Source organism: Passer domesticus, chromosome 2, assembly GCF_036417665.1.
Source record: "Passer domesticus isolate bPasDom1 chromosome 2, bPasDom1.hap1, whole genome shotgun sequence".
Lineage (NCBI taxonomy): Eukaryota > Metazoa > Chordata > Aves > Passeriformes > Passeridae > Passer > Passer domesticus.
Window position 1 is genome coordinate 55089369 of NC_087475.1, and position 72089 is coordinate 55161457.

Consider the following 72089-nt stretch of genomic DNA (forward strand, 5'->3'; position numbering starts at 1 on the left):
ATGTCAGTGTGTTACATGTCTACATTTTCTTCATACCATGAAGTTCAGAGGTCACTCTGACCTATATGTCAGCACCCAGTTTTATTTAATTGGCTTGTATTTGTCCTAAAGACTGTGTTGGCTCTGGGGACTGTAAGATGTTTGCAAGATGAAATTATGTTAATGTTCTATTTGTAAGTTTAGTGCTGTTGAGGTAGAATAAAGGCAATATTAAACAAACAAAATAATATATTTCAGTTACGTTACAGAAAAAAATGGCAAGAACTCACATTGAATATAGAACATGGGAGGTGAAAAGGTACACTTGTCTTTTCCTTTCAGAATCGGTTTTCACAAAATAAAGCCTTTTAACATCTGCAATCTGGCTTCCTGCCAAGCCAAGAAAATTATGAACAGGAGAGAAAATAATTTTGTGATTATTATTTTAAAAAATGTTAAATGTGCATCTTGTTTTTTCTTGTACAAGTGTACAGTAAATAATAAACTCTTCACTCTGCTTAGATATGCAGGTTTCATAAGATCAGTATTTAGCTGATCCATCTTTAATAGTTATAGCTGTCCATCTGCTTCCTTTGTTTTTATAACATGAAAAATGATATTTGTTTCTTATAGGTTAAAATCAGAGTTCCATAATAACAAATTCTTAACTCTGAAATCAAAGCTTGTCTAATATATTTTCATCAATGTTAGGAGATGAAACGTCAAAATTGCTTTTTCATTTTTAGTTCTTAAATAAACTACATTCAGGCTACTGAATGCATGTTCTGTACGTCTTCATGCAAGCTCTGTAGCTTTACATTCTGACCAAAAAATTAATGATCACTTTTTCTTTCTCGTCCTTTAAAGTCGTTCCACATATCCTGATGAAGAGACATAAAGACAGTTTTAACATGATTCATTCATCTTGTTATGCATGTAAATGTTAAATTTCTCTGGGATCCTTATCTGGTGTGGGTAACTTTCAATAACTTTCCTTCCTTGTTTGTCTCTAGCCTTCGTGTTTTAATTTCACTTCTGGGTAATGCAATATCTTAAATGAATTATAAAGGAGAACTGTAAGACAGGAGGTGTACTCTGCCGAATGTTAGGTATGCCATAATGTAAAACAGTAAATATTAAAGAAAAGCATCCGTGAGGCAGAGCATAAGAACAAATAAAGACATACATGTGCTTCTCTGTCTGAATCTAATTCTAAGAAGTAAAACAAATAGGTCCAAAGCAGAATGTCAACCTCAAAAAATATTTACACCTTTGTGTATAGGATACAGGTTATGTAGACTTGACTGTATATTGCTTATATTTAATATTTTTTTCATCACTGTAGATAAATTAATAATTATATTACTTTTATGATTGCATAATTATTCAGTAGATATTTATGCACATGAACCTGTATACTTACTTAGAATAAAGGAAGAAATAAGCTTTTGAAGAAAATAACAATAGAAAAAAAAGAAAATGCATAAATTGCCTTTTGAAACAAGGGTAATTTCTCCTTAGATAAAATGCAAATTTATTGTTCAAAACAGCAATGAAAAAAGGCCCTAATACTTTTTTACATTTTTAAGGGACGAAAAGGAAACAAAAACATACCAAGAAAGCATGGCACTTTCAGTTTCAGATTACAAAAATATCCTAAACTAATTATAAATTCTGATGATACAAAGCTAGGGGAGTGGCTGACACACCTGAAGGCTGTGTTGCAGTTCATCAGGACCTTGATAGGCTGGAGAGCTGGCCAGAGAGAAATCTGATGAGGTTCAGCAAGGACAAGTCTTGGGTCCTGCACCTGGGGAGGAATAACCAGCACAGGCTGGGTGCTGACCTACTGGAGAGCAGCTCTGCTGGGAAGGACCTGGGAGTACTGGGGGATGAAAAGCTGACCATGAGCTGGCGGTGCCACTGTGGCCAGGAGGGCCTGTGGTATCCTGGAGTGCATCAGGAAAAGTGTGGCCAGCATGTCAAGGAAGGTGATAGCACCCCTCTGCCTGGCCCTAATCAGGTCACATCTGGAGTGCTGTGCCCAGCTCTGGGCTGCTCAGTTCAAAGAAGACAAAGAACTACAGGAGAGGGCCCAGCAGAGGCCACAAAGTTGATGAGAGCATCTCTCTTATGAGGTGAGACTGAGAGACCTGGGCCTGTTTAGTCTGGAGAAGACTGAGGGGGGATCTCACTAATAAATATCTCAAAGGCAGGTGCCAAAAGAATAGTGCCAGACCCTTTTCTGTAAGGTACAGCCACAAGACCAGGAGTAAGAACCATAAATTGAAACACTGGAAGTTCCATGTCTATACAAGAAAGAACTTCTCTACATTAAGGGTGGCAGAGCACTAGAACAGACTGCCCAGGGAGGTTGTGGAGTCTCCATCCTGGACATATACAAAACCCACCTGGATGTGCTTCTGTGTCACCTGCTCTAGGTAAACATGGTAAGGTGTTGGATAGGATAATCTCCAGAGGTTCCTTCCAACCCTAAAAATGCTGTTATTGTATGAATTATAATTTAGGCATTTTTCTTCACTTTTTTATATTCTCATAGATCTCCAGGAAAAATTATTACAAATTAATAATTTTTAATATTTATTCCATAAGAAAAAGATGCAACTTTTACTGCTCTAACACAACCACATCCAGATAAAAATTATTGTAGCAAAACTTTAAATTTCATTTTGCTTTTTATATTCTATTTATTTCAGACAGATTTACGTGCATTTAAAAGCAAATGCAACTTGCACTTGCAAATGAAAGTCATTGCCAAGTCCAAACCAATGCATCACTACTCTACAAGAGCTGTTCGCTTTTCAGAATCAGTTCATATGACTGGGTCCTAAGGGTAAAAAATAACAGAGAGAGTAAAAGAAAAGAAAGAAGAAAAATGCTAAGCATTCTGGGTGGTGAGTTATGATTATTCATAAAATAGATGGTTTAAAGTACATGCTTTATTATTACCTTATTAAACTAACACACTGTTTATGTGAATATACAAAACATTGTATAATAGCATAATAAAATTGCAATTGGATAGATAGTTGTGATGGAATGAGTATTGCTTCAGTGGTGCATGCCAACTTATAGAATACTAATGCCAGCTGAAGTAACATTTTTTGCTCCAATGAGTTAGGCTATCAGCATCCTGGAAGCTACCTCAGTGAGCATGCTTTTGTCTGTTTCAATGTTTAAAATATTATGGATTAAGAAAATATTTACATGTATGCTGAGTATTGGATCAAAGAAAACATCCCTCTTTTTTTTTTCTTTTTTTTTTTCCAGTCTGTTTTCTAAATTTTTATTGCAGACAGAATCTCACATTTTGGTTGTGGAATTCAAATGTGAACTATTGAAAGAATTACTGTCAGTATAATGTAGAAAAGTGAGGCTTTCAGGGGCTTTGCCTGTCCCTTTGTTTTCACTTCTTGTGGGTTTGTGGGATTCTTGGTTTGGGTTTGGGGTGTGTGTGTGTGTGTTTCAAAATGTATGCTTAAGTGCTCCTCATTTTGATGTTCTGTTTTGGTTTTTTGAGGGGGTACAAGGAATTTCTACCCATCATTTATAATAACACCTTGTGAAGTACCTGCAGGAAGATATGGCATGATAACTGGCAAGCTAAATATGAGTCAGAAACTGTATGCCTATGCTAGTGGATCTTTTTCGCTCAGGGGTAGTCCTGTACTGTTTGGATTACACTGTACCTCAACAGTTTGAATCTGCAGGAGAGGAGTTATGGTTTCATGCATCTACTGCAGATTTGGCATTGATTTCATCTATTTTGTTTTTTAATGGCTTTAAGTTAAGCCTTTGTACTCCACAAACATTTAGAAAATTGAGCATTAAGAAATGGCCCATGTGGAAAATGTCATTGTTATTTCTGCAGTGCAAAGCCAGACATTGTTTAGCCTCCTTTCACTCCCTATCCAACCATCTGAGTGATGTTTTCATTTATCTACATCAAATTGAGCTGTGCAAATAGAGAAAAACAAAATTATGAATCTCAAGAGGAACATTCAATGAGATTTTAATTCCTAGCCATTCCACAAGCCTGACAAATTTTGATTCTAAATGAAAAAAGGAAAAGTAACAAAAAAATCCAACCAACCAAATAAAATAATCAAAACCCAATGATCCAACAAAAAAAGTGAAAAAAACCCCAGACCACCTTCCAGCATTTTTCTCTAGTGGACACCAGAATGGGAGAAAATATTGAAGTAGCAGTTTCATGTGGTCAACATTCCTTCCTCTTTAGTCAAATGTCTTTCTTTTCAAAATAAATCTGATGCTTATTGTCAAATAATTTGGCCTTGAAATTGCCTTGAAATCTACAATGATGTACAAAACCATGCATCACTGTTTTCTAAATTTATTTAAAAATTATTAGTATCACCTACATCAATTATTTCAATACAAATAATTTTAGCTGCACTAAAGAAACTGAAGTTTGTGAACTCTACAGTATCTTAGCTGTGAATGCTGAGGAAGTAGTTGCTGTCAAGTTTCAGGTATTTCTTCAGACATGTAGAAAAATATATTTAGGTTAGGATTCATTAAATATTGCTCTAGAAGTTAGAAAATGAAATAATCATATAAGCTGTTTATTTTGGGCTACTTTTCAGAGTAAAGAAAATAAGCGGTTTCTAGAACATGCTGTAACTGACCAATGTTATACATCTAAACTACATTATGAAAAGCATTAGTCACTGGAGGCATCTGATATCCAGGGATTAGAAAATGAATCTGCATTCATTCATAGACACCTATGACATAGATAGTCAGAAAAAGAATTTGAATCTCAACTTGAGATCTTACTCCTTTATAGATAGATGTTAAAAAATTCACATATTTGGAGCTAGGCCATTATTTTTATTGGTTGGTGGGACAAAAGGTTAGTTAATTGGACATTTTCCTTACTCACTAAATTTCAGGAAGATGTTTATGTAATAATGTATGATTTTATATATCAGGTTTCTCTTTGGTTCATACTCTCTATGTCTTTTGTAGCATAAATTGATTCTGGTGAATTGTCTGATAGACACTATCTGACCTAAAAATAGCAATATAAATATTAGAAACATCCGAGGTACATGTGCTTGAATTTATGCAAGCATGGTCACACACTATTTCAGCTACAGCTGACATGCATTTACAGCTTCCTGTATTAATTAGGTGTATTTTATATGTTTAAGATTCTGTCTCCATCATAGCAGACCTAGATATTACAGTTGACATTTAAAGTAAATTCCCAACTCCCTGGTTACTGCATCTTATTTATAGAATTACCTCAAATATTTTGCTTCTTTTTACCCAATGCCAAAATATACTTTTTTGTTTGTTTTGTTTACCTCCAATAACATCTTTTATTTAAAAGCCAAGTAGTTATCATAATATTTCTTACAGGAAAACTGTAGTTTAGTTTAGTTTATGAGAGATTTTCCACCTGTTCTTTGATAATTTAAAATAAATTATAAATTCACACATGAGCTCTCACAAGTAAAAGCCAAGCAGATGTTGAGTTGAATGACACATCTGTTGGCTGGAGAAGAAATTAGATATATGCCAAATTGGATTTGCCCTTTATTTTTCTTAAGAGACTGAATCTCATAACTGAAGCAGGCACAACATAACAAGGAAAATAATGGTTTTTAAATAATTAATTCTATTATAAATCCACATTTTAATGACAATATTTTGGATCTTTTAAATTGCCTTAAAAGCCATTTAGTTTAGACATGAACTGTACATCTAGATACATGACTGATCTTATAAAAATTATCATTGAGGATAATCAATGATATATTAGCAGTCAATGTAAAAATATAGAATTACTTCATGTAACCAAGCAAATATATTTTTGTGAGCAATATAGTAATTAAATCAGTTTATAATTAAATAACTAAATATTTTACTATTGAAAAATAAATGGCTTAATCGGTATCTAACCAGGAAATAGTACTAAACAGTATAATTTCTAAACAGCAGAAATAAAATTTTACCCTGGGAAGAACTGAGCAGGCACAGAAACCTCCCCATACATTCATATCATAAAAGAAATTTAGATTATTGGAGGTGAAGTAAGAATAACATTTATTTAAATGTTCTGAAAAAGATTGTGTTATAGAGATAATACCTTTGAAAATGCAAATATGAAATATCTCAATAACAGTTGTTAGCGAAAGGAAATGTACAGAAGTTTGTCATACAGGAGCAAAGAGACACTGAATGAAAAGCAACACATTGAACTTGTTTAAAGGGAATACATCTTTACATGATCCAAAATTAACCTGTAGCTTTCATTGTCACAATATATCCTTGAGACAAGAGCTGGATTGATAAAAAGGATTAGACAGTTATGTAGGTGATGAAAACACTCACAACCACATTGGAGAAAAAAAAATAGGAAAAAATTTATTTTGGCACATAATTTCATCACTAACTAAAAGAACAGATAGAACACTGGCATTGTGCAAATTACTTCATAAAAAGATTTTTTTTTTTGTAACATTAATCAGAAAAAAAATTAATTGTTAAAAGACAGATGTGTCCTAATCAATTTTTTCATTCTCTTTTTTTTTCTTCTGAGAAGCTTAAAATTTTGGTGTAATATCTTCTTCTTCATCCTTGTCCATATAGAATCTGCTTAGGTTTATTCTTATGTCTTTTTCTCAGGGAAGTTTGCTTACATGTTCTTTGGTTCTTCATTACTCAGAGCTACTGTTTTCTTTGTTGTCTCCCTGACTGTTTTTACTGAACAGTATAAGGTCACATTCGTAACTCATCACTACAATTTCTATTTGTAATCTGCAATCTGTGATATCATTTCACATTTGCATTATTCTACTCCACAAAATTTATTCTAAAGTCACAAGCAATTCAATTAACTGAACATAGCTGCTCCCTACAGGTTTAATTAAAGTTTAACTCAAACTAATTTAAATAATGGTTTCTTGTTACTAGTCCATTGTTATGCCAGTTAAACAAACAAAAAAATCAAATTCAATACAAATCCTGACAATTCACAGGACCTTGCCCTGTTGAGGAAATAGATATCTGTTGTTTTTCATTAGTAAATAAAGAAATATTATTTACTGGGGAACTCATGCTATCATCAGGATTTTCATATCTCTTCTTCCTATTTTAGGTTAAATGACCTTTCACTTTTCCATTCTTCTTCTCGTCTAGGGATTCATTAAATCAGTATTTTGGTGAAGGGGAGCAGCAAGATTTAAATAAAAGGAAAATAATAAAACAGCATAGCTTGTTTTGGTCAGGATGTTGAGAAGTCATTTGGTCCAACCCATTGCTGAAAGATTAGTTTGTAAGAACTCTTGTCCATGTGGACATTGACAATCTCTATGAATGGAGATTACACTGTCCTGGTCAACCTGCTTCTTTATTTAGATACCATTCCTATGAGGCTTTTCCTTATTCCAGTAAGAATCTTGTTTCTGCATTGTTTCTGTACGCTAATTCTTCTCCTTTTGCTTTGCACTTCAAAAGAAGAGTGCATCTTGTCCGTAATAATCTTCTAGGCCACTGAAGATGATTCAGGTCCTTTCTCAACTGTATTCTCCAATCTGGACTGAATAAACTTCTTGACATCTTCCCATGTGACTTTTTTTCCATGCAGACCAGTGGGATAGTGAAGAATAAACAGCTAAGCTGTTTCAGATGTTTGCATCATTTGTTTCAAAAGGTGATGGTAATTTTCAACTAAAAAAAGAAAAGAAAATAAAGATTTCCTGTTGTACCCAAATAAAACATTAAATGAACATACGGGACATTTAATCAAATTGGCAAAGTATGCAGAGGAAAATAATATGAAAATTCTGGAAATAGTTTAAACAAGTTATTATGTGACTGATTATACTTCATGTTGCTGTGGTTAGACTGTATCTATTACCTGACCTATACCTCTTAAAGCTACTTCTGATATCTTTATCCCATGCTGATGTCTGCTATATACTGGTAGCTTAAGTTAATTTTTAGAAATATTGTTGCTGACATTATGAATCAGTTGACCTTAAAATTTCATGTTGCTCTTTCTGTTGAAAATCATGAGATGAACTTTACAATGACCAGAACACAGAGCTCTGCAATAGAAGAAATAATATTACTTCCTTCCAGTTGTATAGCTGCTCAGAATCACAGCAAAAGTAGAGCAAGAAGATCAAAGGAAATATAAAAGATTAGAGGTGTAAACACTGTCAAGACGTGTCTTTAAAGAAAATAGTCTGAAAGTGACCTTGTTTCATTATCAAAGACTAAAGTTCATATTCTGCACAAACACCAATCTTGGGTGTAAAATCAACTAAAGTAAACTAACTGAAATTAAAAAAAAAAATCCAGGAAACAGCTATGAAGAGTGTGGTAGAAGAAACTTAACGTGTCTTCACCTTATTTTATGTTTAGAAAAAAAAAATTAACTGTAGTAAGTGAAAAGCCAGAAGCTTACATTTCATTTAACAGTAGTGTTTTAGTACTAACAGTGTAACTGTAATAGTAATAGAAACAAATATAACAGTAAATAATAAAACCATCTTATTCAATATATAAAATGCTTCCTACAAGAAAAAAATAACATATAAAAGTAAAAAATATCATAGAAAAATAAGTTAATTGCAAGGTTCTTACAAATCACTTTGAAAATTTCTTGGATTATTGTTAAAAAATTTGTGAGAAAAACCATGAAACTGCTAATCAGGTCTTTGACAACTGCTCGTTTTCCATTAATAGTATAATAGCAAAAACACAAAAAAAACTTCATCCTTTTTTCTATTAAATGTTGTATTCAATTTTACAGTCCCAAGGCCAGATGGCAAATGGTTGTCTGTGGAGAACCATTCATAATGGCAAATCCTGTTGAATTTTTATCCCATAATGTGGTTTTAAATACCTCACAGAAATATATCATGAAAATATCTCATTAAAACATAGGAGAATATTTTTCAGGAAACTGTAATTTTAATTCTGACATAAATTTAATTCCTGAACTCCAAGTGAGATATACAAAATACTTCAAAAGCTGAGCCTTGGAATTATTAATTCTGCTTCATATTAAAAATCACACACTTGACAGATGCAGATTTTTATGGATCAGTGTAATTTTTCATGGGTCCCAAATGTTAATGGCTCTTTTCCTCTGTTCCACAGGGAACAACTATCCCTTCTTTTCAAGTGTTATAACCCAGTAATATAAGTACATTATAAAAGAATAAATATGTTTAACGCATTTTAGGTTAATTTTCCTGTTTCCTGTCTTACCAGCTCTAAAGTTTGTTCTTCTACATCTCTACTAGGGCATGTAGAAGTTTTTCCCTAAGAAACTAATTTTTCTTTAGTTTAGAAGATGATCAATCTAGAATCTCTGTGTGTTCAGAGATCTAGATGGTAGCAGACTGCATGACTATGGCAGTGACGTTCCCTTTCCCGTAACTTAATTTCTAAAGGCAACTCTTGTTTTACATTAAAAATAGTTAAAAGGGTGAGGCTCAAGTTAGTTGTCTGTGTTTTTTTACAGCCATAATTCTCCTGTATCTCAATTAAAAGCTATTTTCCCTCAGTGCATGGAACAGGAGTTGTGCCATTGATATAAACATCTGGGATTTGTTCATGACTGCATCACTCTGTTAACACAAAACATGCAGTAAAAGGAATAGCAGGTATGATTCACCACGCTGACATTTCATGTAAAAGTAGAGAAAAAAACATGCAGGAGAATGTTTTTGTTTTTTTCTAATAATGTTTTTTTTTTCTCCCATCTAGTAACTTAACAAGACCTGACAGTGATTAGGATGTCAGTTCTGGTGAGAACATAGCAAGAGTAGGCAGTATGGGAGAGATAACTAGCCCTGTCAAATTTTGTACTCGAACGTTAGATTCCAGATCTAATTTAGTAAGTGGATTGAAGAGAGGCATGAGACATTGTAACTGGAAAATACAATTCCAGACCTGTCACCAAGTTCCTATGCTGATTTAAGGAAGCCATACATTATCTCTACAGCCCCATTTTGGCACTACTAATAGAATGATTAGACTTAATAGGAAGTATTTGTGTTAGTCAGGTCTTTCAAAATGTAATACATTAAAGAAGTGTGGCAAACATTAATTGGTCATTTTCAGCACTTTCTAACTTGTTTCCTTATTTCAAGGCCATTCCAATAGGCCTTGTAAGCCAACATCTAGGATGCTTATTTCTAGCTACTTGAAACAACAACTGGTCCACTTGGGTCTTTAACTTTTTATCAACATACTTAATTTTTCATATTTTTTCCATATTCTAGATAGAGAGAACACAGTCCATCACTTATTTATTCAGAACAAGGGAAAACGTTAAAATATTCAGCTCTTACTTGCTTACAAACTAGATACAGCACTGCGCATCCAATATACTGATACTAATCTGTTCCAGTTTGAGTTAGAGCTGAGACATTGCAAATCCCTTATTTACACTTTCATGGTTAAAGTTCAATATAGTTAATAGTCTTCTTAACTTTGTTTGAGACTGGATACTTTCTGAATTGGTTGGATGGTTGGTTGGTTGATTGGAGTTTTTTAAGTTGTGCTATTCAAACATTTTTATTTTGCTGTTTTCAAGCATATCTTTCCTGAAGTGTTTCAACTATGGTAGTTCTTATATTCGGTTCTTACTGCAATATCCTGTTTTTTTGATTGCAGACTTGTGTGTTTAGTTTTGGTCCCAAGATTGTATTTTGTAACCCTGTTCCAGAAAGGAACTGCCAGATTATGTTCTTCATGCACTTGTGAACCTGGTTTTATTTCCTAGTACAAAACTCACACTGAGAGAGACCTGCCTCTTGTCAATATTTGGTACATAGATCAAGTTTATTTTGCCCCTCCTGCCTTATTCTCTTGGTAAGCAGATGATCCTGTCTTCTGTTCTCTATCACAGTTACCTGTATGTCATCCTTCTTTGTCTTAAAGCTCTAGTCATTCTTTGCTTCTATTGATTATGTGTTTTCATCACTGGCTTCTTATACTAGATACTTGCATATACTGTATCAATAATCACTCCCTTATTGCACTGTGTTGATTTCAATTAGTTCTATCATGCCACTACTTTCTCCTTACAGTGCAGATAATATTGTAGTGTCTTATCAGCATGTTTTGCAACAAGACTGTACTCCTCAAGGAATAGAGATGCCCCCAAAGTGCTGCAGCACTCATCAATTTTCAGAAGGTTTCTTGTTTGATTTAAGGCCTTTCCTTCATTCAGACAATTTAAGGGTAAAATTGACATTCCTTTTTTTATTTTTTGTGATAAATCTTAGTGATTTATTGTCTTTTAAAAACTTGTGTTCTGGAATTTGTGAGTTCACCTTTCAAGGAAAAGGGAAGCTGAATTCACTTTTGTTCATTTTAATTTTCTTTCTGCAGCAAGTATCCTATACACAATTTCTATCTTTCAAGACATTTATAATAGAGGATTGCCACAAAGATGATAAAAAAGGGTTTCAATAGTATATTCCAGTATGCAAATTAAATATCTATCTAAATTATAGCTCAATAAAAATGTGTAAGGTAGTACCAATTGAAATTTATGACTGAGATCTTTATCCTATAAAGTTTATTTTGTAACACTGTTGAGAACCCTAACCATTTGTTCTGAAATATTTAGAACAAATATTTCTACCTCAGCAGTATGATATCTGTGTATTCATAAAAAATGGAAGATATACATTTTTGTATGCATTATGAGACATTAAGAAAAGGAGGTTTGATGTGGTTATGTCAGATTGTTTCTATCCTGTGGGAATGTAGTGAGGGACCAAGGTAAGGAGCATCTGCCATTTCACATGTCAAATTTACAGGGACCAGTGGAGCTGACAGACACAAAGGAAGTGGTTTTTTCAATTTATAAGGATTAGAATACTAATTTTTTCTGCATTTATAACTCACACAAGACGTGTAAGCAAACTAACCTGCAGTCTTACTAAGTATTGCTGAGGCTGCCAGTATAAATGAGGAAGCAACTAACATAAAAGTGGTTTGTTTTTGGGTTTTTTTTTGTGGCTTCAGTGTTCTAGGTGAAATCAGTGATAGTGTTGTCCTTAACTGTCATGATTAATGACAAACATTTTACAGGGAAAAAAGTATATGCTGTAATTTTCTTTCTCAAAATAGTCATAAGGGAATAAATGATGACTGAAAAGTCAGAAATGTGGCTATGAATAGCTAAATGTTAACTGCAGACAGCAAATGTCTTGTTATGGTAATGATAATTTTGATTAAAAATATACTTATGAATTTAAATTCAATAAAAGTATTTCAAAACCTAAATAAACTCTTTCTTAACAAATAATTTATTACTCTTTATATCTACAGGTCTATATGGACATAATATTACAAACAAAACTAAGGAAATAGTGAAAGTTTTAAAAGTTAAGAACACAAGTGGCAAAGAAATTAAACTGATTATTAAAATATTTTTCATCATTTAAGTAAAAATCTTTAGAAAAATATTCTTTCAGCATGTCATATCGCATTGCTCTTAAAAGAATATTTGGTTTCTGTGAATGTAACAATTCTGCATTATTTCTATCAGTGCAGCAGATATATATCCAATGAAACAGGACCTCTCACTTTAAAATTTAACTTGATGCATGTACAAAATTTTAATATACCTCGAGATTACAGTTTATGCCTTATGGTAATTATCAACAATATTTCTACTATTAACTATTAGGTACCATGCTCCATTGATATAGCTGTCACTGGCCATCAGCTTCCTATCAGTTGGTGCAAAAGGCTTAACAGATTCTCATGTGTCTCTCATCTTCCAAACTTCTGTATTTTAAGGGGAAAATCTTACTTATTTTCATTACATTAATTGAAAATTAAGTAATTGCAATTTAATCCCATCAACATCAAAAGGATAATTCTTATCAGCCTGTTATTAACTTCTAGTTTTTCAGTTCATTTTTCTGAAATTTAAAAAGCACAGTGAGAAAGATATCAAAATGCTTTATTTCTATTATCTGAGAAATAATATGAAAATTATAGGAATGTTTGAGGTGTTTTGTACAGACCCCAAGAGCATTCTGTGAAAATGAGAAAAAAAGAAGGAGAAAATGTTTCAGAATGGAAATAAAGCTAAGGATCTGGAGTTCTAGGTTGGAGCTCAGGTCCAGAGTTCTTTAATATTATTATAAACGATCAGGACACAGGAATAAAATATACATTAAGAAATTTTACCAATGATGCTAAATGTGGAGGATCTGTGGACTCTCTTGAGGGCAGAGAGGGCCTTACAGGGAGATCTGGATAGACTGGGTGATTGCCAGCTGCATGAAATTTACCACGAGCAAGTACAGGATTCTCCACCTGGAACAGGGTAATACTGGTTATACACACAAATTGGGTGATGAGAGGCCGGAGAGAAGATCCACAGAAAGAGAAAGGGGGATTTGGATTGATGGCAAATTGAACATGAGCTAGCAGTGCCCTGGAGGGCCAACCCTGTCTGGGGGGGCATCAGGCACAGCAGCACCAGCTGGGCAAGGAAGGGGATTGTCCTGCTCTGCTCTGAGCTGGGTCAGCCTCACCTCAGGTGCTGGGGGCAGTTTTGGATGAACAAGGATGACTTGGAAATACTATGGCAAGTTCATAATTATTTAGTAACTTTCTCTGCGAAATCTTTCTTAAGACACAACTAAACTTATACATTCTGTATTTTGATGAGATATATGAAGAATATAGTATTTTTAATCTTTAGTCTTTTACCTAAAATATTTTACAATACCTCAAGTTGGATATTTTAGTACCTCTGAGAATGAAAATACCTATCTAACTTTGGTGTTTTGACATGGACAGAACCTCATTCTGATGATGTCGTGTGATAAATACCTCTTTCCAAGCAAGATCATCCAGGCCTTTAACTTTTGACCACCATGATTCTAAAAATGAAATTCAAATTATTTCTCCAAATTAAGTGGCCTGGCTCTCATTTCATAAAGTTTAGTAAGGTCTACATGCCTGCTTTATTTTCCTGGCTTCAAAAATACATACTCAAAACAAAGCAAGCAAGCTCTGTGTTTTCATCTTTCAGTTTCATCAAGTCAATGTTTACCTGTAGTCCACATTTTTCCCTCAGAGCACTGCTTATGCTGCTCATTTTAGTTAGGTCCATTTCCTTTATTCTGGAAAGTAAAGGAAACCACAGTCCCTCATTCAATTTTAACCTCTCCTTTCTGGCATTTTCCCCATGCATTGGTAGTCCTTTGTGTTTCATCAGACAGCACTTCCCTTGGGTTTATGATATGTTCTAGTCCAAGTTTCTGCACAATAGGCAAGCATAGCAATCCAAGAGTTAAGTATGTAATAATCATGATCCTTAAAATAACAGGAATAATACAAATAATAAGCATTAACATTGATTTCATAAATAGAAAAAAATTGCCACAGAATGTGCAAAGATATGCTGTTTTAAAAAGTGCAATATAAATCATATGCTTGTATAAAGCAAATCTTATGCTATAATGCTTAGATTCTACTGAGACTGTGTTATAGAAATATTGAAGAGAGTTGAAAATCCAGTTTTGAATAAAACATCAAAACAATGGTGACAGAAAGGATGTGTCATTTTATGAACTTGATGCAAAGTGGTTCATAGAATCAAATGTCTTTCATAAAATGCAAAATATTTAGCATGATTAATTTTAATTATTTCCCTAACTAAGGATTCTTTCAGAATTATATGGGGTGCAATCATAATTTTTCTTGGGGGACAGAACACATATCTTTCTGTGGGGAGACCTAGAATTTTCCCAGTATTGCTCATGGCTCTGTTCCCTTTAAAATTCTTCAGACTGCAGTTTCACCAGTTTTCAGAGGGTTCATATTAACTTTTTCTTCCATGTTCCCACTTCCCTCTCTGCTTTTCTTTGAGTCAAACCTGTCATCTTTCCATTGATTTTGCTTCTTTAGGCTGACAACCTGCTCTGTCTGCCACAATTAAAACTGTGGGAACATTTTCCATGGAATTGAAAATCCCTAGACACATCATAATCTTAAAAGCCCTCAAGGGCTGCATAATAAATATAGCATGATACATCAAATAAGAATAACCGAAAGAAGGTTTTCTCCTGAAATCTGAGAGAGAGAGAGAATGGGAGAGAGAAAAGTTGCATGTGCACATATATGCCTGTATGCTGTCTGTAAAGTACTGAAGGCAGTATTAGCCCTGCCCTGACAGCAGCTCTCTGTGTGCACCTCAAAATTTCCCTTTAACCTTGTGGCTACAAGCAGCTGTGGAAAAAATTCCAAATAATGTAAATGTCTAACCCCTGATTTTAGAAGCATTCAGGGATGTATCAAATGGTAACATGTAGCTCTGCCATTGGTCTGATGAGTGATCTAAAGTAAATGGCTGGGCTGCTCTGTGTCTACTTTTCTTTATTTTTAAAATGGAACTCATGATATCTCTGTCCTTTGCAATGTTTTATGACCTCAGTAGAGCAACTATAATGCTGAAAAGTTTTTATTAATTGCAAAAGAAGAAAACATTAAGTGCAAGCATTTTGAGGACTGCTGGACCTGAATTCTATGCACTTTTTCTTTTCTTATTTTAAAAATTATAGAAACAGACAATAATATGATAAACTTGAATTCCAGCATAGCCACAAATGGAAGTGTGGTATGTTTGTGTTTGTTCATTTAATTCCTGTTATTATGTTTATTTGACAAACTTTAATTTGGGGTATTCATGATCACAATTTAAAACAAAGGTACATAAAATGAGTGGCTGAAAACAAGTTTATCAGTAAACAAAATGAAACACAGGACTGAAAACTTCATATATGCTAATGAAGATAAGACTTACATGTGCATAACTTCATAAAGAAAATTTACATTTCCTGCTGAAGTAAAGGATAGAAATAGTGTCAGAGATGTATTTCTAGACTAATATAGCAACGTCTTCATCTATGTACTTTTCATTATTAATAGTTTCCTTGCAGTAAAAATTATTTTAAATATGCTTTGAAAAAAGATAAATGCTTAGCCAGTAATTTTTGTGCACTGCACAATGCTTTTATTTGTTTTGTGCAGACTGTATATTTGAGTACAGTATTTATTCAGCACAGATTATTATTTAAAACATGGCATATCTGGAATGCCTGTAAAATACTCATTTCAAGTGCTTTGTAAATTGCCAGTGAAATTTATCCAGTTTACCAAATCTTGCAAGGACTGTAGCAAGGAAGAACAAAAGAAAAAAAATTCTCTACTGTTGCTACGTTCAGAAGCTATGCTGTTACCTCTGACACAGGGCAAATAGCACCATGCAGTTAAGTGTGACCCATCACTTAACCTTCTTGATGATTCTGGTATGTACTGAGAAAACAAAAGGAACACAGATGAAGGGAAGATTTACTATGTGCACTGGGCTACATGTGCCTTCCTCTAATGGCTTAGATGTGCATGGAAAAGAAACAAGGAAACAAGAAATAAAACCAGATCTTTTTAAGATATTTGGCATAGGAAGTCAGAATGTAATAATGACCCAGGTAATGGTTTTGGGCATGTGGAAAATCACAAAGATCAGTCTCAGAGAGGTAATTTGTGGTTCATGCCGATCATTCTAATTAGAAAGCAAGAATGCAAAAAAATCCCCCTTGGAGGAGCATATCCATAGAACCCCAGCATCAAAACGAAGCCCAAGCCAAAGGTCAAACCCTTATGTCTGACTCCCAGCCTCCCAGACAAGGTGTGGGCAAGGTCAGGGTGCTGTAAGGGCCAGCAGCAACCTGTGGGCTGGGGGCCACAAGCAGTGCAGACACCCCCAGGGATCCATGAGAGCAGGGCTGGCAGCTCACTCATGAAATCTTCACTGTTAGGTTACTGAGAGGTATACTGTTCTTGCAATTACTTCTTCTAAAATTCTCTCTATGAAAGCCTCATCCTAAGGTTCATATTTCATCCTGTCAGAAGGGGAATCAGGGTTTCCACACTAACACAAAAGGAACTTTATAGGTTTACTATTGTGTCTACTACTTCATATAGGCTCTATCCTGTGACATAGATACTGAATTGGATGCTCTCCAGAGGGCCCTTCCATCTCCAAACCATATGTGATTCTGTGACTTCTATAAAGCTGTTGTGTTGACTGATAAAGAGACAGATGTGTATCTATCTTCCCCACTGAATTCAAAATAAAGCCAAACACAGAAGGTTCATAAGCTTCATAAGTTGGGTATCTAACAAAAAGTGAGTCACCATTGCCTTTTGCTGAAGCCACTGAGAAATAATACTCATATCATTAAGAGGTTAATTTTTCACTACTTCTAAAAATCCTTCCTTATACTCTTTCAGACACCCTAGAGTACCCTGCATGGCCTCCCAGTGCCACCCCAGAAAGTTCTGGGTCTGTACTAAGTCTAACATCTGTCAGTCCTGGTACACATCTGACATACACTGCAGCATCTCAAATAGGCTTAGACATCTATGTTCATATGACAGAATAGCTCACAGTGGTGTCTGCAAAGCTACTTAGTTCACCAAATGTTGATGTCTATTTTAAGATGAGCTGAACAGTTCTCTGTGCCTGGATTTAGTTGCTCACCGTTAGATGCTTAGTGCCATTTTTAGATGTCCTAGCATATCTATGTGGAACTGGCAGATATGACACAAGATATGACTTGAGTTCTGGAGTGACAGCTGGAAGTCAGATTAGATACTTTAAGGCATCCCAAATGGCACCAGATACCCACATTTAGACAAAATAAATAAATCTGCTAGTTCCCACTGTGCACCAAAGTTATGATTGCTTTTGATTCTTCTGGATCACTGTTTTTCTTAGGAATGCTACCCATCAGTAGGCTAGAACAGAAAGAAACTGCAATAGCAATTTGTACTGGAAGTTACATGGCCCTTTAAAACAAAGAGATAAAATATGTGAACAAATTAAAAACTAAATTAGTACAAATAACTAGTAAAATAAACATCTAATGGATGAGATTACTTAAAAATGTAGTAAATTCTTCAGCACTCAATGCTTTTACAAGATCAACCATTCTTCCTTCTGAAAGATAGATTTGTATCTAATCAGATTTAGCTGGGGTAAAAGATGAAAGTACTATAAAGAGTTCCATGACCTCTGCACTGACAAAGCCAGATTAAGTAATCATAAGTGATTCCTTCTGCCCATAAAAGCTTTCTGTTAAACTACTGGACAGAAAGCTATGCTGTAAAAGTAGATAACTTTAATAGAATTTCTCATCATTGTAGAATTGGATTGTTCTCTTGGGGGAAAGAATAGTTTTTTCCTCAGGGAAGCCCGGCAATAGGAAGTGTTTAATTTCACTATTTTTTTTTTTTCAGAGAACGGGATCAATCTGGATTTTACTGTGATTATACTTCTCCTTAAACGGCCCGCAGTACTTTCATTTTGAAATTTCTAAAGCTTGTGTAGCTTGTCTGTTCAGTGGGTTTAAATTGGCATAACTGTTCACCCAGACTGATATATAATAAATGGTGAAACAAAAACTGGTTTTTGGTTTTTTGATTTTAAATAATGTTTTCATTTAATAGCTGGAATGTTTACAATTACTTTTAAACATATAAATATTTCTGCAGCTAAATCTGAGAACCTAATTAAGTAATGACATGAAATGGCCATAGATAAAAACATAATAGGGCAGACTCTGAAGTGAGTCTAAAAATGTACAGCCTGATTAATCAATTTTGAATTTTAAGCACTTTAAAATGTGTTTAACTCCAATTTCTAGGTTTATAATGGAAAAAAATTTAAAAAAGAAAGAAAAAAATTACTTTTCTTCAACAGAAACAGAAGTGTTGTCATTCTGTTTTTATGTTCAATTAGAAAGCTCAGAGAAGTGCTGAAAGTGTCTGTGAGTCTGAAGGAAGCTGCACTCCTGAAAGTGAAATACCTGGTTTAACAATCTAAATGTAACATTTCATTGAGGTGCACTTTCCATCTTTAATACAGGTCTGAAAATTTAACATACAACCTTAACTTAAGAGTTCCAACAGAAACAAGAATTGTTTTTCCTTCACAAATAGGCAAAGAATCAAAATCTCGAATATTTTCCAAACACTTCAAGTAAGTGAGTCATTTTAGTTACCAACTGAGAAGGTAAACAGCAGTGTTTAATACTCAGATGAATTTCTAGAACAGAGATTATCAGACTCGGGCCAAGTATTTTCATTATCACCCAGCATTACACCACAGTCACACATTAAAGCATGCCATGGTGCTAGATTGTTGTACATTGAAACACACTATGTAGCCAAGACTAGCTGTGAATTTGGAATGATGCTGCATGGCAATGCTAAATTTCAGGTCTATTGAGCAGTTGTGCTCACAGCATTCCTGTACAGTTGTGAGACACGGATCACCTTCTGTTATCATGTCAGCAGATTTGATAATTTCTAACTGGCATTTTTGTTCTGTTTGTAGGATTTGATATCACAACCAGATGTCGTTCAGCTACTAAGCACAAAAAAATTGTGTTGGTGTTTATAACTCTCTGCTGGACTTGCTCAAATTATTTATTTCTTTTTGTACTGTGTGACTGAACAGGCATGAAGTATTCCTGATTTCCACAAGACCCTGAAAGGAAACAAGTCCAAGTGCAAGATGATGCACCTGGGTAGGTGCAATCCCAGACTGTGAGAAATTCTCACTGAGAGGAAGCTCTTAGGAGGAGGACTTTGGTGGGGGATCGGTGGGGGGGGGTGTGCCTCAGAGCACCAAACATACTCTTGACTGCATTAAAAGAATCTTAAGCAGTGGATTGAGGAATGAGATTCTCCCCATCTACTCTGCCCTCACGAGACACCACTTGGGCTGCTAGCTAGCCCTGGGGTCCTCAACACATGAGAAACATGGACCTGTTGGGGCAGCTCCAGAGGAGGGCCACCAAGATGTGCTAGAGAATACAGTACTGGAGCAACTCTCCTATGAAGACAGATGGATAGAGTTGGAATTGTCAGCCTGGGGAAGAGGTTTCAGAGCCACCCTATTGTGGCCTACCAGTCCTTAAAGGGAGTTTGTGTAAAACTTTTTGCAAACACAGTAAGCGATAGAGAAAGAGGGAACAGTTTTAAATTAAAAGTGGTTTGATTTGGATTACATATTAGGAAGAAATTCTTTACTGTGAGGGTGATGACACACCAGAACATGTTTCCCAGAAAAGCTGTGAATAATCCATGCCTGGTAGTGTTCAAGACTAGTTTGGATGGAAGGCTGAGAGACCTGGTCTAGTGGATGGCATCCCTGGATTTTTCAGGGAAAGTTGAAACTAGATGACCTTTAAAGTCCCTTCCAAACTAAGCCACTCTATGATTTTATGATTCAGGCTAATGTCTTGCTGAGTAAAGGAGAATGATAATTTCTCTATATCTACTGATAAAATTCATGTCAGTGAATTTCAGTACAGTAAAGTGTTTGGATTCATTGGTGCCAGGCCATGAGGAGCACCAAATTTCCAGCAGAGTTACCATTGTCTGAGGCAATCAGCAAACTGTACTGGTACAGGGTTGGCATGTGCAGATGCAGGACTTTGCATTTCCTCATTATGAAGTTTCTGTTGTCTTATTCTTATTCCCCAACTTCTTTACATCACTCTGGCAGAAGCTGTGCCTTTGTTGTATGCTGACTGCTTACACATATACATACACATAAAATTTAGAATTATCCACAAACTTAGTTGGTGTGTAGCTTTTCTCCTATTTCTCCAGGTCATTGGAAAAGGTATTAAACATGATAGGATGCAAGATAGACCCCACAAGAGCTCTACATAAAAACGGCCTTTGGGCAGATCAAAAACAGTCAACCTTTGTTTTATCAAATATGAGAATCATCTTTTGTTCTTGCCTCTTTTAACGGCCTGTGAAAACATCCTAGAGATAGCAAGGTTAAGAGAGAAGACATCGCAATTAAACAAAAATTTTTGCATGAGATGAATTCTGGAAAATTTGAAGTTTTTAATTATTTTCTTTTCTAATATTCTTTGGCAGGAAAAGTATACAGGATATACATGTTTTTTTTCACTGTCAGCAAATATGCTTTTTCAGATTATAAGAATATGAAATAATTCCCAAATCAATCAGAAGTTGTTTCTATGTCTTGTGGATTCATTATCCTTAATTCACTGTTAATACGGAAGCAGAGTTCATGATGGAGCTATCTTGAGTTCCTTCATATTTTATATTTATTTGCATTTGCTGCCAAATTGATTACATTTATGGCAAATTGCCTTTGTCAAAATGCTGTACGCATGCATATTCACTTCTACACTTCCTACACTGACAGCTGAGGTACCAGCTTGTTACAAGATTTTTGTGGCCATCTTTATGTGAGCTGATTTTTTTCAGATGTTTTATCTCATACATAATTATCTATTCCCTTTACAGAATAACATCCCGATTTAGCTGTCTCATAATTACATAATAAATAATTACTATTCAAATGTTGGAACTGTTAGCAACTTTTGATGGTGAATAGAGAAGGAACATGAATGACTTAGAAAAGTTGGTGACAAACTTCACAGACTAAATTATTCACAGAGTCAAGATAGTAGCATCTGCAATGGATTGCAGAAGGATCTCATTATACAGTGTGATTTATCAGCAAAGAAACAAGGGAAAAAATGAATCAATATAAGTATGTGATGAACCCACATGGAGGAAACTGAAACAAGCTTTGGAGTGTTGATTTCAAAAACATGGAACTGAAGGAGTTAAAGAGATTAATTAAAAAGTTGTTGAAAAGGATAAAGTGGATCCTACTCCAGGAATAATTAAGAAGATGACTTTTCAATCAGAAAAGATATGAGAGATTTACTTTAAAGCCATGACATGAAAAAAAAAATGGAGAATGAATATTCATAGTTTCTTGTAAGGGAAAAAACAAGACACAAACAGAATATCTTAGGTTCAAAGAATACAGAACAGTATTTTGGCTACAACAGAAAACATATATTAAAAAAAGCTATGAAAATAATTCATAAAAAAATATTTAAGGAAACAAAAGCTTATATGGATTCAAAAAATGAGTACAAAACACATGACTTTGAGGACAAAACACTAAACACCATTATGGACAAATTAATCACCTTTGCGTTTGGAAGTCTTTCAGCTGCTTATCCTCAGGAGCAAAAGCAAGGACATTTCTAACTAGTTTCTTACACTTTTTCCACAAGCAACCTCTGACTAGTAGTACATAAGGAAGGATTTAATAAAAGAAATAGTGGATAAAGTGCACCTCTGATATTGAAATTATGGTATTAAAATGACAACAGCAAAAGTAAACAGATTTGGGTATAAATTCAAAAAAAGGGAAATTATGTTTCTATGGTTTTTTTAATTTTAGAATAATCCTCATCTTAATGGGAAAGTGTTCCATGGATATTTGTTGAAAGTGCACTTCTTTTTACAAGGCCAGTAGTCAGAATCAAGCTACAATTTAGCATCTCCACTTTTTGTTGGCCTGACCAAGATGATGTAGACCAAGTAGTCAATCAGAAGTAAATTTGCAAAATATATATTAATATGTTCTAGCTCCATCTAGCTTTACTTTCAGGATAACTCATATCAGAAAAAATGCTCTTCTTTGCCAATAGAATGTGAGTTGTTTTGTCTGAACTGATCATAGAACACTTTCAGAAGTAAATCTTGGAGTCACAATTAATCTTGAGAAGGAAGGTGCCACTCTCCTTTGGTCCCATAAAAGTTTGAATCAGGGTCTCTAAACTGTTTACTGGTAGAAGACAAAAATGTAAAATTTACTTTCTTTTGTATTTAATTTTATTAATATGTCTCGTAGAATTATTTCATTTTCCATTTCTTAAAAGCATTCTGGTAGTGATGCAAAGACTTTAGAGCTATTGTGCTGACATTGAGATATATGTAGCTAAAAGCTTTTTCATTCTTAGTTGCATTTTATAGTCTTGAGAACAAAAGCCTTTATCTTAACTTCTGCAGTCAATAGATTCAATTGGGCTAGTCATTTAGGAACACACAAATAGTTATCAAGAATATGTGTTTTATAAAGGAAAAACATTATGGTAGCCCTAAAGGGCCAGGAAGAAGAAGGAAACAATACAGCCTACAACAGACTTGATTAAAACTTGTCACAGTCCTCATTATCCCAAGTCTGCTCCTGTAGGGAGCACATCCTTGCCATTATGATGCTACAAAGGAGGTTGGGACAGCATTCAACAATTATGTCATTAAAGAAAAATAGTGATCCTGTCAGACAAAAATATTTTAATATCAGATCATAACCTATATTCCTTCCCAATTTTTTAGTTATTTAGGAGTATCATATTATTTTAACTTCACAAACCACAGTTTGTCAACAACCATTTATGAGAATTTACAGACTTCTGTAGAAAACTGTGATTCACATAGCAAAAATCCTCCCCCATAAATGTTTGTGTTTTCTGGATTGATCACCCTTAGCACTGTTTACAGTAATGTATTTCCCAGAAATAAATTTTGATGTATTATTCCCATAAGAAATAAAGAATTAGAGGGAAAGGCAAATAATATTTTGTCTGCTGTTCTGCTTGATGGAATAGCCTCTTCAGAGTCTTTGGTTACAAAGATCTAAGTCACCAAGACCAGCCTTCTTGTTAATGATTTTTGTTTTTTCATTATTTTTGGAGATTCTGAATTGTCATTTTCTTTTGCTTGAATTTAATTTTACATGGTGGAATGCTAAAAGTGGCATTAGTAGAATTCAAAATATTTTGAATTGTGCTAAAAGGTAATGCTTAGCGAGGTGTTTTTCTTATTTTTCAGAATGTTTTGAAAATGAAACAAAACCTACTGAAAATAGAATAAAGCTATTTTTGGAATCCTTCAGCTAATTTGTCTGTGAGAGTAGTGACCATGTTAATGTGTTTGCAATTGCATTTTGGGAAACCTTAAAGCCCTCAACTTTTTCATAGAAAGATGTAGCATTAAGTTGGAGATATTGTCATTCTTCTGGAATTTAAAATAAAATAAAAGTCAGATATATAAAGAAATATATCCCAAAGGGCTAAATTAGAAATATTTTTTTCAGTCTCTCTGAGACTGAGATGTTTCTATGTTTATCTCAGTTTTAATTACCATATCTTTTTGTTGCATATATGTAAAGCCTTACAAAAGGAAGGCCTTGTAAAATCATGGCTCAGGCCTGCTACTTCAGCTAAGCAGAAAAAGACTATGGGAAAGTTACTGAGTTGAATTTAGAGGTCGAAAAACAAGTTATATAACCATCACATGTTCACATAGTGGACCATTTTCTTTCTATAATTTTGTATTCCAAATAAGAATTATGATCTAATATAAAAGGTAGTTTTGCAACTACTTTTTTCCCTCTATACTGATTACTTTTAATTTGTTTTTTTTAATTGATCTTTTTATAATTATGCCTATACAATCACTTCTTTCAAATAAGTGGATTACTGCACTTCTGCCTCCAGAGCACCAGCTGTGCTTCACCAGTAGTTATTGTTGTAAGTCCAGAGCAGAACAACTCAAAAACCATTCCACTGACAAAACTGTGCTGTGCTGAAGCAGTAGGCCACCATCTGCATTTCTCTTCTGAACTCATTTTTAAATAATATATCGTATAACTGAACAATTCCCCCTGTACTTGGGGAGCTTATTCTCTTTTCCTTCATCATTTCCAAACAGCTCATTTTTTCTCTTGCTATTATCTCCAGAAGACTTCAAATTCTACAGAGCTGCAGGTGACTTTTAACAGAACTGAGGAATAGATACAATGGATAATTTAAAGCAAGATAGACCTCAGCAGAAAGGAAAAGTTGCCTGCAGAGTGAATGTATCCAAATTCTAATGATGTTTTCTCTACTGGAGTTACTGCCCTGCTCTGTTTTGAAAGACAGTTATTCTTCTCGACTTAATTTAATTTACCATTTTTAAACTCACTGCCAGATTTCCAGATCACCAAAATTATCATCTTAACATCTACTGTTTTCTTCCTTTATATCATTGCAGAGAGATTATTTTTTTTAACCTAGTTCAACCCTTTGTTTTTTTCACTGCCTCCAACAGCTTTGTAAGCAGCTTCACACCACCATGTTTCACATTTACATTTGGTGCCAAGTCCCTTTCTACTGATTATCTCAGCTGGAATGCCAGAGAGCCAGGGAGGAGGGGAAGGGTTTAGCAGTTATGTCCTGCAAACGAAATCATCTGTTATTCAAAAGCAGTATGTGGTGTTCAGTCCTCAGAACCGCATACAGAACTGTGCTTTTTCTTCTGCCCTCTGACCTTGAAAATACCAAAGGAAATGAATAGCAGAAAAGTTGATATATATGAAAGACTACCACTCGGATAGAGAGATTAAATGTAACTATGATTTGAGGATGGGGCTTATTTTTGGATCTAGGTTTTTATTATAAAATATAAACTCTCTTCAACCAGTCATAGTCCTTGAGTTGGGACAAATCTGAAAATTACAAGAGAAAAATACTAATTTCACAAAATATCATGAACAATACTTATATGGTAGATTTTTTGCCATTATCAACTTTCATCTAATACAAAATATCATTCTCTAAAATGAGAGGAAAGAGAAATCCTTACAGCTAATATAAACAGAGGGGCTAAGAAAGTATTTATTTTTTTCATTATTTATCAGTTGTGGCTAGAGACCAGTTCTTCTTTAGTCATGATAAATAGGTTTCCAAACGAGGACAGTTTAAACTACAGTATTGGTATGGAGGTGGAAGATAAATACATCAGGAATATGCAATAAATACACCAGGAATAGATAAAATGCTCCAGGTAACAGGCCTGATACAATTTTGACAATCAGGGACACGATGGCAGCCTTGTTCTCTTTCATGAGACAGTAATCCCTACACATTTTATCTAGGAAGGTCATATATACCATTAAGTGTCTGCCCACTAGATATTCTGGATGTGCTAGAGGAAGCTATGAAATAAGCAGTTGAGATGCTGATGTCATTTTATTACAGTCATAATTTACATGGAAAGGGTTTTGAAGGTATCACTTCAGTCAGGATCCATTGTGAAATCATCTCCAAGACAAAAAACTTAACTTAAAATAATTAATTAATATCCTTAAAGCAGTGCATTGTATTTTGAGGGAAAAAAATGTGCCAAAAACCCTTCTCCCATGCAAGTCCAGACTCATGGATTGGTTTCAGTGCAGTAATCCTTCTCTGACAATATTGATAAGTTTCTGTATGAGAAAGAAGGTGAAGAAGAAGCTTTAGGAAGACAGTGGGGAATAATTTGTGTCTGGATCACAGTGTGCCTAAATCATGGCTAGAGAAGAACCTAAGCTGTGGGAATCACAGCCTGAGTTTCTGAATGTTGGTATTGACCAACATATTTACGGAGGTTTAAATGTTAAATTCAGAAATTACTGGCTATAAAAAGTACAGTAGAACTGTGAAAACATTGTGAGGAACCTTTATGCTCTAGAGAAGATGTATGGTTGAAATGAATATGCACTTAAATATTTAAAGTTTTAAATGCAGAGTAGCCACATTGGATAAAGAAACATGTTTCACTGGGTCCTCTGTGGATTTGTACAAGCGGCCCCATTCTTTTAGATATTGAACTGCATGTTTTACATGAGGCTAACAGGACTACAGAAGAGTGTGGGTAATCAACCAGCTATGCAGATATGGGGATGGTTTTTTTCCTCAGTGATATGTGAATCTGGTACCTTCAAGTGGATGGAGATATTTTGACTTTCAGAGAGAAATTAGTTTCCCTACTCATAAATATCTAGTTCAATTTGTTATGTCTTAGGAGTCTGAGTCATTTACCTTGTACAAAAACAGTAAGGGATTCCTATCTGCGTAATGTGGCAGATAGAGAGCAACAAGGATACTCATGGGTATCTAAAATGTCTCTGGGTATTAATGTTCAGGCACCTGCATCCCACCAGGTCCAGAGAGAGACAAATAACTGTTGGATTGGACAGCACAGATAAAAATTTACTAGGGAAGTCTACAACAAGCAATAAATTGTCTCTGTGGTAGTATTCAAAATGATGTGAAATACACAACAGAATGTAAAAAGGCTGGGACTTTTTTGTCCCTTCATGGTTAAGAAAGCTGTACAAATATATAATTTTTAGGCCACACAACAACACACATTCTCCAACAATAAGAAACAACAATGATGTCACAGACATGGAAAGAAATCAACTCCCTAGCTTCATCTATATCTCCAACTACAAATTCAGCATCAATGGGTTATACAAGAATGTTGTTTTTTAAAGCAATTACATCTGATTATGCTGGTGATTAGCTACACACATATTCCCGTGTCTTCCATGAGACTTGTCCACTTAATGGGATTAGCTTGCCCATTTAATTAATTATTATAATTTTTCATGGAATAGGCTTCTGGGACACAGGACTTAGAGTGCTTTTTTTAAAAAGAAAGAGGATGAAGACTGTGAAAAGTCCAGTTTAATCTCTTGAAAGTAAATATTTTCTTCAACAATATAAAGAAAACAACATTTTAAAGAGAGAGTCTAAGGTATAAAATGTACTACATGTGTGACTTTTAAGTGCCAATAAATGGCATCTAAACATGAATTAAAATTCTGTGACTATCAGGTCGAGGCATTGATGATCCCATCCTTTTTACTCTTGTGAATCATTATTCTTATTAAGAGCCATTCTATCCTTATTTTATTTATTTTTTTAAAGAGGTCCATATAAATATTTTCTACAGAGCAAAAATCTTCTCAAGTATTTAATGTCATGTTGTATTTGCATGATTGGACAAGTTGGAATATCCAATCTATGTCACAAACTGTAAATAAAAGAAAGTTTTGCTCTTATCAAGAAGCTGTTCTGCTCTCTCTCTACTGTTCTCTCTTACTGTTCCAGACTGTAGTTGATGAAAAAAATTAACTTGAGACATAGTATTCAACATTATAAAAAACTTAACTTATTGAAATGCTCAAATATGGGATCAATAATTCCCAATTAAAAATGAAAGGTATAGCATTTGAAGAAAAGGATGAAAATTCAGTAAAGCTTCATAGATCATTGCAACAAAGTAGCTGAAAATGACACAGAGGAAATCATTTTAATTCTATTTACTCTGCCACCATTTTTAAGCATAACTCATTGTTTCTTCATTCTTCATGTTTAAGAATCTACTTATGAGAACATTATTACTGAAATTAAAATTATAAGCATGACGTGTCGGAATGCAATGTTTAAAATGAGAAAATACTATTAAAAGTATTTACCTAAATGACTTTGAGTGTAAAGTAAATCCTATGTAAAGGTTTTACGCTTACTGTAAGTTTCCAAGGACATTTTAATTAACTAATCTGTAACTCCAATATACACTACAAATGGAAATAGAGCCATAGTTATCTGTGCAAATGTGTTCTCTCATAGATATTCATAATGAAAAAGTACATCAGCAATTTTGAAGCAGGTCTATGATTCAGCAGTCAATAAGTATAACACTACCTGACAACACTGAGCTTTTGAGTATTACATTGAAAAATAAAATTCAGTTAATAATTTCTGCAACTGATTATTATTAATCTTACTAAGACATGATAAGGAACATAAAAATTGCAAGGTTCAAGTGTATAAAAATATTCTGAGGTCTTAATTTCCTTTAGTTCGATGAATCATAATTCCAGTGAGACAATGACAAAACATATAATTCACAAGATATGGCTAGATTTTCACTCAAAATGAACATATTTTATCCAACCTCCAGTGGAAAAGTGGACATCATGTCATATGTCAAACTTTTCCTTTTATACATATTCTCTTTTAACTGTTTTTCATTCTTGTTGAACCCACATCTCTTGTGCAAGACACTTTATACTGTCTATAATGTAGCACAAAGAGTTGTGAGAAGAGTTTTTTTTGAGCAAGAATTTAAAAAAGTTTGGCATACCTTACATGGTTCAATGCTCCCACTGGGAATCACATCTTGAATACGACAACCAGTAGCTGTCTGGATGTTTACCAGACTCTCTGTTGCTTGATTCAGGTGACAGACCTCAAACTTTTGCCAAAGCCTTATAATCCAACTGGCCCATGATCCTGCATGGCTACTTCAGGGTGTGCATGACCAATTTCTACCATCTTACAGTGTGTACAAAATACCTGTGAACTTATGTACAATAAAAACAAAAATCCTGCATGACCACTCTTGCGTCTGAAGAACCATTTTTACAGGCTTTTTAAAGCTATCTGCATATAGTTTAGTAAATTCTACATCAGGAACTGACTTGTGAAGTTCTCAGAGTAACCAGATTCTCCATCCAGCATGTTAGTTAACATTTATGTAATACATAAAGATAGAAATTTTGCCTCCATTTGGACTAAGCACAGCAGGAACTACCTAGGGGTGTATCCAGAACTGTCTGAAATATTCACCTGGAAACATCAGACAAGTGCTTAATTGTAAAGGTGGTAGACATAGTGGTAAGAGTCAATCCTCTTGTTTGAAGCTGGTGCATCATTTCAAATTTATCCATTGTCTCACCTATGCAGAGAGTAGCTGTAGGAATATCTGAGGAATTTGTTTAAAGGCATCTGGGTTGCACACAGACACACAGGTACACAACTGTTGTAATGTTATGAAAAACATTAATTTTATCTTTATAACATAATTATAACTTAAATTTCATAGACTTTGGCATAATTTTTTCCATGTAATTTGAGATGTATGAAGAAACTTACTAAGGAGAACTGTTAGAATGAACTGAAATCTTACACTAGTATCAATAACAAGGAGAAGTCATCTTTTTATAAAACTAAAAAAATTGTGAGGTGAATTAAAATGATACTGCTGGCACTGAATACCTATCATTCCTACATTTTTAGTTGTTATTCTGACAGAATTTAAGAAATGTGTCTTACCTCTTGACTTCTGTAAATCTAGTATACTTTGAAGATCTCTGGAAAAGAGTCATTCATTATTTAGGGTAGATGAATATCTTAAATATTATTCAAACTAGATTCATAATGTGGTGACATCACACAAATGCTATTATTCTTCTAGAGTTAGGAGAAAAAAATTATGCATAAAAGTAGAAGCATTACAAATTTAAACTGTTTTAAAGATCTTTATTTTTTCATTGAGTATCTCCTCTGTGGGCTTAATAAAGATTTAAACATAGGTTTAATTGAGATGTCAGAATATCCTTTGCACACCAGCAAAATGCAAACCATATGGACTGCTTTGCAGTAAATATTTTAAGATTCTGTGACAACCAAGTCAATTCTACTGTCATATTAATAGGTAGGTGATTAGGTGGGAGAGAGATTTCTTTCTGCTGTCTGTTAATTTTGTAGGAAACAAATTCTCAAATCACATAGAAATATGGTGTTGCTTTTTATATTAATATGAAATATTTTGAATGTTGCCAAGTTTGTATAATACATATCTGCAAGTTTGACACAATGTTCTCTTGCATCTACAATTTTCATTGCTCTTGAAATGTTTCCATAAATTATCAAATCTATTAATAGGACAAAATGCAACTGATTTTGGCATTATAAAAAACAGAGCTGAGATAAATTTTTGGTCATGAAGTCACTTTCCTGCAACAGCAACCATTATTTTGCATACTTCATACTGAGTCAATAATTGTTTTGTTTTGTTTTTTTCCTTCTTGCCTTTAGTATAAGATTTCCCCAAAACCTTACATCTGTAAAAGTCATAATTTTAAATGTGAACTTAGAGATTTTATATCCGTTTTTTTTTGTCACCACCGTTATTTTAGAAAAAATAGCTTTTCGCCCATTGTATTTCACAACATGAATCTTTATTAAGGAAAATCATACTCATCTCAGTCTTTGTTCTGTTCAAATGGCTTATTATCTTCTCTCATAAAAAAGGCTCACTTACTAGTCTTGAAGTTTCAGTTTATTTTTATTTTAAACATATGACCAGTCAATGTAACTCATCCTGACTTAGTCTCAGCACTAAATTGTGAAATGACTTGAGTGTTCTCTGCTGTTATTTGAAGTATCTCTGTAATTTGTTTGGGTTTTTTTAATAGTTACATCATGTAAAGGGTGGGTCATCATATAATGATCCCTTAAAGTGACACACTTTCCAGGTGTCTCCAGCTGAGGTTTTTCTGCTTAACAACAGAGGCTCCTGGGACCTTGCATTTTGTACTACTTTCATGTACTTTCTATTATCCAACTGTTTAGTATTATAAAGTTCTTTCTGTATGAAATCTCAGATGTTGCCTCACAAATTTTAAAAGCAAATATATTACTGCTAGAAACCTTATCACATGAAATTTAGGTAAGAACAAAGAATACAAGTTATATTAAAATCCAAGAGTTTAGCATTGGTCTAACTAAAACCTTAATAGTCTAATCAAGGAATTATTAACCTAATTAGAAGGATGATATTGCTTCTAGTCCAAGTTATCCACTTATTTAGTTATATTAATTTTTAGTAATGCCATGAGACTTTCTAGAATTTACACCTGTCTTTGTTGTTTTTCTGACCTTTACACTATCCTTGTGTGTTTCAATTCTTTGGAGAGAAAATAGGGGAGGTTACAGTGCCTTGTATCCCATGTTCTTTTCTGAGAGTAGTGTATTGTTAACCTTAATGGCTTCTCTCTCCTCATGCAAGGTCTGCCTGAGGTTTTTTCTGCTTATTAACATTGACACTTACTTGCTCTTTCTACATGGTTTTAAACTTTCCTGTTATATCCAAACTTACTGTATTTTATATATTTTAAAGACTTGTTCTGTGCTTTCTTTGTTATGACTAAAAACAGTTTTACACAGCTTCAAGGGCTCTGTTCCTTCATTGTCAGGTAATTGTCGAACTAACTGTACGCTTGCTGCCTTTGTTCTTTTCTCCCATTCATAGTTTTGGGGGACCTGTGTCTTTCACAGGTCTCCTTTGCATTGGACCATGATTTACAATCTAAGTCATAGAAGACGTTAAATGTATTTGGTTAAACAGAAAGTGGGGACTTCTGTTTGGTTGGTTTTGTTTGTTTGCTTGTTTTTGTTTTATCATGAAGCAAGTTGTCTTCTGGATAGTGTTTGAGAATGAGGCAACATCTCAGGAAAAAAACAAAAAACAAAGTAAAAAATCCAACCGACTGGGAAAAATCACTGCATCATTCACAAAGATTGGTTTTAGTTAAGAAGGGATAAAAAAAGAAAAAAGGTTGCTGGTCTAATCTCAAATGATTGATTTTAAAACTTTTTTTTAAAATTTATTTACATCCCTTTTGACTAAAAGTGTGTGACATCAGTGACTGTTGACTCCTTTTTTTCACTATCTTACTCTCATATATGGTCACAGAAAAATAAATGGAAATGAATGTGCTGAAGAAAAGACGCTCCCTGCATATTCTATTCAGGGTCTTGGGGATTAAAAATGTATACATTATGGCATTTATTATCATCTTCTATGTAGCTCTGCAGCAATGTGATATGTTTTACTCCTACGTTCATTTTTTGGTTCCTCTCTATCACTTTAATCATGAGTTTTCATGGTGTTTGAATCCTTTGAACTAAGTATCTATTCTGTATCTTGATTTTATTGCTTGCTCACCACTATTCTGGATTCATACATGGGAAATGAAGACAGTAAATGGCCATAAAGAAATCTTTCTCAGAAGTACTGGATTACATTAAAGTAGATTAGATTAAAAGAGATATTTCATACATTTCTTGTCACTAAAATACTTTATTAAAATTAGATGAGTATGCTGATTACATGGAACACTCTTATAGCAATCTTTAAAAACATATAGCAGATTCATTACTCAATAATTTTCAAAAATTACCTGATGGATTATAAAAGTGACAAAATTTATTGACATGACTGGACAGCAGGATAAGAAAACAAAACAACCACTACTTAAATTTTATAAGAGCCAAAGACCAGCCAGGTGCCCAATTCCTATTGAAAGTAAATGGCAATTGTAAACACAAAATGGTTTATACCTCTAAAAGTCTCTTTCATAAAGAAGTTTGCCTCCAGTGATCAATCTTCACAAGTATTCAGCGTAAAGGAACTATTTTTATCTTAATGAAATGTGGATATAATACCTTGCCTTGGTGATTCCTTGCATGTTGACAATATTGAGTAATGTTGTTCAAGCCCTCTCATCTATCTAGATCTAGTAAAAAGATCTAATACAAATTCTTGGGAGATACTACAAAACCAGATTGAGGAAACATAATCTTCTCTTTGTGTCCTGTAGTTTTTAATTTCTAAACAAAGTAAGAGTAGACACTAGCAGATGAAGATAATGGAATGCTTCTTCCATTGTACACTAATTTTCCGCAGATGCAAATAATCACAGCATTTTAGACACTGAAGAATTATGAACGCTAAGTAACAAAATTATATTTAATGTATGAAAAAGGATTTTAAAGGTTTGATGTGTTGTTTTACAAACCAGTTTATATTTTGCCAGTGTCTTCAAAGTAATATGTTGAATAAATTTCTCATAATAAGCTTGGGAACTCACTAAGGAAATTTTGTATGAAAGGTCTTTCCCCGCCTTATATTGCATACAATTAAAATATGGTAGTACAAAAAAAAATGTCTGACAGAAATGTCATTCATTACTGGTACAATTTTCTGGTTCCTAACACACAAAGTAAATTGATCAAGAGCAGTCTATCTCTTCAAACCTCATTATTTTCCATATATTGTATTATTGTAGCAAAGTCAATGCAGAGAGGGGAACACACTTGTGCAAGTTAGTAATGCCTAGGACAATTTCAACCACCTAGCATGGGTCAAATATTAAGCCTGTTCCTTGTTTCTCTTTAAAAAGCATGGTAGCAGTCATATCTACTTTCCATTCATCAGCTTCATGATCATGAACAACATGAAAGACATAGGCTTACTTTGTTCTTGAATTCAAGGACCAGAGACTCCATTTCTGTTGAGGTTAACTAATTATTAGTCTGAAGATTATCCAGGAGAGGGATATCCTCTCAATTCCTTCTGATAAAGATAAATGATAAATACTAACTAGGAATATATAAGCCTGATTTTATTACTTGGTGGCTAGAGTACTCTTCCAAAATGGAAGAGAAGTATAACCTCTTGTAATTCTAATCAGCTTAATGTTGTAGTTAAGTACTGGGGAAGGGGGAGATAGAGAAGAAAATAAAAACAAAAACAAAAATAAAAAGAAAAATAAAACCACTGAAGAAATATATCTCTTCTAATTTCAAGGCACCTACAGTATCCAAATCTTCCAGGATTATCCTCCACTGCTGGCTATCAAATACATTGGTTCTCTGCATCCTTTATGATATCTGGCAACTATCTTGTGACATCTTGGCTTTCCCCAGAGTATCTAAAATGGCACTAGTCTCCAAACTTACGGCAAGTGAATTAAACTCCTGATCAACAACTGAGCCAACTGAGCTACCTGAATTATTTGTCTCAGCATAAAATATGCTTGGCCAGCTAAAGAGTTTTCATATTGCCTAGAGGCTTTGTATGATTGCCCTACTGTAAGTGTCAAGCACTAATTAAAATGACCTGGAGTATCTGAGACATCTTTTTGGCAATGGCAGATATGATGCAGACTGTATGGAAACTTTTGCTCCTTCTGTCCAGCTTACATGGCAAGGTATTGGTAGTGAGACGGCTGCAAAAGTGACTGTTGTGAGAAGTTTGCCCTGCCATGTTTGACAGAGACAGTTCCAGCTAGCTCCAAGAGGGAACCAAAGCTGGGATTATCAGTGACATCGATATTGGTTCTGTGATAACATAAATAGGAGGGATTTAAAATACTGCACAACAGCACACAGTGAGAGAGAAGTGAGTAAATATAAGGGAAACAGCTCAGCAGATATTGGAACCCAGGACATCCCTCTGGGTACCCTGGATGGCTCACAATCCTGGCAGGAAGCCAAAGACACCTGGGAATTCGATCTTAACCCATGGAGAAAATTACCGACTTTATATGAAGAATTACAAGTCACAAAATTTTAAGTAGCATAACAGTAGTTGTCACAGGGTGAAAGGAGAAATTTTGAAGAATTTTACTGTGGGGGGCAAAATGGAAGGATTTGGGTGTTGTCCTTCCTGTCCTTCTTCTTCCTAGCCTCCATCTTGGTGATGGTGGCACTTTGGGATTGGTTTAGACTAGAAAGTCACAATCTAACAGAGGTGATAGGTATTGTGACATAACTGTAAATATCAAATACGTAGTTTATAGTATAAAAGACAACACCAGCCCACGGGCGGGTGGAGTGTGCCTCAGACTGACCTGCAGAACAGGCATTGGCAGGCCAGACAGAAAATATTTTAGTTAAGAAATAATAAACAACCTTGAGAATGACAGCCGAAGATTTCTGATTTCTTCTCGGACAGCTGGGTTGGAGAAAAAGACTTTTTTAACACACCTCGGGATCATCTCAACAAGAGAAAACCTCGAGATGCAGACACCAAGGTCACTTAAGAAGATGGAAGGAAGAGTAGACCTTCCCCTGCGGCCCCTGGCAAAGGTCATGACTATGCAAGTTGTTTTCCTGCAGCCCATGATGGTCCATGGTGGAACAGATCTCCCTCTGCAAACCAAGGAGGGCCCCATGATGGAAAAGGTGGAAGCATCCTGAAGGAAGCTGCAGCCTGTGGAGAAAAGCACATGTAGGAGAATTTTTTCTGGTGTGACTCATGAGCTCCTGGGGATTCACACTGGTGCAGGACTTCATTCTGGAGCAGGGACTTCATGCTGAAGCAGGAGAAGAGTGTGAGGAGTAAGGAACCAAAGAGACAACCTGTGATGAACTATCTACAACTCCCATTCCTCACCTCCCTGAATAGCTCAAAGGGGAAGAGATAGAAGAATGCAGTCTGAAGTTGAGACTAAAAAACTGTGAGGGGTTGGGAGAATCTGTGGGTTTAGATTTGTTATTATTTTCCTATAATACTACTCTGTTCTTAATTGGCAATAAAATAATCTTCCCCTAGTTATATCCATTTTGCTTGTGACAATAACTGTGGAACTGTGGAATGATCTCACTGTCCTTATCTGTCTCATGAACTTTTTGCTGTATTTTCTGTATTGTCTGGTTGAGGAGGGGGAGAATTGGTGGGCACCTCATGGCCAGCCAAGGTCACCATACTGCTCTACAGGTAGAGAAGATTCATAGCCCAGGATAGCTCAAATTATACTAAATTGCTGTTTGAGACAGCAATTACTAAAACTAAGCACTTCATAGATACCACAGAATATATAAAAAAACTGTTCAGTTCCTGAAGTAATGAGGAGATAGTCAACTAGCTGGAACCAGGTATCCTCCTGTGCATGAACATGTTAGATGTTGCTGGACACTGAGAAGACCACTGAACCCCCCAGCAACTCCTAAATGGAGGTGGCTTTATTTTAGGCTGTGAAGTCATATAGATTATTAATACAATACTGGCACTAAGTAACAGGCTACAGTGTTTATAGGGCATCTGGAAGGCCTCAGGAATGAGACTTGTCAGACTTTCTTCACCTCAAATTGTTTTAAAACCCAAGAACTTCATTTTTACACAGTTCATTTGAAATTTTTAGCTATGGTTGATCTGCTCAGGTTTTTTTGTCTGGTTGGTTGGTTTTGTTTTGGGTTTTTTTTTGGTTTTTTTTTTGCTTATGTTTTTATGACCAAACCATAGTTTCAAATTTATCAGGAGAAACAACTATTTTTTTTTGAATGATACTCTTATAACTCTAACGTGGTGGTGTAGTACAGAGAAATACTGGTCTATTAGGACAGCAGAAGCCTTGAAAAACAGGAACAGAGAATACTTTAAAGGAGGGGTAGATGCAAGATACGATAATGCCAGAGGCCCAAACTAGGAGTGGAGATATTATATCTTTAAACTGCTCACAAAGAGTCAGTTAAATAATCCCATTCCTAGAGCTGGATGAAACACATTTCAGGGATAATCAAGGGAACAAAGAACTGCAGCTTACTATAAAACTTTTTTCCCCCTAAAACAGTACTAGTTTTATCTTTTTTGTTTATTTTGTTGCTGTTGTTGTTGTTCTGTAACAATTGAATCTGAAGTAATAATATGTATTTAGATGAACTATAAGGATTTTAATAATACAAAAAAAGGTGTTCTTGGGTTTTTTCCCTGCTTGTCCACAAGATTTTCAGCTGATAGTTTAAACAAAATCAGTGGTGACTCATAGGCTGTTAACTGGCAGATAAGACAAGAAAACACCCTAGGATACCACATATGCCTTTAAAATTTCATACTTGTGAGCAAATAAGTCAAAGCTCTTTTGACTTTAACGTAATCTTTCCTCTAGATGGATAGCTAAGGTATACACTGTTTTCAGATACTTGCCATGATTCATTCTGTATCATCACTGTCAAGAAAAAAAGCCAGTTATACCAGTTCTAATAGTGTTAGTGTTTATTTATTTATCCTGTTTTCTCTTATACAAAGTAGTTTAAAATAGTAAAGCCACAGTAATGTAATTGCTATTTGCATGATCAATGAGCAATTTGTGATAAATTGATCGCCATGGTATCCCTGAAAATTGAATAACAGTAAATAAATTTTCCAATTGATTAGATCTTTAGATGCAGATGTTTGGTAGTGGTGGTGGAAAGCTAAATACATTAAGAAGGGTGTTTGTAGGAGTAACATTAATAAATTCATACATGTGTGTGTGTATATATATATATAAAAGTTTTTATTTCTCACCTTCTTTCACATCCTTCTAGCTATAATCTCCTCCACAAGACACCACCCAAATCAAGTTAATGGATTCAATGAAAGTGCTGGACCTACCACTTCTTTAATTGTTGCAGCTTTGACTGCAAGAGTGTGTTCATTACAACAGTTCATTGTGACTATGGCATAAGATTTCAAAAATAATGCAACACACTGCCCTGATATAACTTACTGGACACCCCTTCCCCCTATATCTATACTGTAGAATAGATTCTGTTGTTTTACAAATTATTATAAGTAATAAGCTTATATAAAATCAGGACTTCCATTGTTTCAGGACTGCCTAATTCCCATTATCTACCTAAAAAAAACCCCAACAATAACAACAACAACAAAAAAAAAAAAAAAAAAAAAAAAACAGCAAAAAAACAAGAACAAAAAAAACCACCAAACAAAAAAAAACCTGAATGCTTTAAGAAAGTTTCAGAGTGTTACACTTTCAAAGTTTCAAAAACAAAGTGTACTTAAATATGCATCTTCAAAAACATTGCATACATTCATTTTCTTTTAAAATTACTAAGATTTTCTTTCACAAAAAAACCCTTCCAAGTAGCAACAAAAAAGCCCCACTAACACACAGAAAACCCAAACCACCCAGAAAATACATTGAAGCCAGGAGAAATTGAAAAGTAAAGTGTAAATGGAATGATCTGTATGTAATTAATGCATTCAAACTGTACTAAAAATATCTTCCACCTAATGTGTACATTTTGCAAATTTTGGTTTCAGTGCCAGTTCAGGTTTTTTGTTAAAAGGAAGATTGCTAGAAAATAACCCTCTCATCTCAATATTTTTATAAGCTATAAAGATTCAAAGTACTTCTATTAATCTTGCTACGGCAAGAATGTATAAAGGCTGTGTAAAGTACAGTTTTTTATTCAGCCCAAAGAAACATGCTTATTTTTATTAATTTGTATGTTATGCATGGGATCATAAAACTCAACACAATAATAATTGTTAATTTACAACTTTATAACTGGCAGAATGAAATTATTTAATACAACAAATTTGATGATAATCAAGATGTAGAGGTACCAGAATCTATTATTTATATATAACATATTATATATATATAAAATATTATTATAATTGTGTTTGATTTGAAAATGTCTTTATCATTAAGGTAACCCTGATAAACTTTGTAGAACATTTTCATGAAGGAAATTCTTTGTAACTTTCAAAATGAAAATGAAGAACAATTGAAAAATATGAATTAATTTGAAGAGTTACAAAATACAATTAAATGGAAAACAAAAGTTTATAGAATTGCCATGGTGCTTAAATGTATGCAGTATTCCTTTTTTTGTGTTATGAGCATAAGACTGTCCTTCAAAGTCATATTGTGCATTCTTCTGTCCAAAATTTTTCATTTGGTTTGCTTTTTAATTTTTTTTTTTCCAGGAAATGGTTCTAGACTACTTTTTCATGATTATGACAGCTGATATTAATATTGGTGTATAGAAAACATTACAATATAATTTAACTTTAAAAAAAAAAAAAACACATTCATTTTGCAGTGCTTCACAGTATTCTATTTTGTGGGAAATTTCAGGACAGGTACTTCACTAAGGAGTTAATTTTCCTTATCATTAATATTTTTGGTTGCCATAACTCCACTACTTCAAAGAATTTTTAGTAACAGAAAACTAGTGAACAGCCCTCTCATGGAGAAAACAAAAGTTTATCTTTAAAAAACATAAATCACATTGTTCTGCTGTTTAAATATCGAGATGTTTTACATACAGGTTATCATGGCTTAACATAAAAGCATCCTCCCTTTTCATGTAAGACCAGCTAAATTATGATTAATAAAGTCAACATAGTTAGGGTCTGAAGTCTACTGTGACACATACTGACTTACACACACCTACTGAAAAGCCGCACTTGATCTTGGCCTTATGAATATCTGCCACTTCGCTGCCTTATGACTCATTGCACTTGTGCATCCATTCCTGAGACCTGCTCACACTGTCAGTTTATCTACGAGCCTATACAAAGTTTAAAGGTTATTATGTGCACTTAATTGTACATAAAACCTAATTCTAACAAGAAGGTTTTAGAAAACAACTTTTTCATTGTCCAAGTGAGACAGACACAGAATTTAATTCTGTCCCAGGAAGATTCTGAGGTTAAAGTATGACATTTTTATGCCTAGAAAAGCTATGTAAGGTTATTTTTAGTTCTTTTTATGACTCCCTCTGAGTCTTGTATGGCTTGACTGAAGATAACTAAGGGAGCCTGGATTTCCAAGTGGAAGGGTACAAAATTAGTCCCAATACTGTTTTTTAATTCTCTAACATAATTATTATGATTCAACATTTGAATTGTGGTAATCTGTAGAGTCCCTGACCAGGGATTAGGCTGAACACATTTTAAGAAAAGACAATCTTTCCCCAGCAGCTAAAAAATATTTTGCTTGCATTTAAGTTGACCATTATAAATAATTTTTAATTTAGCAGTGTGTTAATAATGTTATCACTCAGATTCATATAGATCCTATTATGGTATCTAATTGAAAAACACAGCTTGCAGCTAAAAATGGGAAGATGCATTTGGTTAGTTTTCATTTCCTCCGTGGTCTGTCATCTTTGCTGTAGTGCATTTCATCACATTATGGACAAAAGAGTAGAGAGTCAGGCTTAAAATTTCATGTTACTTCTCCAAATTGGTCATTATGCACTAACTACATTGTGGTTTGACATTGTGCCCTGAAGTGGATCTGTCGGAGAAGGCTGGAAATGGCTCTGTTCAGTACCAGGCAGCCCTATACTCCCCTCACAGCAGCCAAACCCTTGTCATTTCTACTCAATACAGGTAACACATTGATGATTTATTTCTGTACATTATCTGTGGCGTTGAGTGTTTTAAAAAGTATAAGTTGAAGTTGTTATTAATTATTCTTTGTTAGTTTAAGTAATGGTTTGTTCCTTTTCCCCCCCATGTAAACCCCCTATAATGGTTTGTTCCAAAGTTGTTTTTCCCCGTTTTTCCCGCCACTGGCCTGCCCATCAAAGTGAGGAGTCCCTTGTTCCTCCCCTTAAGCCCTTATATGGTTACATCAATCCCCATGGTGCTGCCTCCTGCCCCTGTCTGTCATGTTAACCCCCCCTCTTTTTTTCGAGAGACTTCTATGTCACTCATCCCCAGTCTAGCTCCTGATTTGTCCTCAAGGCTTCCTCCCTCCCCCATGTGCTTCTCATTGGACCTTTTGTGTTACGTCAGTCTTCCTTTACCTTCACCTATTGGTTCCCTCATGCCTCCACACCCCACGCCCACTCACTTTATAAGGGCTAGCCAGACCGTTCTCCCTTGACACTTGTCCCTGGATCCTCCTTGGAATAAAATTTCCTTGAAACCTGTACAAGTGTCCCTTCTTTCGTTCTTTCATCTCGGGACCTCGTACCTCACACTAGCCTGCGTCACCCACGCCGCAGCTGTCACCGCTACCTGGGCAGTCCCGGTGAGAGCCCGGGAGCGGCCAGTCTTGTAGCGCCCCTCTGCGGCCACACAAGGAGCAGCTAGCCGGCGTCCCCTCGCTCCGAGCAACCGCAGCGTGCGAGAGCTACAATTATCCAAAAACATGAAAACTACCCATATACCGTTGCCTTCTTGAAGTATTATTCTGTTGGTCCAGACAGTTTTCCTCTCACCTAGCAATGCTATCTGCTCAGTTATCTGTTTACTTGGTTTTGGTCTCTTAACTTTTCATCCTACTACCCTTTCTCTTGAAGGTATCTTAAGTGCCTCTTTGCCTTCAGAAAAGAGAGAAAAATTATGGAGATTATCAATGAGGACAGGGAAGCCATGCACATTATTAAAGAATGAAACATGATACTAAAATTCCTTCGGCACTGAAATTGGATTGTCTGTTGTATTGGTTACAGCAGGAAGCACATGGAAAAATATATTTAAGAAGGGGCAAAGTGTTGTACAGCAGTGCATTTCTTAGGAGGAAAAAAAAAAAAAACCCATAAGAAATTATTCTGCAAACCTCAAGGTCAGTGAGGGAAGAGAGGAGATACCACAGGCGCAGAAGCAGAGATTCCTCTGCAGCCCACAGAGGAGAACTGAGAATCATTAAAGTTAGAAAAGACCTTTAAGACAATCAAGTCTAACCATTAACCCAACTCTGTCAGGTCTACCATAAAACCATGTCCACAAGCACCACATCTATAAATGCTTAATCACTTCCACACATTGCAATTCCACTACTTCCCTGGGTAGCCTATTCCAATACTTGACTGTCTTTCTGTGAAGAAACTTTTTCCTAATGTCCAATCTAAACTTTCCCTGGGGCAACCTGGCTTCTTCAGTCTCACAGAATCATTAAGTTTAGAAAACACCTCCAAGATCACTGAGTCCAAACTTTGACCAAACAGTACTTTATCAACTACACCATGGCACTAAGTGCCATTTCCAGGCATTTCTTGAATGCCTTGGGAATGGTGATTCCATTGCCTCTCTGGGGAATCCATTCCAATGCTTGACTACACCTTCAGTGAAGAAATTCTTCCTGATGACCAACATGAACCTCCCCAGTACATCTTGAGGTTATGATAAGTTCACTCCTGAGCCTCCTTATCGCCAGGCTCCCAAGCTCCTTCAGCTGATCCTCACAGGACTTGTGCTCTAGACTCCTCACCAGCTTTATTATCCTTCTCTGGACAAGTTCTAGCACCTCAATGTTGCTGCTCAGAAATGAACACAAGATTGGAGGTCTGGTCTCACCAGTGAAGAGCACAGAGGAATTACAATATGAAGGTTCCAACTATAAAAAATGCCTTTGGAAAACAATCTTCCAATTAAATTGTATTCAGAATTTCCTATTAGATATTTTTTCTTGAAATGGAGTACCATAAACAACTTCTCTCTTATTTAAAATGTGGTGATTAAACATTATGGCAATATGCTTACTTCTGTACACAGCTACCAACTATATTTGTCCTTTTTATTTATGCTTTTACCTTTACTTCCTTTTCAGCTGTTTCATTTAAAGTCGATTAATTTCCTTTTTATTTGATATGTTACTTGATTTCACTTATTCTTTTTAAAGATTTTTTATCTCTGTCTACACACCTTCTCTGTCCTCTCATTCTAGCTCAACTTGTAACACTGTAGGTTTTGCTTTTTCATTCAATTATTCATCCCTTTCCTTTGCTTTCCCCCCCCCCCCAATTCCCACCAGCATTTCTCACCTTCTTCTCAACACTTTGTACTTATCCTTTGATCCTTTTACTAAGTACCTTGACTGCCTATTTTTCTTTTTTCTTCTTTCTTACCTCTGTTTGCAGTTGTATCACTCCTCTTTTCACTTGTCCTATCTTATAGTTCTGTCTTCTCATTTTCTTTTTTTTTTTTTATCATTATTCATTTAGTGTAGCCAAGAATTGATGACATGAAGGGATTAAAGCTGAAGTGCATTGGATTTTAGGAGGCTTTTTGCAACCATCTGCTTTTCTGATAATTAATATGAAACTCTTTCCATCAGCTTTCCCATTCTATTTAATCTCTGAATTTAGTCTTCTTGTGCACTGGGTGAAAAGTAATTTAGACCTCTCTCTTCCTTTTTCACAACAAAAAGGGAGGGGGGGTGGGAGGGAAAAAAGGATAGTGCTGGGAGCTTCACACTCTTATTTCAATGTAGGGAATCAGATTATTAATCTGGCAGAATTTAGGAACCCATAATGAAAGTAAAGTAAATAACTCTTCTCACAATACTCACAATATAAATTTCCTTTTTTTTATAGTTTTATAGAGTATTTAATAGAGTACCATATGAACTGCTCTGTTCTTGTGTTCTTTTATTCACTTTTAGGAGGTGCTAACTAATCTTTTTTGTGGATGTAAAATAAACAGGAGGTGCTTAGGGAGCAGTTCTGCAGGGTGAACATATTTTTTTTTCTACATGTATGCATGCCTTTAAGAGGGTCAAATGAAGAGAAATACACAGGAAGAGCAGAAAGACAGAAAAGGGTAAGACTTAGATGAAACTGGTTCCCTAATATATAAGTTATAACATACTCTATACACTATTTTACAAAATTGTATTATCTGTAATTTGCTCCAATCTCTCATGCCAACTATAATCAAGTATACATTGTCCAAATTGATTATAAGAATGGAGTTACACAGCTTGGAGTGGCTGATGATCTGCCTTATGGGTTGTGCTTTAGTAACCATGAAAAATTAGAGAAGATACTATAATATGTGTAGAATTGAACAGCCAAAATAAAAATAGCTAATTTCAAATAGTAATTAAACAGACTTTTTATTGGAACTTGCTTATTATTACTTAAAAGTTCCTTCTTTGCTTGTCATTGCTTTAACTTCCAGCTGTTTGATTTCTATTTAAAATAGTAATTGCCAATAACAGTACCCCAGAATAAGGTGGTTTAAAATATCAAAACAGATTGAAGGGAAAACAGACAGGTCACACATGGTCTAGGAAAGCATCTTACAGCTGGATGTCCAACTGTCTCTGAGAAATAGAGGACATTTTCTCTGTTGCCTTGATGCTTCTGTAGCTCCTTGCTTCCCAAGAATGCAAAAGCTATAAAACACATAACAAAGCTCTATGGCTTTCTGGGCATCACTTTTATGGGACTGCATATAAATTGCATAGAGGAAAGATTAAAAAACATCCCAGATGTATAGACAAATAAAATAATTTAAAATTATTACATAGGATCTAACCCTACAAAACTAACCGAAAACTTACAAGGAGCTAGGAGCTGTATTATTTTTTGCTTTTTATTCTGAACACTTCTGTGTCACAGTGCCAAGAAGGAACAAAAACCTATTAAATAAAAAAAAGCAGCATTCTGAATGAACTTTACACCCTCTTTGCCTAAATTAAAATGAATGAAGTTGTGTACAGTGATGGAAAAGACTTCATTACTTTGCTTCTTTTCATATTTTTCGTAAAGAAGAAACAATGAAATCATAAGTTACATAACCATTTGCAGAAACTACAAGTGACCCAATAAGCTGATGGTTAAGTAAATGTGGTAGATCCCCTATATTATTACTTAATGAAAATCAAAGCAATAGCAATAATAATGTAATATGATGTTAAAAAATAGCAGGGATTAGTTCCCTTAGACTTACCCTGTGTTCTGGTGCACTTGGCTTTACATTTTCTTTTACTTTACTGCAGGGCTATTTGTCCTTGAAAGCATTTTTTCTGAATATAAAGGAAGTTCTTATCTAATCAACACTAGACTTGGAAATTTTCCAAAATGAGTGTTGCTTGCAGCACAGTTGAGAGCAGATTTCCTTACTACACTATTTTGATTTCTGGTAGTGTTCTGGGAGAAAACTGGTTTATAGACTACACAGGGCACCCAAAATGTGGCAGTCCTTACAAACTCCTCTACTACACCCCAATGACTGGATTCAATAATAATTTCATTTGGAATTGTCCTAACAGATATTCACAGCACCCTGTATTGTAATTGAGTTTATCACAATTATTCTTTCTGGCTATACTTCAATTGTTACTTGCCCAGGTCACTTTACCATCCACTTCCTGAAGCCAGACAGCCAAGAGTAAAATTGGTGAGTAAACTGTGATGTTGCTGGAACTGATATTCTCATTGATGCGTCTGGGCCAAACCAAGGGGTTTTACAAACCCAGGAAACATTTCTGTGGTTGCAACTGTGAGAATAACCTTTTAGTCCTTGAACTGCAGTGCTAGCACACCCCATGGGGAAGGTGAATCACTGTCAGATTCACATGGGTCATTCAGAAGTCCACTGCTTCCAGTCTCTATGCACTAACCAATCTCTTTGACAACACATTAGAAAAAGTAGTTCAGAGCATTAAAGAGCATTTGTACTGCATTGGGATTGCACTGTGTTCCCTTGCAGAACCTTGTTCAACCCTTCCTACTCCTTCTGCCCGATTTCTCAATGCATCATCTCCAGCATCTCTCCAGCTGTGCCTGAACACCAGCAACAAACTCATGCATGGTGTAGATATAATATTTTGGAACAACTGATCATTTATAACTTTTCCTTTAATAAAGCACTCCTTTTTTTTATTAACCAGAACTACTTCTTTTCAGACATCTGCAATCTGCAATTAGCAAACAAGAATTTCCACTGGAGGTTGCAAGGGAAAAAAATTATGAGGAAGCATCCTAACTGGTATCTATATCACCACCTGTTCTTCTACTCACTTCTTGAGAGGCAAGGCTCTCCAAGACAAAACCAGAAAAGACTGATTGTCCAAATATTCAAATCTTTACTTGTAACTGCTGAGGTTTAACCCTAGAGAGCAACTCTGAATCACACATCTGCTCACTTACTCCTTCACTCACTCACTCACTCACTCACTCACTCACTCACTCACTCACTCACTCACTCACTCACTCACTCACTCAGTCTCTCTCTCTCTCTCTCTCTCTGTCATTCATTCTCTCACTCCACCCATGGTGAGACGAGGAATTCAATCAGAAAAATGGGAAAACTTGTGGATTGAGACATGAGCATTCTGATAATTTAGGTAAAATATAATAGCAATAACAATAATTTTGATGATAGTAAAAATTGCAATGAAAATAAAAATAACAAAAATAGAGAGAAATAAAAGCCAATACAAACAAGTGATGCAAATAGAAAACAATTGCTCACCACCAACTAATTGATACTCAGATTATTTTGGAACAGCAGCCCCACAACAAGTTTTCCCTGGTTTGTATGCTGAGCATGTAATATTGTTGTGGAACATTCCTTAGGCCTTTTTGGTTCAGCTGTCCTGGCTGTGTCCCCTTCCAGTTCCTTGTGCACCTCCAGCCCTCCTGTTGGAGAAGCTGTAACGTTTTTGACTTAGGGCAAGCACTGCTCAGCCACAGCTAAAATATCAATGTGTTAACATAATTCTCATCCTAAATACAAAACACAATGCAATACCAGCTACTAGCAAGAAAATTAATTATCTCAGACAAAACCAGGGCAGTAATATAGGTGCCATGCACAAGGATGGCTCATAAACAGTTGTATTCCAGGCAAATTCCCTTCATACGTTTGTCCTCAGGGTGATTTGACAGATCAGAATCAGGGGAAACAGTGACAGAAGTTGTTTTGGGAATAAGTAACTTATTTTTTAGGTAGAAAAGTTCTTATTTCAGTAAGTCTTTTGCAGGTTCTTTCTGGAAATAATTCTTAAAAGTTTGGGTTTTTTTTAAATTTTAGAAATACTTGCTTTTATCTTTTTTTTTTTTTTTTGAAAGAAAACTTCAGGCTAGTCAAATAAATTGATATTTTCTAGAAAAAATATGGGTGTAGTCATTCAATTTCATTCAGAAACTTATCTGTGAGAAATTCTGTTGAAAATTAATTCAAAATTTAAATTATATTCTTACAAAGTACTGTTCTGAGATGTATTACTAATTTATCCCCAGTTTAGCACCTAATTATCTTTAATATCCTGACATGTGTGCACAGAAATTTTGGAATTATTGTTGAATTTAATGCTTTGTTTTGGTTATTGTCATATGGAAATATCTACTTTGTTCCAGAAATGCATAGTCTAATTTTACTGTTCACTCACAACACTTTTCTTTTGGTCCTAGTATGTAGGAGTAAAAGCAAAATATATGATGTTTCCTAGCATTATACATTTCCCAGGTATGTTGGAGAGAAAAGTAAACATACTGAATTCTAGTCTTACTGACTGTGGGGGAAAAAACCTATAAAATATTCTTTCCACAACAAATGTCTCAATAACCCCAGTCAACACCTTTCAAACATTTAATCTAGAGACACAGCTATGCTCAAAATATTGTTACAGTTCAAAGTGCAAATGCAGCTTAAATAGAACCATTAATTTTTGTTACCTGCTTTATTGTTTTAGAAGCATAGTATATAAAACTGTCTCATTAATACAGAAAATAAAATATTATACAAAATAAATTTTCATAATAATAATCCTTTTTCCTGTGTTATGCTTATCCTTTCTCTGGGTCCTAAAGCTAGCTCTCTAGCCTGCCTCAAGCAGAGTGTTGTTGCTAAAAATTTACCCCACTTTGATGTCTCCTCTCGAAGTGCTGTAATATGTTATGATGTTCTCAAGGCTGGATAGGGGTTTGTTCCATCATCTTGAGTGGTAGAATTATCTTGGATTTATTTTCACATTTCATTTTGTATCACTCTCATTACTTCTCATTCATTCCTAGCTGAAGTTTAGCAGCTGTTCAACAGCCTCTTCCAGACTCATTTGACGCAAAAGTCTCTTGGGTTTTGCACAGCAACAATTTTACATGTGAGACATTTATCAAATGTTTTAAAAGGGCTGCTCTCACAGACCTTCACTGACCATTTTGAAAATGCACACAAACTTGCAGAACATATTTATTTTGGCAATGTAAATCTATTCTAATATTCAGATATCAGCAGACAGACAGCATGCACTTCCAGGTGTCAGGGTGTCAGATTGCAAAAAACCATTTTATTCGAGAAAACTTATATGGAACTCTTTTTACTGTCAGTAATGGGGAGTAACATTTCCTTTCTTTGTCCTTCTAATTTTGAATTTTAAAAAAAGAGTTTTGATGTAGGAGTGACTTTGAGTTCAAGCAATCAAGGTTTTTAGTTGTTCAATTCAAACTGTTATTTGCCTAAGAGGGAATGTTGGATGGAATCCATTTCTTTCTTGTAATGTTCATGAGTCAGCCATAAGGCTGATTCTTTTTCCATCACCCATGTCAAATTATGCCATGGCTTCCAAGACATCTTTCCCAGCTTCTGGGAACTGCTAAGATTGCTCCGTGTCTTTTTCACAATGATTGTTTTTTATATAGTGTAGGCCATGAGGTGACAGCAGGAAGACTGAAAGCAAGACTGAGTGTCTGTGCTCATTTTTTAAAATAAGACTTTCAGGCCTCTCAGAGGCATGAAAAGCTGATAAAAACTGTAGACTTTAGATTATTTGTCTTAAAATTCAAAGAAAAACATAAATGGCTGAATGGTTGTCAAAGAGGAAATATGTAACAAAATTAATAAGTCATACAAATATGTGGTTTTCCCCTTATAAAATATGCTACTGTATTCAAAGTTAAATTAGCCCCTCCTGATTCACTCTGAGACAATAATACAACTGTAGACTGCCTGAATTTGTTTAAGGATTGCCTTCAGCAATTATTCAGAGTTCTGAGTGATATAATATGTGCTGTTTGTGGTGTGAATGTTAATATTCAGTTAAAGAAAACTTTGTTGATCAGGCTTGCAGATACCTTGCAAATTCCCAGTACATGCTCTGGCTGCTCCAGCTTGGTTGCAAGGTTTAGTTTTAAACAACAAGTAAGAGTCTCTCTAGTAATTTGCTACACTCCATAACACATTGTTTGGCATCTGTTACCTTCCCTCATTATTAAAGCAGGTTGTTGTACATTACCCCAGCTTAAATAAATATGTCACATTACAAAGAAAAATGTGTACTTAGATTGAAACAGTAAAGCTATGTTTGCTATAGAATTACAAAATATAGTCCTAAAGTGTTGTGGGAAAAAAGCATCCACATAGTGGGGCCACTCTGGGGATGAATACAAGTCTTTCCTTACATTATCATCATCACGTGAAAGTAATGAAGGCACTCTTGAGAGACCTCGTTGGAAGTGATATTTTTTTCTCTCAGTGCTAGTGTGAGGAACTTGAAAACTACATTATAAAGCAGAGACTGAATCCTTTCATATACATTTCGGGTTAAAGCAATCCAGTAAGCGGGAACAGCTGTGACTTTAATCACATAAGAAATAAACCCTTCCATTATACCCTGCTGAATGCAGAGGGAGAATGCAATAACTAAACACCAAAAGGCAAGAGGCAATCAGTGGGATATTTATTTCCTTTTATTGTGACATTATATGCTGATTTCTATTCAAGTAATGTTCATTTGTTAAAAATCATTATTGACTTAGTAACAGATGAGATTCATCAGCAAAATTCAGTGAGTATTTTACGGCATTTAAAGGTTAATGTCTTATTCTTCAAGAGATTTTTGAAACCTGTCTTATCTTTTAACACTTTACACATTATTTTGGTAATTTTCCATACTCAGATTTGCATTTTGTCAGTTATAATACATGACCAGAAAAATCACTTGGGTCTATAATAAGTTCTGCAGATTTCCTAATCTCCACAAACTTTTCTTTCTAGAGTTAGCCAAAGGGAAGTGAAATACTTACCTGTCCAAAGCCCAAATAGAGAAATATTTTAATTTTTACAGATATGAAAGACTTGCTACACTTAGTGATTATTTTTACATAAGTAAAAATTCTCTTTTGAGGGCCATAGTCATAAGTGACTACATTTCTCTGTGTAAAACAGAAAAAAATTAAAATATCTTTGAAATAACACAGCATAATGGAAGCTGAGTTTATGAGGATGACAGAAAATTAAAAAGGAAATAGTAGTGCTAGGAGGAAGCAGTATTGTATAACTTACCACAACATTTACCAACTTGTATTGCATTTTTTTCTAGTACAGACCTCTAAAACACTTGGCTTCTGTAATTGCACATATGTCAAGCCTTAAAAATTAGGAGAGGAAGGGATAGAGACATAGGCAGAGGCATTCATTCTAACCAGATTTAGATTTCTGTATCTGAGTTAGTTATATAGGAGGTTTGATACAGATATGTTTTCTTCATAAATCTGTCTTCAATGTAATAGTAATACTAAAGCTAGGTACCTCAGGTTTGAACTCATTCTAAAGCATTTGAAGATGTCTTAATTAGGTGACCCAAACTGAATACTGAAGCAGTTATTTCTTTTCATTTGTGGTAACTAAGCCCATGAAAACTAATTTTGATAAATGATAGGAAGAGATTTTCTTACGTAGTCCTTTATGTCTCAGCTCAAATTTCAAAGCAGACATTGTATTGTAGAGTGAGATTAGAAATATAAGAAATCATACAAATGGATAAAATTTATTTGGCTTCAAAATACAAGTAAATACCATCTCAGAACTTTTACATGAATTAAACCTGTTCTGTTACTGAACAGAATTTAAATTTTAAGTAAAGTGATGGACAGAATTATTTCCAGAAGTTTCTTCTGCCTGAGAAAGTCCATTACAAGTTTTTTAATGAGTTTTATATCTTGCAGAATAATTGATGGTTCCTATTTAAAATATATGAATTAACAATAAAAGCTCAAAGTGGCTTAACTATCGACATATGGCAATGGCTTAGAAATAATCAGAAGTTCCATCAACTAGAAGAGGTTCCTGACATTTTCTCAGGCTTCACAGACTTTGCCAAGATACTGAAGGTTTCCGATCTGTGATGGGTCTGCAAGACAAACCCTGGGCAGCTGTGCCAGGAGAAACTAATCAACTGAGTTTATGTTGTGAAAACTCTGGGAAGACTGGTTCTGACAAGGGTGGGCTGAGTAATAGGTGTTTCAATGAACAGAAGCCAATGATATCTGAAAAAAGGATGAGAAACTATAGTAGAGCACATAATGGGAACTCACATGCTTGGGTGAGAGTCATTGAATATGATTTCAAACAGCTGAAGTATGCATGCCTGCTACTAAGCAAGAATTTCTCTGGTGTGCTGGGCAACAAATATTTTTAGGGAATATTTTTAGGGAATATTTTTACCTGATTTAACTTGGAATGAAATTAATTGCTCCCTGCACTTAACTGTAAAGCAGGTCTAGCATGAGTAATTTGTGTATGTATGCATTTCTTACCCCTGTTTAATATTGGTAACATTTTGGTCCAAGCTATCAATTTCCTTGTATACCAAAGTATGAAGAAAGAATTTCTATCAGCGTAACAAGACCAAAGACATATTTGAAGTAAACTATATATATGATTTAACAAGTCTTGTACATCAAAGAACATAATGTCCTCAGAAGATGTCCTTCAAAAATATTTATAGAGTACATAAATTTCACATATCAGCATGGCTGATGTCCAGGCAGTTTTCTGATATTTTTTTCAAAAACTTGGTGTGTACAGACTTCATTGTCCTCCAGATATTGTTTCTTTCACTTTTACCTCTTCAAGTAACATATATAATTTTCCTTTGTCCAATTCCTTGGATACTTGGCCTGCTTGAAGATTTGTATCTCTTTACTTTAGACTTATCTTTCCATGTCCTTCTGGATTTGTGCTGACAGATGAATTACTTGCTTCAGTATTTAATGAAATTGTGAATTATATCAATCATTGTGTATAGTTCCCTTGTGTTCTTAGACCTTTAGGTCATTCATGTATAGTAGCTATTTAATTATCTATTTCCAGTTAGTCTTAGCCCATCTCCAGAGTACATTCAATTTTTACAGAGAGAAGAGAGTTAAACACTAAGTGTAACACACACCAAAAAAACCCCCAAAAAAACATATAAAATATTCTAAACTATTTTAATAAGCTTTCCAGTAAGACTGATTACTTTTAGTGATTTTGTTGCTGTTCAAAAAGTACTTTGTTAAGTATATGAAAATAAGGAAAAATCTAGGTTTTCTAGAATAAAATTCAAAAAATGTTTGAGAATGGACTGGGGAAATGCTTTGGGGTGTTGGCAGATGTGAGATTCCACATGAGACAGCAGTGTGTGTTTATAGCCTAGAAAGCCAAACATATCCTGGGCTGCATAAAAAGGAGTGCAGCCAGAAGAGTGAGGGAGGTGGAACCACCCTATGTCCAGCTCAAATTCTCAGCTCAAAAAAGACATGGACCTGTTGGAGCACATAAAGAGATGACCAATGAGTATGATTAGAGGGCTGGAACACCTCCTTTATGAAGACAGAGTGAGAGAGGTGGGACTATTTAGCCTGGAACGGAGAAGGATCCAGGGAGTTCTTATAGCAGCTTTCTAGTACATAAAGGGGGCCTATAAAAAAAGCTGGAGAGATTTCTAAGGGATGTCTCAGAGAGTAGAAGAGGGCAGCAAAACATTACAGCTGGAAGGTCCTCTTTCTCGTAAATTTCCTCAGTAAGTTTCAAGGAACATAAGACTTTTCATTAAACACTACCACTCTGAAGTAAATTGAGTCAGACACAGAAAAAAAGAATGATGAATGCCTTTTTACTGAAGAAGATATTTGAAATGGAAAAGCTCTTTGTTGTTTCTATTCTTCAGTCACCAAAACTCTGTTGTAGTACCGCAGGAGCCTCATGGTAGAAACAGCTGTCTTCTAAAAGATGTGACCGGCCCCAGCATTTTAAAATCAGCAAGTCTTCACTGCTTCCAAGGGAAATACACAGATTTATGAAAGATGAGATTTTTCAGATGTTAACCATTTCACCCAGGTAATGGTGAAAAATCTAGCAAACTGTAGTACACATGACTACTGCTCAAAATATTTTTTTACTATGAATGTATGTAGAAGTTTAGTCAAATTACTTTTAGTTTTCAAAGTTTTCCTCTTCAAGCCTTTGTATGAAAAGCATGAAACAAACTTTTAATAGCATATATATGACAGGATCTTAAGGCTCTTCACCAGACTCTATAATTCAACTGACAAAACTACTCTTCCTTCTGTGTAGACAGTGTGAAGGATCAGATGAGAGCTTGCTGTGTGTTGAAAATCAGCCATATTTTTTTCCTGATATAAAAATGATGTATCAAGTTCAAGAGTATATTTAACATATAGAAACTGTTTCAGTTAGGTCATAAGAAAATAATGAATCTGTTGATACTTTCAAGCCAGTTTCCATGATAGAGGAAGGGAAACGGTTATATAGAGGCTGTTATTCACCATTCTTGCATATAGAAGTAGTAGAATATTTCAGATGTAAATAATCTTGCTAAACTCAAGTATCTACAACATAGATATATAGAGCTAGACTAGACTAGGTCCTTTAAGGGGATATCTTCAAGATTAATGGAATGAAATAAGCACCCACAGTGGGCAGTTCATATATTCTAATTTAGAACACTACTCAGGCTGAACACTGCTCCAAAAATGCCTGATTTTTCTCCACTAATTACAAAAAGAAATAACACCTAGAAATACGTACTAAGGCTGGGTTATTTTATAAAAAGACAGAATGTTCCCAATCTTGAGTTTAAAAAAATTCTTTGGGATAAAGAAATCCATAGTTCATAAATGAGGTTCCACTTTATTGTCAGTAACTCAGGGGATAAAAAAAATTACAAGTTATTATTCAAACTCATTGGATAGAAACAAATTCAATACATTTAATTTTAGATAGCAATTAAAGCAGACATAACTATAGCTAATTAAAGTATGCAAACTTTACAGTAACTCCATTCAGATTACATTTCAATCTTTTAATCATACACTGAGGTATTTTTCAGAATAATTAAAACACAACATCAGACTTGCTCTTCAGCCAGAACAGATTTTATTATGGTAGTCTAGGAAGCTAGCTAGAAAGGTCTAGACTAATTCTATTAATATTCATAATTTACATGCTTGTTTTCTATTACTGTTTATAATATTTTTTTTTAATTCCTGGTTCTCCTGTTAGGATAGCCAGTAAGTAATCTCTCTGTAGTTTATTAAGCAATTGCTTCTCTGTTCCAACTGAGGTATTTCTTTCATTGTCTTATGACTAGATTGAAATTTTTACGTACATGTAATTTAATTGGAGCAAGGAAACACTACTTTGTCCCGTTTTTGGTATTTGACATAATGCCAGAGGCTTATCATAAAAATAAAAAATGGCTATAATCAACCTTTTCTCTGAAGTACTTATTCCAGGTTTCATCTAAAGACAATCTTGCCACAGAAATACTCTCCTTGCTACCGTACAGAGGCTGCCCTTGTAAACAAATAGTTTTTCTTTGATTTTACAGTTCATGTAGAGCAAACTGCAAAATTCCTGTGGAGAGGAGCCTATAGGCTTGCCTCTGAAAAACAGCATGCATCTACCAGCATCTCTGTCTGTTAGCCAGTTTAACTGTTTACATTTAACTGTCTATGTTTAACTGTCTATGTTTAAGACATCCTTCTGGGTGACTTTCCATAAATATTCTATCCTTTCCTATATATTTGACTTATCCTAGATAAGATCAGCTGAATGGATCTATATACTAAAAGATTTCATTCAAAATGAGTAATACTCTCAGAAGCTGTCCCTGAACCATTTAAGTATTTTATAAATGTTAACAGGATTTCTTCCCTTGTGAACTGCTGCTTTATTTAGGTACAATGTCAGAATCCATACCATCTGAGTCACTGCAATTATAGTTGGATGATGATTCTTGGCATTGCATGAAAAAATTTCTAGCTTTGCTTGAAAAATTAAGATCCTAAATATCTGATGTTTTGTAGAAAAGTCAAGTTTCTTTCTTTTGTAAAATAGCTCTTCTTGTAGCTGGAATTAAAGAAAATGTTTATTAAGCTCCAGACATATGGCACAGATTAGAAAACTACTAGGAGGGAGCTCCAATTGGTAGGTTAATATTCTAGCATGATAGATTGATCAATGTAAACCACATAGCTCAGTTGAAACCGCTGTTCCAAATTGCCAATTTCATCTTCATCCAGCAGAGAAAATGCCAACCTTTCTCTCTGCAGTAAAATCTCCTTGTTATAACAATGAAGCAACTCCAGCGTTACTGTTATTGTGAAACATCTGGTAACTACAAGATGTAGCTCCTGTGAGATAATCATATACCTGTAAAATTAGAAGAACTTACTGAACTTTGTTGTATTTCATGTTTGTAATACCCCTGAGTGTGGTGGGCTCATAATTCCGTAATCACTTTACCTCTGCACCAGAAATGAAACCACAGATGTTACACTTTGCTATAATGGCCACCGCTTAACATAAATAAATGATCAGAATAACAGTATTGTTCATATTTAAAATATGTACACCATAACTAATATCATGGGAATAAAAGTTGCTGGGAACACACTAAAGTAGGTGCAGAAGGCCTCATTATGGACATCATTAAAAATAGATCAGGAGATAGAAAAGAAATTGTGAAATTTGTTCTTTTTTTAATTGGGTTTTATTTTCTGTTAGAACATTTTCTTCTCAAACTAATAATGTCGTTTGAAACAACTTTGTATCTGTTAGAAGAGTCTTTTGGATCTTTTGGAAGAGACATTTTCTTCAGCAACTTAGAAAAAAGGAAAAGAAAGTAAAAAAAGATTGTGTTTTGATAATACAGCTAAAAGAAATATTGGTCTCTAAGTAAGTAAGACAAATTCACCTAAATAAAATTTTAAAAAAATTGGAAAATAAATTTTTTAACTTTTGCTTTTCTTAGATGTCTTCCCATTACTTTTAAAACTAACTAAAAATGAAAACGGATTTTTTTTTTTTTACAAAACCATCTCATCAGATTTAAAAAAAATTTCCCAAAATAATTACAATAGTCACTTTTGATCACTGACCACTATGTACCTTCTCATCTGATCTAAAGAACTGCTAGAAAAATTACTGAGAAATTACCCAGGGAATAAGCTGGGGTTGCAAACATATATAATAACTCACTTATTAGCAAAAAATATATATTTTTAGATACTTATCACTTCATATTAACAATAAGAAAATTGGAATTATTTTTTTCTTAAAAAAGAAGCATGACCTCAAATGAAGAATAAATGACAATTTTAGATGTTTGTACAGGAATGACTGGCAATACTAAGGTAATGCAGAGGTATTCTCAGCAGTAAATGTTAAATATTTCAAGAGCAGTTTTTCCAGAGATATTGCTGCACCATCACTTACCACTTCTAATGCATATTTCAGAAAACACAAAATGTATCAAAAGGACTTACACCTTATTCTTACAAAATCCATCATACTGAATCATATGATCATAGAATCAGAGGTTTTTAAGCAATATTGACAAAAATGACACATTTGGCATATTCTTATGTTAAAAACCCAGCTAACATGGGTCTATTGTAATACCACCTCATGGCCTGTGCTGCTTTTCCTTATCCTGAAATTTGCAGAGACACTTCCCCTCTTTTAATGCTATAATTTTGATTTTATAACATTTAACAATCATTTCATACTTATAAACAAAAAGAAATCCTGTGGTGACTCAGGCCTCTTAGTACAATGATGTTCATTCTCTAATGTACAGCCAATCAAACACTAGCAACAGTGATTTATTTGTATTATTAAATAAAGTGGTTTATTGGCAGCAGTTGTGCACATGCCAGCAAGAAGCCTGGCACCACAGCACATGTGAATGGCAAATCCACTTTAGGAACAAAATTAACTGTGCTTCTACAGTAGTCCTCGGTGCAGGGGATATTTCCACCAGCTAAAAAGCTTCGGAGATGAAATTTCATTGCATTATTTGAGCCTTCAGGGGAAAAAAACCAAACAATTAACCTTCAACAACCTATTCCCTCCTCTCCACCCCTCCCCCTAACCACACAAAAGCCCAAACCAAAACAAATTGACAAAGCCCCAATAAAAAAAAAAAAAAAAAAAAAAAATTAAAAAAAAAAAAAAACCAAAAAAACCAGCAACAGTCCTCACTCCATCAACTTTCTGTGTTGGTTTGGTAGGCACATTTCTAAAACTCATTGCTTTTGTACTTCACAGTAGTGGCACATTCAGCACACAGGAAAAGGACAAGTATTATTTCTACCTGCCTTGCCCATCTTCTACAACCACCTTGGAAACAAGTGTCTGTTTGTACTGATGTGAAGGGAAGGCTACCATTAACAAGAATTTTAGAAAGTCAAAACTTCCCCTATGTCTGTAAAACCTGTTACTTTGATGTACTGAACCCAACAAAAGAAAACTTCATAAAGTAAGAACTTTATACTTCTTACAGAAATACACTTTTTTTTTTTTCTTTTTTTTCCTTTTTTTTTTTTTTTTTTCTGTCTGGCACAGTGTGAGAATGATGTATATATGGAAGTAATGGAGATTCATCTGGTGAGCTTAATGGGCAATATGTTACTTTTTGCAATAGTACTTTTATAACATATGGCACACTCAAGTGCTGCAGTCTCTTCAGGTGGAGGGTTTTGATAGTCCCATATATCAGAAGTGTCAGGAACTCTCAAGTGCTTGTTGATCAATGACACTTCTCTACTATTTTTTTATTAAGGTGTTAAAGTATAAATGAGATATAATCTTACTCTGCCCAAGTCTGGGGTGAATGTCTTCAGAAAATGCGAAGGATGAGAATATACATTTCTGGTGGGCAGGCACATGGCTGCATGGTGAGACCACAGCAAAACACAGCATCCTCTGCTTTTGCTGAGTTGCTAACTCTTGGTAGAACCAATGCTGCCACAGAGAGCAACCTCCTGTTCAACTATACAACCACACAAATTTCCAGCTGTGGGATGTGTGAAGAGATATTCCTAAACAAAGAAATGACTGCAAGCAAGTCTGTGGGAGGTGTGACCAGATTCATGAACTGCTGTCCTTGGTGGCTGAGGGGCAGGATGAGGTGAGAGTCTGAGGAATACATTGGAGCTATACCCTGATATCTGTGATGTGCAGAAGCCAACTCAGTGTGGCCCCTGCAGAGGCAGGTCTTAAACCTGGTTGGTGCCAGAAGCAAGGCAACACCACAAGGGATAAGGATGAGCGATAAAAGATTGTAGAATGCATCAGTAAGAGGAACTCGTCCTCGTCCTCTAATTAACCCTCTGATATACCTTTATAAATATGTACAAGGCCCTGGGTACAATTGTTCAAACACAAAATGAGGAACCTGAGCAAACAATCTCAGAGGATGGAGAGACCAACCCTACAATAAGACCAACAAACAATGAAAAGTTGTGATCATTGGTGATTCCCTCCTGTGTGGAAAGGAAGTCAAGACAACATTTTGTAACACTAGGTTGTTTTTTTTATTTTTCTGTTTGTATGTGGAGGGGTTGGTATTGATTTTCTAATTTTTAATTTGCTCTTCAAATTTCCTCATACTCCTTCCTAGTATAAATATGTACATAATTTTTATGGCTATTATTATGTATAGCGGCTTTAAAATTAAATGTTGTTGAGAGAAAATAATGATTTCATATATTTTTCTTTTTTCTTTTAGTTTCATAACAAAAATCAACCAAAGAACTAAAAAAAACCCCAAAAAATCCCCAACCATATCAACTTGCAAGGTTTAAGTTACAACATAACAGCCACATTATAATGCTTCTGATTTTCCACTACTGTTATTGCTTTTTTTCTCACATACAGTTACCTATTTTAGCATGACTTATTAAAAACTCTATTAAAAATAATATAGACATAGAACTCGAACAGTGGTTTTCCTGACTTCAGTGCATTCTACCTGAATCCACTGGCTAGCTTTTTAATTCTGAGCATTTTTTTAGTTATAGCATTCCTTTTTATTGTAGTGAATAGTATCTTATAATAAACATACAGTAATTATGTTGAAGATTTTCTGTATACTTTCTTTAACTTTCACAATAATTCTTGTGTAATCCTGGGCAAAACAGTTGAAGTTCTTACATCAGTTATTTGAGAGATTGCAGTGAAGACTCAAGAATCATGAATATAGGAATATACATGCTGATAATGCCCAAAGGTCTTGTAGCTATTTTATAAGAATAGGCTTCCATTTTATATTCTGACTTCATGAAAGTATTAATAATCAGACTTGTGAATAACCAGAATTTCAGAGCACTAAGAGGTTTATTCCAAGGGCAAATTCCAACAACACAGTCTTTTACAGGAAATACTGTGAATTTCTGCTTTACAGCAGCCCTGTTCAGCCTGGTGTTCATCTGCTGCACTGCTTGGCCTGTAGATCCAATGACAGACAAGAACTCAGGAGGAGTTAGACCTCTGATTTGGTCATTTAAACTGTGATACATTAAGTTTGTTGCTGATAAGCAGCCTTTTCCAGGTGGATATACAATGGTCAGGGTTTCCTAGCATCCTATAATGATACCGATTTCACTATCTGTAAGGTAACGGTGAGGAAAAAATAAAGAGTATTTTGTAAGCAAAATACTCTATTACTTGCGATCTACATGAAAATACCTCAGAAAGTTGCACTCAAACAAAATATGAAGGACCAAAGGAACAGTACAAACATACTCTGGAGTGAAAAACTAAATTAATGAATTTCTAAGTATTATTTTATTTTTCTTTAATATCTTTATGAACAGAGACAGCATGGATTCCACAGTGAATATAGATAAAAAGATCAGAAATAAATTTAAGGTATCTACATGGAAGATTTTTTAAATTATTTTCTTCATTTCATCATTTTTCTATCAGAGTGACCAAATCTCATCAGATTCAATGAGTCTTAATTTTATCCAATACTTAAAAAATGTAATTGTATGAGCAACTCTTATAGCATATTAATAAAGAAAATATCTGAGTATCTTCTGCTTCTCCTACTTGTTGTGTAATACCATTCTGCACCAAAGCAAAAGGTACGGAAAGGTCCTCACAGTTCTGAATCATTATTGACAGCATTTCTATACACAGGCTGCCTAAATTATAAGTAAAAAGAGAGTAAGTTTAGGGGAATATAATTAATGAAATTAAGTAGAAAACATAAAATGGAGGGCAACATGAAAATGTAGTTGAATGGAAACTGAGAAGAGACATACAAAAACACCCGAGTAGAACTGGTAATTTAGGCAAAAGGAAAGAAATTGAAAAATAGGAAAAAAAATCCTGGAAACAACCCAACCTAGAAACATCAAGTGCACAAGTAGGGGCTGATTTGAGAAATGCTTCAATTTTTTCTATGAATGAAGTGAGATGGTTGAATTTTTAGAGTGATTTAGCATAACCATTTTAATTTTTTTCTTCATTACATTTCCACTTCAATGAGTGGAAACTCAAGTATTTCAGATACTTTTATCTTATTATAAGAGATGGATATGAAAACCTGTTCTGTTTTTCAGATCTGTTCTTACAGATTAGAATACAATTAGTATGTTTTTCCCCTAGTAATTCTGTTAACAAAATGTACTACACTAATAATTTTTCCTTTTCAGTTTCGTCTTGCTCTATTTTATTCACAAATGAGCAAACTGAAAAATCTCAGAACTTTTCTTTACTTCTCACTCTCATGAAAATTGGTCCAGAACTTCTTAAATTCATGGTTTAATGTCATGGTTTGGCCAGGAACTGAGTTTCTGGAAAAGTCGTGGTCAAACCAATCAGTGGCCAGATTTGAAAATTGGCACCTGTTGTGGCCACTGAGGATTTGGATATGCCTCTGAGAACACACAGGGGTTAAAAGCAGAGGATTCCCAGAGAACTTCCTCTTTTAGAGTCCAGCGGTGAGTCGAGTCTGACCTCTCCCCTGCCCAGCTGCGTCTGGGTGGAGGAGGGAGAGGCCATGCAGCCTGTGGGGAGGGAGGACGGAGCCCTGCAAGGGGCAGGGGTGGAGGAGACCTGGAATGTTTGGGCAGCCCCCCCGGAGAGAACGATAGAGACTGTGCTGGCAGCACAGCCGGCCAGAAGTGGGGGATGCGGTGAGAGAAGGTGCCCGGCAGCTGTGGGAGTCCTGGGCAGACAGAGGTGAAGATTTTAACCCCTTGGTAGAATAATGGAAACCTTACAAATACTGATCCTCCTGAATGAGAATGAGGAGAGAGAGATGAGGCATGACAAAATGGGTAAGTGTGAGGAAAGCTGGAAGAGGTGAGAAGAATCCTAGGTGGGAAGAGATGATGGAGTGGCTTTGGGCTGGACTCTTTCTTGTATGGCCATGGACAGACCCATGTTTTTCCTGAGACCTGGAGACTGTATTTAGGGGGAGGCAATACCTTGGAGTCAAGAGTGAAGCAGTGGCGAGAACAGAGACCGCTGAGGGGGTGTGGGATGCCCTCTGTCTCCCTGGAGGTGAGGGCACTTCCAGGGGGTGAAATTTGGGGGGGACTGGTGTCCCAAGAGAGACTTCTGCTTTTGGAACTGGGTGGAGCATCCTTAAAAGGGGAACCCTAAAAGCAGTTCTGGTCCATGTGCAGTGGTGAGAGCACTGGACCCCGGGGGGGGAAGAAGTCATGAGGGCCGATGTTCTCTGGGCGGTGCCACGAGTGACATGGAAACACAAGAGGTTTCAATTGTGTTTCCGGGGGAAGCCTATGGTGCAAGGGGGGACTCCTCTCTCCCTGATGGATTTGAGGGTTGATTATTTGAGGGGTGACGATGGAATGAAAGTTGATTATGTGAGAGATGGTGACAGGGTGGAAATATATGGTGTTATTTCATTCTGTGGAGAAAATGGAGGGGGGAGGAGGAATGTATTTGGAGGGTTTTCATTCTTAGCTTTGTGTGTGTTCCTTTTTAGATATTGTAATTAATAAAGTGTTGTGTTTTTCCCTCCATCCCCAAGTGGGAGCATGCTTTGTTCTGTTTCCGGGTCACATCTCACAGTAACCATTTTGGAAATACATCTTTCATGGGGGCCCTGGCATTGTGCCAGGGTCAAACCATGACACTTACTTAGGTCTTATACTGAAATTTTAGCCCTATGTTAACAATAGTTTCAGTTTAAAATTAGAATCCTTCACACATTTGGACAAACAGGGATACAACATTTATTGTTTTAAAGAACACAGTGAGAAAATCCCATATAATAGTATTGACTCTCTTTTAATGTAGATGCACCAGGCAGACATGAAAAATTGCTTTCAGGAACTTCCTATATCCAGCACTTACATAGCGGTCTTAAATAAAATGTCCATAGTGAAGATTTAGGAGCATTTTTGATGTCCCACAATGTCTTAAACATCTTCACAGACCTGACAAATATGATACAGGTTTAAGGGAATCAGACACATTTCTGAAGGAATAACTGAATAGCAGCTGGGGTACAAAGCACCTATCAATACACATATATCTATGGGAATTTAAGTGAATCCAAGGCATCTAGATGACTACTGCAAATTAGCTGCTTAACTCTTCAGAAATTAAGCAAATCAGATTAATTATGTCCTTTTGGGTGTCTGTAGTTATACCTTTACATGTGAACCCAATCTAAGTTAGCATTATAACAAATAGAAATCTGAGGTTTATTTCACTGATGCAATTTAGGACCTTTAGAATATCTTAATTGACTTCAAGTTGCTACAGCAGTAAAACTGAGATCTCTCATAGGTTTGGTGTCATCTTTCTCAGTCACTTATAGATATGTCCAGCATCCCAGGGCACTTCAAGAACATTTCACACTGATTCACACATTCCATGTTTCAGGCACTTTCCAGGCTACAAAATATATTTGATATCCAAAGATTATGCCATGACATTTGTCAAACCACTTTTGGCACAATTTTGGGGCAACATCAAAAAACACCCTGAGAGCCTTTGATGAGTAATTTTTTGAATAGACTTCATTACAGTATCTTTTTTAACTCATTTTCCATCAGAAGATAATGACCTAGCTAGTTGCCTACAGCCCAGTGATATACATCATAATAAAGGCATATCTGCAAAGATTGTAATGGTTTATTATAATCACTACAATGTGAATTACATGCATCCTAATAAGTCCCCTATTATTTACATAATATTTTTAAAGCCTTACTGTATGGTAAGTAATATGAAGTTAAAGAATGCTGGAAACTCTTATCCTGCACTTATGCATGCTGGTTTTGGCCATTTCAGCTACTTAACCAATATAACACCTCACTGATATGTTAGGCAGGGGAAAGTGAGGCAGGCAGGACAGCTACCTCATAGATTCACCTGTAGCACCTAAGCAAAAAGAGCAGGGCAGGTCTGGTGATAATAACCAAGGTCAGCTGAGAATCCTGTCATGACTTGGCAGTGTGTTGGTCAAAAGGCCATTCAGGCTCCACAAGGTGCTAGGTCTGGCAAGACATATCTACAGGACAGGACTCCCCAGGCAAGGAATCAGTTTGTCGTCCTTACCTTAAGGAGTCAGCAGATAAAAACCCTAGGTGTGATTTCTCATGGCTCTTTTCCCAGCAGTGTGGTTTAGTTGCACCACACCAGAGATGACCTTGAACACCATTGTGGAACATTATGGATAGCTGCTGGAAAGCAGCTCTGCACAGAAGAACCAGAACTGTGTTGTAGTAGCCAAGAATGCAAATGATATCCTGGAGGGCATTAGGAAGAGCATTGCCAGCAGGTCAAGAGAAGTGATTCCACTCCTCTCCTCAGCCCTGGTGCGGTTACATCTGGAGCGCCGTGTCCAGTTCTGGGCTCCTCGGTGCAGACATGGAGCTCCTGGAATGGGTCCAGTGGAAGGCAACGATGTTGATTAAGGGTCAGGAGCATCTCACTAATGAGGAAAGGATGAGAGAGTTGGGCCTGTTCACCTCAAACAGAGATGACTGAGAGAGGACCTCATCAATGTCTATCAGTATCTGAAAGGAAGAAGTCCAGAGGATGTAGCCAGGCTCTTCATGGCAGTGCCAAGCAATAGAACAAGAGGCAATAGGCAGAAAATTACGTCCAGGAAGTTCCACCTGAGCATGAGGAAGAATTTCACAGTGCATGTGACCACACATGCGAACAGATTTTCCAGAGAGGTTGTGGAGTCTCCTTCAGAGGAGGCAGTTGAGAACTGTCTGGACACAATCCTGTGTCATGTACTCTAGGATGACCCGGCTTGAGCAGGGAGGTTGGACCATATGATTCACTGTGTTTCCTTCCAACCTGACCCATACTGTGATTTTGTGATGTAAACAAGATGAGATCAGAAGATTTTTTTGTTCTAATACTGACACAGAAAAATCATAACTCTACAAATTATCATATCTAAACATTTTAACTTTTAAATACCGTCTTTTTTGTCACTGATTACATTAATAGTACAGATAACATTTTTTTTTTTATGGTCACAATGGGTGGATCAAACTAAGCCATAATGGCTATGAAAGAGACACAGAAGACTATAGATTCCCTGTTTTTTGTTTATATAGGTCAGAAACCTGGCAGAGTATGCTGCAATACCTCTATATCTTGTACACAAAATAACCTTTTTCTGAAATAAGGGCCTAGGTGAGAAAAGGAGAAGAGATGAAAGGTTTGACACTTGAATGGTTTAGGAGCAGTTTCAGTTTATATGTGCATTGAAGTGAAGGTCTTATATCCCCAATTAATAATTGCATTCAGTCTAGGGTTATACTCCATAGTGATTGACAGTTTTGGCTGCAGTTACTTGCCATCTGTTTTGTTTCTCTCTCTCCCCTCTCATTTTTTTTTATTTTATTTTCCTTTGTTTCCTTCATTCATTCCAGATGTTCCCCCATCTTCAGGATTTTTTTAATTCTCCTCCAGTGCTTGAAACACTCTTTCTAAGATGGTGACCACTTAACCTCTCTCACTTGTTTCAAATATATTATCCAAAAGTAATTTGAAACAATGTAAAGAAAATTATGCAAGATTATTTTATTGTCCACAGGATAAACAAATTAACGTATTTACACAATCTTTTCCTTATGAGGAGAAGCACTGTGCCTTACTCTGGAATTGAATATTCTTCTCTTAGTTTTAGTCCAGAGATGTCTCTGAAATTTGGAACTTTTGTCTTCAGAGTACAGATAACCTTTTGTGGAGGAGATGTTACTGTAATAGTTGTGAAGTATGCAACCAATATAACTGCAGTAGTAGCAATAATTTTTTGATTACTATATATATTTTACTGTGTGTATATAATGAATAATAGGTTATATCTTAATAAGGTCTCAACATAATATATATTTACATATATACACCAACTGTATATGGCTTAGCCTTATGATGGTACAAACCACAGTATTTTCAGATTAAACCCTGTTGAACACAGATAAATATATGTATTTATGTTCAGTTTATACACTTAATTTCTGACAATGGCATCTCAGTACTTTCACATCAATTTCTACTTATTACCATGTTAGTTGTAGAAAATATAATACTACAGGAAATATAGTTAAAATTGCAAAATTCAAAAAGTTATTCCTTCAGAATAATCAAACATATATATAGATCAATCTTATTTAAAGATGCCAGAAAAATTAATCTCTCTCTGCCATGAATCTTAAGCCCCTAGTAAGAGATGATTATGTTTTTTCTTGTATGATTATTCCTGGATATTTAAAGATGGATACAGCAGGTTATAGAAACTCTCTTACTGAAAACCAGTAGAAGTGATGTCACATGGATCTCTGTCATAACATGATCCACTCCTCTCATTCACAATGTCAAGATTCTTTAACTTTTTAGAAGTATCAATATTTTTCTAGGACTGTAGTCCTACCTTAAATAAAGGGAATTTTTTCACCTCTGTTCTAACATGGATTTAAGACACTGAAATTGTGTTCCTTTCTGGAGACATTTACATTCAGGGCTACAAAGTACCTACCCTAACCTGGAACATCTGACTATGACAGTAACACAGTCCCTTAAAACATTAAAAAAATAAAGGAAGAGAAAATTCACTGGAGTGTCAAATTTTTGATACAGGTTTTTGGTTGTTCTGTTTTTGATTTTTTATCTTTTCTGTAGTAAAACATAGTGAAACTACATTATAATAAAGAAGGAATTAATTGCATGACATGTAGCTATTCGCTTTAATTGAAATAAAAAAACACTACAGCAACAGAACATATCTATCAATAAGCTACCATATCATAAAATCCTAATATCACCATGGTATTTATTGTTTTGTGTTTACATGGTCTCCTAATCCTACTTCAATATTACATAGGGCTAAAAATATTCACTGACTTGGACAGAAACAATGTCAGGTTTCCACATACATCTTCTGTGGATAAAATGCAAAACACTCAGATGGAATTCTCTCTGAGTAATGATTTATAGAGAGGTTATTCTTTTGATATTGCAGAGTCCTTCAAACATCAATGTTGGATAAGTTGAGCAGCATTCTTATTTCACCCAGACATAGAAAAAAAAATATTATAAAGAAGGTGACTAATAACAATTTACTGTACATCATTCCTAACACATTTCACAGTTTTAACCTTGAGATATGACACTTGAAGCACTGTCAGATGCCACAGTGAGGAAAAGGATTCCTCACAGCAAGCCTCAGGCTACTTATTGGTAATTGGTTTCATGAACACTTACAAAGTGATGAAATAGTTTTTCCTATTTATGTCTATTTCAAAAACAATATTGATCTACTAGGCAGAATACAGTCATGTCAAGTGTTCCATTTGTTTCTGGAAAAAATCATCATGATCTTATTCTAAATTCCTATGCACAGCATCATACTTATGGGCAAAGGAGAAGCATACCTTATGTGTAACTAAAGCCAAAAATATTATTGCTAATATTGCTGAAATCTGAGGAATCTCATAACAATTAGTTCAGATCTAGTCAGAAAAAAAAGAAAGCACAGAAATGCAGGTAAAATTACTAGATACACATATTATAGTCTACCCCTTTCCCAGTGTTATGCTTTCCTTTCCACTGCCTTACAATGTCATATAATTAGTAGTTAGCTTGGTGGTAGTGGGTATTGTGAAGCCATCAGCACTTGGAGCTTTTGCCAAAAGAAACATGGTGGTTGTATAAGTGTTTATTTCTTCCTCACTTCACCATCCATTTGGGGTCTTTCAGAGTCTTTGCTAACACATTTTACTTCTTTCTCTTTCTTCATTGGTCTACATCTCAACATTACATATTAATTTATTAAATATGGTGCCATGGGATTTTTTTCTACTTGTTCCACCTCAGACAAGTTTTGTCCATCTCCAAGTTTGCATTTTTGTAACTGACCATGGATTAGTTTGTTATATCTCCACTGCCAACCATGTGTCAATCTTATGTCTTATCCTTGCACACATATGTGGGTATATCTCTCATTTTCCTTTCTGCTGCTTCCTTTGTTTCTCAAGGTCTCTACTGTCCTATCAGGCCTTTATTTCTCTACATTGCACCATTATAATGGAATCATTAATATCTCATTCTTCACAAAATAATTACTTGTTACTGCTATGTATAACTGTGGTTGTACCATGCAAGGTTAAAATTACCTTTTAGGTGCTTTTTTAAGGACTTTTAATTTTTTTTTTCTTTCTTAATATTACAATGACAAAGACATTGATGAGGTATTCCTTGTTAATTTGTCAGTCCTTTGAATGATGCTCTTCAATTTGACTATATCAGTTCTCTAGTAAATTAATTTCTGTTATTGTTTTATTAAGTTCTATATACATAATTTATTTTGATAATTTAATATTATTTCCTCTTTCTTCTTTTGAGATGAAATATAAAAGTAATGTAGAAAAATCTTTTTGTCAAAATAAATATCCTTCAAGGTTATGATCAATGGACTCCTTGTTTATAATGAGATACCTATGTACTCTTATATCTGGTCTGGGTACCCTTATCATTGTGCCTTGGACTATGGTCCAGTAGACTATGACTAAGATTCACTAACCAATCATGATAAGGCAGATAATGAAAATATTTCCCCAAAAGTCTTTATTTGCTACAACTTTATCATTCTCCCAGACATTCATTTTATTGTTATTAGGTTACCGTATTGAACAAGTAAGCATAGATTTAAACAATATGTGATGTATTAAAAGTTAGTTGAAATTAAAAACAAGACACGTTAATAATCCAAATTTAATTTTTTTGCTAACTAAGTGCAGAAACTATTATGTTCACATTTTGTTGATTAAGAGGAAGCAGTGCATTAGAAGAACTTGGGATACCGTGGTGTACATATTAACTTTGTCAGCCTAATGAAGGTAATTCACCTTATACATCACATTCCTTATTCTTCTTCATCCACAAAAATAGCAATAATTTCCACTAACATAGGAAGCTGAATATGTGGTTAATTGTGTAAGCTGTTCTCAAAGAAGAAAAAGCCTGACTGTGCTACTGCTTACACACAAACAGATCTATTTGTTTACTCTCTAAATAATTTATGCACCTGTGTCTGTGCATGGTACACTTGAAAGCACTTTTTACTTCTCTTTAGCAGGCAAAGCATAATTTCAAACAGAGCAGAATATTTGACATTATCATTCCTTTGTCTTTTTAAAAATGTACTAATTTTCAAAGTTAAGAAATCTAACTCAAAGCTCAAGAGCTAAAAAAATTATTTTCGAGTTGTTCTTTATATAACTCACATCATCATTTAGATGCTGATTGCTTAGCTACATGGATTTTGTTTCTCGGAACATCACGACACTCAGCTGGTTTTATTACTCTACAGGTGATGATGTTGCAGGTTTTCTATTTTAATCTTATCAATAAAACAGTGTTGTAAAGATAAAATATTCAAAACACTATTTATATTTTTTCTATTCAGGTCCAAAGTAAGTGTAAAAAATTGTTAATTTTTGAAATATTTCATATATAAATTTATGAGACTATTAATAAATTAAGAGGTTTTAAGAAGTTGTAGGAAATCTACATATTTTTACATGTATATTTAATGACCACATTTTATGCAAAAAATAGAATTAATTTGTTTTAACCAATAGAATTACACTTTTTTTTTTTACTGCATAGTAAATGGAGATGAATTAGCAGTTCTATAATTTGATGCAGATCTCAAGTGAACAGAATGGTCTCTTTAAAGTCTTTCTCTTTTTCTCCATTGGCATCATACTAAATCCCAGCTTTTCTGATACGGATACTTTGGTACATCCATTTTAAAGCAAAAATGGATTAATGTATTAAAAAATAGTTCTGTTCCTTTTAAGGCTACTAAGAAGCCCAACTCTGGCAGATCAGCAGATGGCACACCACAGACAAATGGTCAGAACATGAAGCAGTAAGTATTCTTTGGTTAAATGTTTGTCTGCTTATTCCTATACTTTGATGAAGATAGTATCATGACACTAACTCTAAAAGACTTAAAACAAAGATATGTTTGAATTACAGTGAAAATATAGACACATCATCTGAAATGTAAAGTTACCTTAAGAACGAAACTAAAGTTATTTAGTTGTAGTCTGTTCTTTTCAAAAATTTACTACAGCCTTTTATATAAATGCTTGCAGCTGTTAAATATATCATCTATATGCTAACTGTGAACAGGCTCAAAACACATAGCAACTTAACTCAAACTTTAGGAAATTAAAAGATGTTCATAAAATAAAAGAACAGATTAAAAATATGAGACAATAACACTGCTTTTTGTGACATGAGCCTTATGATCTTACTGAGAAGGCTAAATCAAACACATATGAGGCACAGATTAAATTATAAGGAAATGTAGTTCTGCCACTAGAAAGGCTTTGGGACACATCTATTCTGAGATATGTTATAGAAAGTAAGTTGTCTCCCTAGGAGTTCTAGAACTGAAATGTGCCCCAAAACCTCTGTAATCAAAGCTGAAAATGCTAAGCCCTTTTAATCAAAAACAGTGCTATTTTGTTGCCTAAAGCTATCTTGAACTGTTCTTAAATGACTTCTTTTTAATTGGTCAGAATAGTCGGTGTCATTTTTTAAATGGCAGGATCTAGGCACAAATAATGCTTTTGATTCACTGTTTATCTTCATGATAATGGGTAGACATTAATAAGAAAAACTGTTACTTGTATTCAACAAATGCCTGCTTTTATTTTTATTCCTTGCAGGAAGATAAATCCAATATTTAGACAGTTGTACTCCTTTATGGCTTTTATTTGCTCTGGGAACCAGGAGACAAGGTTGTAATTTCCCTTTGACTATTATCTGCCATTAAGGTCTTTCTGTTTTGCAGTATTTGCAGGTAGAAATGAAATTTGTCATGTTTGTTTGGGTTTTTTGTTTGGTATTTTTTCCTCTTGCAGCTTGGTATTTTGCAAAATATTTATAAAGCTTCCTGTGTTTTGAGTCTGTTCACATGACCTGTAAAAGTCAATAAAGTACTCAACAGGAAATTCAATCACAGATAATTCCATTAAAAGAAACATTGCATTTGAGAGGAAATTCTGAAAAAGTCAGACTGTCTCATGGAAACCATAATTGCGCTGAGAAAAACCCCATAAATTATTTTCAGAAATCTAAAAGTCAAATAGGCAGATTTGATCCAGTCACTAGATTTTTTGTAGTCGAGAGAAGGAACCTCCACAGAACCACCTCTCATTTAAGAAATGTGAGTCCATTGGCTATAAAGTTCTCAGGGACTATAAAGCAAAGTTACACCTATTGTTTCTATACATCTAAAATTGAACCAAATTTTGTTTATTCATGGTGTTAAATTATTTTCACAACTATAAGCAGTGACTATGAAAGATGAAGTTAGGATTCCATCATCAGAACACACAATTTGAGAGCTAGAACCCAAGACCTGTATTTTATTCCACATGGGACTACTTCAGTAGACTACTTGAGGATAAAGGCATATATTTTAGGGATGACAAGGCGTGTGGTTTGTTAAAACCTTGATATTTTGACTTTCTTTTCCTTTCTAAATCAGAAAACCATTGATCTGCTATACAGCTTTCTAAGTTCAACAACTTTATTTTTTTAGCAAAACTTGTGTGTCTTCATCAAGCAGAATCACAGTAAATCAGATCAGTGTTCATGAACACATTTGTGACCTTAGAAAAAGGATATGTAGTTTATACTGAGATGAGAACCCATGCTACTTTCTAGCATGTGTTCAAGAGAATGTGCAAGAAGTCACTAAAACCGATGCCTGTATTACAGCAAGATACCATATTTTACATGCTTTGCAAATGAGAATGAGCTTGGGGATGCCCTTGTGAGTAGATGTAAACATAAATATTATACTTAATGATTGGTCATTTTTTTTTCCTTAAGAGATGTTGTTTTTCATAAATCACACACTGTACCATCATGTTTTTGATCAAAATTAGCTGAACTCCTGTGAGTACAAGAAAGAGATGAACAAACTATAAAAATTATTTGAGTGCGATAACTCAAAAGAGCTGCACTTAAGTGGCTGCAAGTGTTTCACTAGTTTAAGCTAATGAGATGCCTATATTTTCTTCCTTGTATATTGTGTTTTTAATTAAATGCTATGGTTTTGCCTTACAGTAGAAAGTTATTTTCTTATTAAGAAATAGGTGTACTATGGCCTCACTTGCCTAAAGAACAACTCTTAATGCAGCCCTAAACTGAAGATTCTTTCCTGATAGCAGAAGTGCTGTTCCTCATAATGTCTTATATCTGCCATAAACAGAGTTCAAGAAACTGGGTGCTATTAAGTAATCTTGCACTAAAGTCAGATTTCTGAGCAAAACAAGTGCCAAAGCAGTTCTGTGAAAACTAGTTTGTTAAAATCCAAAATGCAGCTTATTTACTACTATTACTACTACTACTACTACTACTACTACTACTACTACTATTATTATTATTACAATTATTATTATTATTTTAATTATTATTTTAATTATTATTTTAATTATTATTTTAATTATTTGGAGGGAAGCTGGAATCCTACTGATGAACTCTTCAAATTTATACAAATCTTCTATTTCAAAACTATTTAAAATCTATCTATTTTAAACAGATACAAATCTTTAGAGAAGTGTATCTCTGAATGTCTTCCAACAGATCTGTTAAATTAAGAAGACTGTCATAAT

At 34.9% G+C, this 72089-nt stretch overlaps 1 long non-coding RNA gene across 1 annotated transcript; it reads right to left on the reverse strand.

The window, feature by feature from the left end:
• Positions 1 to 13280: 13280 nt before the first annotated feature.
• Positions 13281 to 40966, reverse strand: LOC135293934 (uncharacterized). The gene is made up of 4 exons (XR_010356053.1): positions 40398 to 40966; positions 39578 to 39698; positions 14078 to 14147; positions 13281 to 13332 (listed from the first exon to the last, which is right to left on the reverse strand). It is a non-coding gene; the product is annotated as an uncharacterized LOC135293934 (long non-coding RNA).
• Between the last annotated feature and the right edge of the window lie 31123 nt (positions 40967 to 72089).